The 72089-nt window shown below is 34.2% G+C and overlaps 4 protein-coding genes across 6 annotated transcripts; 1 reads left to right on the forward strand and 3 right to left on the reverse strand.

The window, feature by feature from the left end:
- Window positions 1-3049: 3049 nt before the first annotated feature.
- LOC130614599 (uncharacterized) lies at window positions 3050-37241 on the reverse strand. 3 transcript variants are annotated; one of them, XM_057436034.1, is made up of 5 exons: window positions 37157-37241; window positions 35607-35715; window positions 14771-15589; window positions 13533-14638; window positions 3050-5377 (listed from the first exon to the last, which is right to left on the reverse strand). In XM_057436034.1, the coding sequence occupies exons 3-5, from the start codon at window positions 15566-15568 to the stop codon at window positions 4792-4794; spliced, it is 2490 nt and encodes an 829-aa protein (XP_057292017.1). In that variant the 5' UTR covers window positions 15569-15589; window positions 35607-35715; window positions 37157-37241; the 3' UTR covers window positions 3050-4791. The 3 variants fall into 3 exon arrangements, with proteins under 3 accessions (XP_057292017.1, XP_057292018.1, XP_057292019.1); XM_057436035.1 differs by lacking the exon at window positions 37157-37241 and having other exon boundaries at window positions 35607-35752; XM_057436036.1 differs by lacking the exons at window positions 35607-35715; window positions 37157-37241 and adding an exon at window positions 30213-31292.
- A 4165-nt stretch (window positions 37242-41406) lies between these two features.
- Window positions 41407-46731, forward strand: LOC130614601 (ATP-dependent DNA helicase RecQ-like). The gene is made up of 2 exons (XM_057436037.1): window positions 41407-41959; window positions 42311-46731. Exons 1-2 carry the CDS (start codon window positions 41418-41420, stop codon window positions 43377-43379), a joined length of 1611 nt encoding a protein of 536 aa, XP_057292020.1. The 5' UTR covers window positions 41407-41417; the 3' UTR covers window positions 43380-46731.
- A 17942-nt stretch (window positions 46732-64673) lies between these two features.
- Window positions 64674-65791, reverse strand: LOC130614603 (uncharacterized). Its single transcript, XM_057436039.1, has 2 exons — window positions 65527-65791; window positions 64674-65285 (listed from the first exon to the last, which is right to left on the reverse strand). Exons 1-2 carry the CDS (start codon window positions 65687-65689, stop codon window positions 64687-64689), a joined length of 762 nt encoding a protein of 253 aa, XP_057292022.1. The 5' UTR covers window positions 65690-65791; the 3' UTR covers window positions 64674-64686.
- A 1089-nt stretch (window positions 65792-66880) lies between these two features.
- On the reverse strand, window positions 66881-69565 carry LOC130613599 (uncharacterized). The gene is made up of 5 exons (XM_057434920.1): window positions 69331-69565; window positions 68969-69286; window positions 68301-68535; window positions 67600-67858; window positions 66881-67341 (listed from the first exon to the last, which is right to left on the reverse strand). The coding sequence occupies exons 1-5, from the start codon at window positions 69563-69565 to the stop codon at window positions 66946-66948; spliced, it is 1443 nt and encodes a 480-aa protein (XP_057290903.1). The 3' UTR covers window positions 66881-66945.
- Between the last annotated feature and the right edge of the window lie 2524 nt (window positions 69566-72089).

Here is a 72089-nt window from a genome sequence, read left to right on the forward strand (position 1 = left end):
TTCTGGCAACGAGGTCAACGAGCATTTTTTGACGTAAGAGTATTTAATCCATTCGCTTTTACACACCTCAATCAGAAACTGCCTAATGCATTTAAATTGAATGAAAGCATCAAGAAACGTGCATATGGACAAAGAGTGCTGGAAGTAGAACATGGATCATTCACACCGCTGTTTTTCACACCATAGGGAGGATCCAGTCGAGAGACAGAACATTTTATCTCCACCCTGTCACATAAAGTAACGGAAAAAAGAAATCTTGAACAAAGTACCGTTACAAACTGGCTTCAAACGAAATTATTATTTTGTTTACTGCGTTCAGCAATACTCTGTATTCGAGGATCAGGAAATACAAAACGAAGGTTGATAAAAGTAGATGTTGATTGTCTCGAGATATCAAATGAAGTGAGCCGACTTGTCAACTGAGAGATTCTCTATGTTCTTTATATTTCAATATATTGAAACTCGATTATACTACGCGCAATCAACTGTACTATATCAGTCTGCGAAATGGAGAACTTTGTTTTGCTGTTTAGCTAGTTATTTTGTTGTCAATTGTAAAGTTTAAAATTAAATATATTTTCTTATTTTTTAAACAAAAATTAATATATAGATATTGACGTTAAAGTAGTGTTATTACCGTCGCGCCATAACGTCAGAATATTTAACATATCATAAATAACTTTTTTGCAATATCAAAGGAAAATATAAATAACAACAGCTTGGAAGGTGTAACATCTAGCTAATAGAACAACACCGACTACAACAACACCAACACCAACACCAACAATTACAACACCGGCAACAATGATAAAATCAGAAATAACACATCTGAAATATTTACATCCTATTGACTGATTACATTGAAAACCTTCGACATTATAATCTGAAGTGCAAGCACAAACCACTTAAAATAAGTTCTTTACGCATTTTAAACATTGTTTTTCCCTAAAGGCTTTTACAAAGGCTTATACAAAAAAAACTATATATAGTTTGGAAAACATCAAATTTAAATCTAGAAAAATCATTTATTCGGTTGCATAGCATCCTGCCCCCACAAATATACACAAATGTAAAAATTAACTGGTTAAGAGCACACTAAGAGCAAATTGTTTTTTTTAGTATATCCGTACTGCCCTTTACCAACAATTTTAAGCCTAAATGTCAAAAAAGCAATGAGCAAGGAAAAAATCTAAATCAACAAAAATCATTATTTTGGAAACACTGTATACGGTCCGTCCTCACAAAAGTTTACACAAAATGTAAAACAGATCGGTTTTTGAGCAGCAAATCCAAACCAACAAAAACCATTTCATTCTCTCAACAAAGTCAGTTGTATGTTCCCATTACCCATAAATTCTCCACAAAAAGGTTATGAAACACATCATGTTATAGAAAAGTCAGTCATTTCAGTCCTCGCCCATTAGATTACAGAATATAAAAAACAAAAACAGTTTCAGAGTTTCAGAGTTAACACACACACATTAAATTCTACATAATTTGTTCCACTTTTATATTGTAAAGTTTACAGGAAGTGTGAAAAAATTTTACTATTGGGCATAAAAATGCGTCACACTATCCTAAAAGTTTAAGAAGTCTAAAATATTTTTAGCTAGCTTGGTAAATCATAATTTGTGCTCAAAAAGGAAAAGAAGTTTGACTACTGAGGTAGCTATAGATAGCTGAAAAAGAGGAGTAACAACATAACTTATAGGTTAGAGCGAGCTATTTATGCTTGCTTAAACACATATAAAGAGAAACAATAGTAACGCAAACAGTCAGTTCAACAAACTAAAGTTTTCCGTTTAATCAGCAATTTTGTTTGTTTACCAGCTAACATCTTTATGTAGCATTTTGAATTTTAGGGTAACTACATTAGTTATGCACGAGGGGACACATTAATAATGCAAACAAATGTAAACAAATATATAAAAAACGAGGTAAAATATAAAACTTTAAGAACTTGAGACCTTTAAATGGCTTTTTCCTGAAAATGCTAGACTGCTTAACAACTTAAAGTGTGCTACATAAATATTAACACGTAGCGACATAAAAAGCGAACGTTTAAAAATACTAAAGCTTTTACATTTGTGAATTCAAATCCACTTTAAACTTTAGCCTTCACTTTCTACTTTTAACTTCACTCTACTGCTTTTAGCTCCACTCCTCGCTTTCGAAGTAACTTCTCGTGGCTTCCAACTTTACTTTTTTACTTATGATTGTTCACTTGGACTTTTTTTTTACTTTTTGAACTTTTTTCAAGATGAAGGGATCGTTCTTTTGTTTGTTTTTTTTGTGTCGAGGGTAACCATTTGTTGAAAGTTAGCCGTTAAATTATTCCAGCATATCAAGTTGAGTCGTTTTCATTACGTGACGTAAACAAAGTAAACCCGCTAGCAAAATGGACATACTATTTTCGGCTACTTCAAAGAAAATTTGGAAACTTCAAATGAAAATAAAGACATCAACTTTGCCTGTCACAAACAGACAAACACACTCTGTATTACTATAAGAGACATTTCCAATTTGATTGCTAAGTTTATATTTAGCTAGCATGACTACACAGTATTGTTATTTTATATAGTTGGTAATAAAATACATTACCTTGATGCCCTTAATTTTTAATTTTCAATATATCGTCACCTAATTTAATACTGCAAAAAATAAAAAAAATAAAAAGTCGTATTTCGGCAATTTAGGCAAAAAAGAAATAACAAAGACCTGTCATTTCATGTTAATATAGTATTATGTTAATATAGTAAGAAATATATTTTTTTAAATTTATATTCGCTGTGACTTGTATTGTGTGGAGCTTAAAACGCTGAGCAAATATATGCATAGGATTGCGCGGTTAAAGTCATCGGTTACGGAGATATAGGAGTGTGCACAAAATGTTTTTACAAATTTGTTTACGTGTGTAGAGCTTGAAATGCTGATCAAGAAAATGTATATTTGCTTCTGACAAACGGTTAAAGGGATATGAGGATATAAAGGTTCACACCCTTTTTGCCCACAAATTAAGGGGTGGATTAGGTAAATGAAAGCACACAAATAGTAAAACATATTTTATAATAAAAATAGTAACCCATACAGCACATTTAAATAAAAAGCTTTTGTTTATATAAACTTAAGCAAGTCAGAGAAAACAGGACTTTCGGGGACCTGTTCTTAACAGAAAAATAATAAGGTAAACACAGACTACACTTCTTCAAATAATATATGGAAACAAAGCGACAAATTTCAAAGTTCGTCTGCAAAAAGAATTATGTAAGCCATTTTAATGAAGCTTGTGCACTTGCCAATGTTTGCAGGTACATAGGAATTAAGCTAGTTCGTTTACCATAAAGGTAGTGATTTTCGCTCGTACTTAAATTTCGCCGGTCCAAAAATAATACATTTTGTGAGTCAATGTTCTAGAATAGTTCTGAATATTTTTTTTTTCTCAATGCACATTCACAGAAGTACAAAATAATCATTTTCTTATGGTTTTACAATTCAGTTCGACAGTTTTTCTACCTCAGTAAAATGACCTCTTTTACTCATTGTGACACAAAATCATGAATTTTCACTTTTCGTCATTTATTTCTCGTGTACTATTTTCTGGCAAATGTTATTTATAAGAATATTTTGGGGTGTTAATTTCGCAAATTTAGCTTGAATCCTTGAAAGGGGCTGAAACATTTGCCCGCGAAAATTAGCCCCATTAGGATAGATACAGTCTATGAAATTGTGCTAACTCTTATTAACGTCAGCATGATCCTTTTCACAAAGCTTAGGACTTTTACGAGTCCGGGTGTGAAATGTCAGTAATTCAGCCATGCGCTGATTATGGGTAACATTTTCAAAGAAAAACCCTTATGTGACGAGCTAAAGCTTTTGGCAAACTATAAAAAATGCCCGAAACCCTGTCGCTGTTCCTATATATTTAGTAGATGCTTGCAGAATTAGAATTTAAGTTGGTGTGTGAGTAAACAAAATTTAACTAATTTATCTTAAGGCACATAAAATATAAAATACATAACAGTAAATATCTTCCTTATGGGAAGTTGCAAATCCTCCCTTTACTGAAATGACTTATTTAGTAAAGTTTTAATACAAAAAATCACATACATAACTACACACATAACTACAAACAACGTTACAACAACGTAAAATTAATTCCTGCTTATATTGCATACAAAAATGACTTGGGTTGTATCACTTCAGGAGACTAAAATTTTCACAGGAATTAAGTGCGGTAACTTTGCGAATTGCTTAAAAATTCGAGATTGCTATTTGCGAATGCGCGTTTTGGAAATTTTTATTATTTTTGCAATTCACAAAATTAGTTTCGCAAAATTAAACTTTGAATTTATGTTTTTCAAGAATTTTTGTACTTTATTATAGAAATGCATAAGTTCTGAAACTGTAGCTCAAATAGAGAAACATGCTAATTCTACACTTGAAATGTTTGTAAGAACCTTTCTATTGCTCGATCAAAATATCAACAACAAAAAAATTTTCAATAACTATTAAAATAAAATTAACATATACTTTACTGGTAAAAAAGGTCCATGAAAAGTAAACAAATATTGGCCCAGTGAGAAGGTCTTTTATCAACTTTTTTTAGGGGCTAACAATTTCTAGCAACAATTTTGCCACTTAACCTTTTTCCTATTTTTAGTGCATAAAAAATGCCTTGCGTTGAATATTTCAGTTTACTGTTATATAAAAAGTAGTATTTCAGTCTTTACGATAAATAGTCGGTGACCAAATTTCTTTCAGACGACTATGTTTACTAATTGAAAATTGTTATCAAGTACGATGTAAGGAACTGAGGGACTTTGCAACATATCCTAAAATTCCTCCTTTACTTTGCAAAGTGGATTTTTCAACCAAGTTAACACATTTCCGTTTCCTCTCACTTCTTCTTGATGAAGTTTGATTGGATTTAAAGTAAGAGCCGCCATTCTTTATTTCATCATCGATGTTCTTGATTGCGTTGACAACAGTGGCTTCGTAATTGCTAACATTCTCAGTTAAAGAGGTGGGATCTGCTCGTGCGTGTTGTAAGGTTTCAGCCATATTTTTAAAGTGATGTAACTGCTCAAGTCGTATTTTCTTGTTTGGTCGACTGCTTGCTTCTTCTGATTTGATTAACCTTTCAATGTATGTCACATTCGTCAAAAAGCTTTGACGAAGCGCTATTTCTTCGAGAGATTTAGCTGCACATGAAGCAGAGTGAATGTCGTCAGACACGTTCTGTCTGTACACACGGTATTCATCCAGCATTCCCAACAAAAGCTTTTTCTTGCCATCTTTATCAGTCATTGCAATTTGATATCTGTTCATCATATCCTCAACGGTGTTTTCAACTTCGATCTCCCGGTAAATGTAAATTCTATGAAAAAAGAACTACATAAAAATATGCTACGTAATTTTTGCTTTATTGCGGGTAATCCCAAAAACAATAATTAGGGCCAAAAACATTTGTTAACTGGTGCACCCAGTGCCCATTTTTGGTTGGGTTTCAGAAAGCAGCACTGCTCGTGAACTATTTCCAAACTATTCATTACGTACTTACATGTAGTTGCTACATAGTTCAATAGTTTTCATTCTTCTTATTTTTCAACGGATAAAATAATTGCTTGGATGGCTTAGATATCAACTTAGCCTAAGGGTCAGCTGTTTGGATCGGAATAATTTTTGAGTGCGGCTGTTTTAGCAAATTTGAATAAAAAGAAAGATGTGATAATTTTTTTTTATTCTTGTTTTTTTTATTATTCGCCATGCACTCATACAGCCATTTCAATTTCAATTTGTCCTTTAAAATGCCGGTTAATGCCAGTATGATCTTAAATGTCACCTATATGTAACTAACTACACCGTAATGGGAAAAAAATCTGAATATTAATAAGCCTCCACCCAATCCCCCCTTGTATTAAGCACCCGAGAGTAGTACTTTATCGCAATATCGGCTTAAATAAAAACACAGGAAACAACGTTGCAACTGGCTCAGCAATTTTATTTGTATTATAAGTTTTCATGAAAGTAATAAAATGTCTAGCTACCTAACTGCATTTCAAATATGAAGAAGGAAAATTACAAAGTGCTGGATCAGTTAAGTCTTAAGGTTTTGGTCTTCTACTATTTTACTATTTTTTATTTATTTAAAAACACTTTAATTATATCAACACCCACATTTCTATCCAACATAGTATATCAGCAGTTTCGAACTCTTTCACTGAACTAGCTGATATACTTAGAAACTGAGCGGGTTCACCTTAACTAAGGTCCCTGTAAGGGGCATCAGCAGTGACTCAGCCTCTCTTTCTTTTACTTAAACCTGGGTGTAATATTTATATCTTCAGTGGACTTGCACTACCTGATTTAAGTGCAAATCTTTGAAATATGTCATGACAACCATACATTTTGTTAAGCACTTTATGAACCTTATCCAACTTGGCACCTTGCTGAAACATCCCTTGTAATAGGTTCAGGGTGGAATTAACGAAGTCAGTTATTTTGGAAGTAGCTCGGTCGATTCTGAGGATTTCCGCTCCAATTGACGAACAAAACATACTTGATGGTATGTTATTGCTTGTGTACGACATTCGCACAATTAAGAATGGAAATCCACCTCTTTTATCAAACAGACTCAACGAAAATTGTCTGTTGAATAGAATGATGTCTAAATCTAAGAATGATGCTTGGTCGTCATCATGCTCCCTTTTAATTCTAGCTCTTTAGGATAAATTTCCTTGAAATGTTTTCCGAACAGACCATCATCATTAATCACAATCAAATCATCAATAAATCTGGAAACATTACCAAATTTTCTAGCTAAATGAAGATCTTTTTTCTTAAGATTTTTAACCCGATGACTTTCGTAATAGAACAATAATAGGTTTTCCATTAAAGGCGCTGGATCTGATTCCATAGGAATGCCAATCACCTGTTGAAACATGGTATTGTCACACGTGGAGAAACGATCATCCATGACATACTTTAAGCCTTCTTTTACTTTATCCTTATCAAATACAACATCGTTTTTGGCAGGATTAGATACTTAGTTAGATATTTAGGTCCACACTTATTAACTGTAAAATATTTTTTCGTATCTCCTTAAAAACAGAAATCGACTAGTTCATTGAGAACGGAAAGTAACTTTTTATGATGAATCATAGTATACAGCATTGAAAAATCAAATGTAGACATGCATTTGCCACGCGATCTAGAATTTAACTTTTCAATATTTTTAATAACCGGTTCATTGTTCTGTATAACCCAAAAGGATTTAACACCCTAATAAAAATGAGATTTATGATGGTTATTTGAGAGTAGAAGAGCTTAGAACAGAAGGTATGGATTGAGATAAAGGCTTGGTAGAACATTTAGGTGCGCCGATAATGAACCTAAATTAAGTTGGTGTTTTATGCATTTTTGGCAACTAGTAAGTCTGAGAAAGACATTCATTTTCTTCATTAACCTTTAACTTAAAGTTATCCCGCAGTTATCTGGGAATTAATACAGACTTCAGATACGTCACAGTTCCCCCGTTATGTGTCAAACCAAGTTCGTTTAAGAAAACATTGGCGTAAAACCTTTTACAAATTATTGCTACATCGCCAGTTGCTTTATCAATAGGTGTTACTATATACTTATCATGTTAACCCTTTAAGGCTTTGGTGCTACTTTTATCCGTAAGAATCTCAGAAGCAGTGTGTACATTTAAATTGTTGGATTTTACTTTCGACTAATGTCATAACATTATTTACCCATTCATTAAAAATGACTTTGTTTCTGCCATTCTTTTTGAACACCAGCTTGATAAACAATCCTTTATTCCCTCCTGTATACATCTTTAGCTTCATCCCAGTCCTTAAAGCTGGGTTCCCTGTACTTAGGCCCTTTTTTAATTAGTTGTCGCAAATTACTGTTTTTATTAGCGTTAGGTCTCCAGTCATGACATGACCATGGTGTTTATCAAGTATGGAGATTGGTTATAATGACAAGGTAAATTTGATGGGTCGTTTTAAGGTGACAGTAACCCTTTTTAGCTGTCCAAATAGCTGAATTATTTACTCAGTGATTTATTTATATCATTTTTTACTATTAATAAAATGATTTTAACTTAAAACACAAAAATTGCTGAGTCAGCACAAATCTCTTTTTAAAAATGTATCAAAAACAAGAAAAAAATCGGCTTCTACGAGCTCCAACTTTTTACAATCTCGTTATTTTTTATCAGTTTCTGTTTTTAAATGTACCTAGAACGGCGTGCGGATTTTTTTTGTCCATTCTTATTTTTTTAACAATAGCCCTTTGTTTTTTTCAAAAGATTCTTTGTTAGCATCCCCTGATGCATCGAACGTTGTTAAAAGAAAGATATTCCAAATAAAAAGATTTCCGCACACCGTATCATGGCTGCATGATTCATCAAGCATGTCTGAAAATTTTAAAGTAAAACGAAAATGCTATCGAAAGTTAAAGCTCGTGCAGTGTAGCATAGTGAAGATCGTCTTAAATTTCTACATAATGCGCCATCTTTGTTGTTATTAACGTTTCTCTTTAATAATTACGTCATTTCTTTCTGTACAATTTCGCAAGCATGTACACTTAAACTATATTCGGTAGAACTAATTAATTAATTATTCATGAATTTTATTTTAAAGAGAAATTGTTGAGGCTGATTATTTTTGGTGAAAGGTAATAGTATTTTAGCCATAAAATCGTGACAAGTGTGTTATAACAGAAAAAGTATGGATATATAGTCTGAAAATAACCATTCGTAACTAATTATGTAAAAAAAAATTCCGATTTTTAAAAAGGTTACTGCCACCTTAAAGGCATGAAGATCTAAGTTATGGACAAATTTATTAAAATTGAACATTTTGGAACTTATTGTTATGGCGAGTTTGTAAACAATGGCTGGAGTATCGAATTTAGCTGCTTGGGAAGGAATACAATTTTGAATGGTTGGATCGTTTAAAATAGGTGGAAGATTAATTCTTCCAATAGTTTTACTATGAAAGAAAATATGGCGTAAATTAGTGCTAGACTTTCTAATAGGTTTAGTAGGTTTAGGTTTGTATAGTTTCGAATCAATAAGATCTAGTATAGCAGAATACCAGTGATTAAACTTAAAATCAATCGTCTGATCAGCCAGTTTATCCTTCACCAAATTGTCTAAGTTTTTTAAAAGCGACTTTCTTATGGTTGAGACTGAGACACGAAGGTAGTCAAGTGCTTCATAAAAAACGAGCAATTAAAATAGTCCAACCCCCTTGCTGACATAAACTGTAATTTATGGCGTTGATGGCTGCACTTTACCTAAGCTCTTGAAGAGAAAGGTGTAAGATTGTACATTTAGCAGATCTTTTTGCAACGGACCACTGCTATTTCGTTGCAATGAAACCACTTACTATGGACTCGTTATAAGCGACGGCAGTGTAATGACCGTTGTCCAAATTTCCAGAGCGATTAATTACAGCCCTTAAGTTGTAGTGTTTGCGACAAGAGACTAATTTTGTTGTAGTCAATCTGCATTTGGCTACTTTTACCTTTTAGCCAGAGGTAATAGTTACCTAAAGAGTTAGCTAGACACCCTAAATAATGTTGGCTAGGATAAAAAGCTCTTATACCAAATTGGATAAAAAACATAAGCAATAAATAAGTTCAGCTTTAACTAGCTGACTTTAGGATGCCCCCTTCAAATCTACGTTGGTAGTCAAAATCTTAAGATTGGTGGTTTAAGATTTGTATTTAGCTAAGAAACGTGACAATACATATACCTTATATGTGAAAACATACATAAAACTAATAATACATAAGACAAAAATAAGACAAAAAAGTCAAAAACTCGGCCGTCATGACAGTTTACTACACGAAAGCGATTAAAACAAAGTCAGTAAAATTATATCGCACTTGGTATTTTATGCAGACATAAAAAATTTGTGTGACACGACGATTTTATTGAGGAAAGACATAAAAAATACGGCTATCAATATAGAGATGTATTCGTTGTTATTCTATTGTGCACTTATTGCCACCTGAACCTCAAATCACTTTATATCTTCCAGAATTGATTTCCATTGTGTTAAGAAAACTCTGAAAAAAGCTTTTACTTAACGGATGTTTAACAATGTTAATCTATGTTGAGAAACAAACTAAAAGATATGCTAGGTGTCGTTATCTTGCAACAGCTGGCCTCAATGCAAAAAATCTATTTGCAGGTTTACTTTCTTCTTGTCACAGGTAATAAAGGTGAAAACCAAGTCGACGCCACATCAATAATGATCAGATAAAACCGGAAAAACGGGGTGGCCTAATGGTTAAGCTCAGCTTTATTTCGAAATCATCGCAGAACCCGATTTTTACCGGTTTTGTTTTAGCTCCACGTGTAATAGACCAATCACGAAGTCGATTTTTGCTAATAGCCAGTCCAACTCCTTCGCTGCCTCGACATGGCGACGAAGGAAACATGCAACGATCAGGCTACGCTGGCGTATTTCTTAAGCTTATACACGTATGAACATGTGCTAAGTTACATTTCAATAGAATCTATTCAATTTTTTGTAAAGGAGATTCGGTATTTCTTTGAAGGTGCCCTTTTATGCGAAAACTCGGAGCGATAAATATCTAAACTATTTGATAATTGTCGCTCTGACTATCCCACTGAAATTGGGCGATAGGATCAAAAAAAGTATCGCTCTAAAATTGCCACCAGTGTGGAAAAAGTTCAATGGTTCCAAAAATTCAGAGCGATAAGAAAATTCGCAGTAATGAGAATCCAGACTAGAGGACATTTATAAAAGAATTATCAATTGGATACACTGAGTTGTCTGGCCTACTTTCATGTCTCTCCGAAAAATGTTTCCCAGGAAGCTCTGTCGGATCCGAGAAGGAGTGAAATGAAGTTCAGGTTTTTGTTCTATATTAGAAGTACGGTGTAACGTTTTGTGTCCAACAAAGCGAGACTTTTAGTAGGGGTCACTATTTTTTTAATGTGCAGGGACTTGTTAAAAGCAATTTTTTGATTGGAATCTATTCTTAGGTTGATTCGAATACAAAAGATAGTAGGTGCTATTTTTTATATTTAGGTGCGGCCCTGGTTGGCCTTATCACTTTTTTCCTCCGTAAAATATCAAAGTTGGAACTTGTTTTTTTCTTAATTGATAGATAATATAAAAACTAGTAAAAAATGTATAAAAACTAAAACTAAAACTTAATACTAAAAATTTTCAAAAGTAAGGCACTTAAACAAACATTTCTCGTTTGAAAGCACGGTATGAAAGACTACATGATTTAGAATCCATACAAGGAAAACCATCACTGGAACAAAAACAACTACCAGACCAAAGTGTTTATAAGCCTCAATTCTTCTCCAAATGCAGGTGAAACTATAGTAGATAATTTTCAGTATCATCTTAATTATTGGATTATGATATAGCGACAAGTTTTTAGTTCATCTACGAATGCAATCACACATTGACACCAAACAAGATTTCAACAAAATACTTGCTGAGACACGTTATCGATTATTTAAGGAGAGAACACAGTAAATGCATGGTCACATACGATTTAACAAGTGGATGTAACATATATACCCAGATGATATGATGCAGTATGACCACGAAGAAGCTGATACGTTACTCGTGCGTTAAGCTCGTGACATTGCTCAAGCTTGTTCGTTCACAGAGTGTGTAGTCTACTCATCAGATATTGATGTATTTCTACTACTTATACACTATTCACAGAATTTGCGACAGGTATGTTTAGTTTTTATATATGTTGTAGTATGTGCAAACTTGTTTTTTAAAGTAAAGTAAAAAAATCCATAAAGGATGCAATGAAAACAGATTTTCGAATTTAGGCGCTAAAGTTTCGGACTGGAAAAGGACTAAACTGCAGAGACTTCGATATTAACGCATGTTTTGACAGTCGGTGTGCAAGGCATTGTAACTCACTTTTGGCATTTCTTACGTTTACTGGATGCGACCAAACTGGAAGATTTTGTAAAAAATCAAAAACAACTTGGTAGAACCATTTCGAAAAAGCTGACAATGACACATTGAATGCATTCTCAAGGCGAGCATTGGCGATGCGTTGCCATGTCTTGGGATACTGGGAGTACTGGAAGAACTTGTTGTTTCCTTTTAGGGTGGTCCAAAATGGCAGAAAGATCCTTGTCTGAATACGGTAGTACTACTTCTCTAAATTTCAACAAGAAGCAGATGAATTGCCACCGATGTTTGCTGCTTTTAAGTACAAGTTATTCCGTACCCATTATAATACTATGGTACTGCGAAGATCACATCTTTCAATTTAAAGCTTTCACCACTACTGAATTATTTTTGGGAAAATAAAGATTTGTCATTAGTACCAATTCTAACTGATAATTTAACAGCGCCATTGGCATAAACTGAACCTAGTAGTTTTTCTTGCAAGTTAAGCTGTTCCAATAATAGGTGTCAGAAAACAGTTTCGCTTGTACTGATATGTGTAATTGCACTGAATGTCAAAACAACGATGATAAAGAAGATAAAATTGATAAAAATCTTGGGACATCTGATGATTAATTATAAATTTTAAGGACTTAGATTTTTGGACTTAGATAATCCAAAAGCTTTGACATAAAGATTTTTATACATAACAGGGAGTGTATTTCACTTTATTAATTGTTAATTTTCACTTAAATAATTGTTAATTTTATTGGGTACTGTTACTCTCTTTTTGAAGTACAGCTACTAACAAATAACAAATAGCTTATCTCCAACACGATTTTTTTAGTAGGCCTATCGACTAGTTTTCCCCCATAAATAAAAAAGTGTAACATCTCATAGATAGTTGATTCTTTTAATATGGCTGTATATCTATATTATAATACCCGTATACGTCTGTCCGTCTGTCATGCAAAATGGCTACCTATATCCCTTTGACCTTTCCGCGATTTTTAAAAACCAGGCGGTTGTTTATCGAAAATCTTATTATTGATTAAAATTTAGTCAGGAAATTAATTTATTTCCTTAAATAATTGAATTATTTTAATTTACTAACCTTAATTAAAAAAATAAATTAAGTGATTAAAATTAATGCATTATTATAATACGCCATGAAGATATTTAAGGATCATTCTACAGCCACCTAGCTAGCTATCACAACACCCAAATATGAAAAAAATGACACCTAGTATTTTTTGTATGCAAATCAACCAAAGAATGGATTCGACTACAAAAATTGCTTCTAACAAGTTCCTACCAACAAGTTCCTGCTAAGCTACGTGGCTGTAGACTTTTTAGTAATGGTGGCGGGTTTATTTTGCAACGGCCCGAAAATAATCAAAGAATAGTAGGGACCATTATTGGTTCTATTTTACATATTGCTCAACATGTAGAACTGTTACAAAGAAGTGTAATACCACATGTATCAGCGATTAATGATGCTTTTTCACCTAGGCGTAGGGTTGCGCAACTTGTTGCATGTTTGCAATTCTCTAAAATGATGCATCAAGTTAACAATTGATGTTATAGGAAAAAAAACATGATAAATCTAACCTGTGTCCATTTGAGTGGCTATCCCAAGGACATTTTCCAGGACAAACAACGCACTTCCCGTCTCTCATTGATGAACATTTCTTTTTCTTATCCTTGGGAATGTGACATGGATTGTGGCAGGTAAACATACAAGCTTTACAGTTTGTAATATGGTGGTTTACCACTTCTGTTGTTTGCGGGTAGCGTTTTGATTTGATTTTGTAATCCTTGTTTGCTTTCATGGTTCCTTTAAGTGTAAGAATATCATTAGTCATATTCTCAATACTCTGAAGCATGTCCATACCTCTGTCGATTTGGTTTTGTAAGGATTCCAACAACGATTTCAAACCATCTCGTTCTTTAAGAACTTCTTTGGTAAGGTTTAAGCTTGTCGAAGTGACCATATTAAGGTAGTTAAAAAACTTCTTTAGACTGTCATAACCAAAAACCCAAGAGTGATCGCTAGCTACATCATTATTGGAAGCATGCAACGCCGAATTATTGAACTTGAAAGTCGCATTCTCGTTAAATGGAATTTTGTTGTCCTTTACAACTTCCAGTGCAGGAGGTGGTTGAGCATCAGCAAATGTAAACAACAAAAATATATTTTCTGTCATATCTTTACCAAAGATGTTTAAAACTTGATCAAATATGTATTTTTGCTCTTCTGTGATCCTTGCTTGACTAGCTTGTATGACCAGCCCAATGCAAGAAAGTTCTTTCACCGGACATACCTTTTCACTATCAAAAAATTGACGCAGTTGGTCGATTATCATTTCATCATAGTTTATGCCACGTGTGTCACCAAAGCCAGGTGTGTCAATGATTGTAAAGCTATAATTAATGCGAAATCCATCTTGGTAATGTAGAACAAAACTACTAACCCAACTTGTCATGCTTTCTGCTTTGCTTCTTGAGGCGTTTCCGCGTTCCTGTAATTCTTCTTCCTCAACTATCAACTGGAAGCGAAAGTTATCCCTGTATGTCACCCCATACACATAATTGATTATGTTGTTGATTAGAAGACTTTTTCCAGCACCTGTCATACCCGCCATCATTACATATTTCATTGGCTTGACAGACCTCTCCAGACCTAGCTCAAAAAGTCTGAGCTTGTTTTTCGAATCCTAGAAAGAGAGCTTTGTCGGACAATCAAGAAAGCAAAGATACATTTCAAATTAAAAAGTTACATTAAGATCTAACACTTGAGGTATGAGTAGCATGTTTTTGTATAAAGCGAACGAACTAAAATTATTTACCTTTTCGATCAATATCACTGGCAATTTGTATATTTCAACATTATTCTTTTTTTCAAGCAGAACGGCATCTTTCTTTATTGACCTTGCCAGTCGACCAAATGGTGTTGTGCCATAATTTGTCTTTATCTCTTCTAATCTTTCCTTAAATACCTTCAACTCCTCTTTCTTGCATTCAGCTTCTTTATGAAAGCTAGTGATGATGTTCAACTGCTTAAGTACATCTAACGATTCTGAGAGGACTTTCCTGTTTTCTCTGTACGCAAAAGAAAAGTTTGATAATGCCCTATCTATATCCTTCTTGATTAAATCCAACTTTAAACGCATTTGGCCAACATCTAAAAATTCTGAAGAATTTGATTTTGCTTTTTCAATGTCTTTACAGCATATAGACAGATTATCGTGAACTTCGTCAAAACAATCTTTCAGATCCTTTTCAAGTTTTTGTTTTCTGTCTATAGCGGCATTCTCATCTTTCTGTATTCTCTCTTTTTCCGCCAATTCCCTGTCTTCCTTTTCTTGCTGCAACCTTTTCTGCATAATTCTTTCTCTTTCTTTTTGTCGCTTTTCCGTTTTCTTTATGTATTGGTAGAAAAACCCTACTATTCCAAACATTGTAACTATGATGGACAGGATAGTAGTGGATATATACGGCATCAGGAGTGGGGTAAAACCAATAGCGATACCAATGCCAACAAAGCCAGCTAGTAATAATTCGTAATTGGGAATTTCTATATTTTGTTGTCTTGTTTCACTTTTATTGTCATAATCAGTTTTCTCGAATTCAAATTGGGATTCCATTGTCCCTTCAGCAAATCAAGTCTAAAATTGCAAAAATAGTAAAAAAGTATATATATATATATATATATATATATATATATATATATATACTACTAATAGCATCATTTGGTCGCAAAGTCCAAAAATGAAGCATTTGGTAGACAATACATATTTCTAAAAATTTACGTCACTTATAAGTAAATAATTTCGCGCATCACCTCAAAAACTTTCATTTTGCATGGGGTACGTAAAGGTCTTACCGAGATTAAAAAATACATTGTCATGTCCACCAAATAACGTTGCCTTTCCTAAGAGGCTCATTTGGTAGACACGACCATATATATTATCACTTATAGCATCATTTGGTAGACATGTCTACCAAATGCCTCTATAGTAGTAAATGTATATATTTTGCATAAGTTGTGTCAAATTTAAAAAACAGACTTTTTATGTCAACCAGGCTTTTTATTGCACATGTCAGCACTTTTTGCATTTTGTCGACTACCTCATTTAACTTAACAAGATTCAGGTGTTTTACTGTCAAAATTTTAAAACCGTTGCAAGGTTACTATTTAATTAATTAATTAATTAACTAACTTTTTTTTATTTATGTTTTTGTAAATTCATCTATTTTTTTAGAAAGCTCCCTAAATTGAAACACAGGGAACTTATAACAAATATGCGTAATTCAAGTTTGATACGTTTTTGTACATTTATTTTAGTCCAAACATGTTCTTTTATGATGTTTCTTGCTAATAATAACATTCTTCTATAGTAAGAAATTTTTGTTATTTTTAAAATTGTGTTTGTGTTTTACTTTAGAGAGCAAGTTTATTCTTGTAGCTAATGAAAAGAGGCGTGGAAAGGGGTCAGTCTAAAGATGAATATTAAGGAATTCCATGATAATTCACCGGCTCTTTTACTTATCCATCCAGAAAAATACATTTTTTTTGAGTTCTCAAAATTCTCGAGCAAACATAACTAACTGCTTCACCTTTCAGCCTTATCGTGTGAATATGAATCAAATTATCATAATAAAATCACATTTGAACACCTTTAAGCCATTTTTAGCATTTTTTGTTACTAAGAAAGAATTGTAATCTGAAGAAGCATGTTAATACCATTTTAAAAAAATTGAAACATGAGGAATTACAGCGTGTTTTTTTGTGTTTGCTTGTGGAGTTACTTTTTTTAACTTTTGGAGCAAAAAGAAATTTCAATTTTGCTGGTATAAGTAATAGAATACAAATGTCTCATTATTTTGTATTGTAGCAATAACAAGAGGAATATGCAATTATTCTTTATTAGTGACTAAATTCAAAAACTTACTCGGCAAAAACTGACTAAATTAAAAAATTTAGTCGGCAAAAAGTGAATTTTTATTTTTGCCGACTAATGTTTTTCCAACTTTTTTGTTCCTGATAAAGTACCCTTGGTTGAACCTTTATCGTAATAATGTTCTTAGTGGAAAATATTTCACTATTTCAAAATAAAATGAAAATGTTAAAATGTTTTTCTTTGTGTTTGTAAGCCATCAGCCGAATTAAGCTTGTGGAATCAGCGCCAAAAGATTGTAAAACTTCATAGTAATCCCTAAGATTAGCAAAGATCACTGGTGCAAAAGTTCCACTAATTAGAGGTATCCTCGTTTTAGAAAGTATATTATTTTCAGGACATTTTTTTATTAAATCATTAAGTTCCCAACTCTACCTCAAACCTCATTTTAAAGTGAATAAAAGGGTAGGCCACGATGAGGGACATAAGCTACAAACTAAGGTATTTGGTATAGTAGCTGTGAAATAACTTCATGCTTGTGTTGAAATGAATTGAAATTTCATCTTTAGTTCCATTGATTAGATAGATTAAAAATTAGTTGGGTATATTAAAAATAGATTTAAAAAATGTGTCCGCTAAATAAAAACAAACTTGAAGAAGTCCATTTGGTGAATGAAATGGACGGATAATAGTGTGCTCTTTTACAAAATTTTCTTTGAGACGTTGACCAGAGTTTCGCTGGCGTAACCAAGTCTATCCGTTAAAAAAGCGCCCGGCTTTTGTATTGTCCGGTAATTAGAAAGAAGCTACAATCAGTAAAGAAAATGCGGTACTTTATTGTCAAAAATCTAAACGGTAAGTTTTTGCGGGGCCAATTTTTAAGGGACTTTATTTTCACGGATAAAATTCACCGGAATGAAAAAATTATCTTTTTGATAATTTCAATATTTGAGTTCGTCATTGTGAGCAATGACCTTAAAAAGGTTGTTCAACTTAATACAAACCGAAAATTTAGAAGTAAACCCATCGACGAGTTTACAAATCGAAATGATCACAGCTTTGTCAGGATAAAAATAGATATGTAACCATGAGCAAGAAAAATAAAAATATAGCTACATATACCTAAAATCGTGTCAAGAATAAGATTATACCATAACTCTGTTGAGAAGAATAACATATTTTTACAATGAAATGTGACTGTTGTGTAACAGGGATATTCTCATAAAATGTTTAGGGAATAATTTTTACTGGGATCCAGAATAGCATTTGAAAAGGGGATTTGCCGGAAACTACATGCGGAAATTAATGCTTATAAGAACAAACTACGAATACTTGATAGTAGGAAGGCAAAGATGAAGTAAAACTATCTATATAAATAAACTACAATTTATCCTTTAAATTAAGTCACGGTGGTTTTAGAACCACCCTTCCCTATTTGTCACGCTCCATCACGTTTTCATGTAAGACCCCTTTTACGTGACGTCACGCTCGGTTGAGTCCTCACTTCTTTCAAGCTCCTGAAACGCTATGCATATAGCAATTCTCTTTGCCGGCGGGCTGCAACTCTTTGGGGTCGCACTTTTCAAAGCTTTGGCAACTGCACGCGATTCTTTTGTTCGGCGGTATAATAAATAGTTTCGATTTGATACTTTTAAAATATAAATGGCAGTGTCCGCAAACACGGCTTGTGATTTTGTCCTTGTTACTTCATCTAATGCATCAATTTTGCGTTTCCGTTCATTTTAGTACTTTTTTGGCGTTGTCGGTTTAACTTTAGTTCTCCCAGCTTCTTCTTCAAGCTGTCAAGGTTTCCTTTACGTGTTTTTGTTCCACTTTAAGCATTTTTGGTCAACTGATTGAGTTCTCTCTTCTGATACAATACAACCAACATCTCATTTTCTATGTTAATTTGATTGTTCAGCTTTTTTTGTTTTGTTCGGACGAAGTTTTTTCTGCCAACCTATAACTCTCTCCCTCATCAATTGTGAAAGTTTCCTTAACTTTAGAGGCGGGAGAAGAGGTGGGAGCCGTAACCGGAGTTTTTGATAAATCCGCTGCACCTAAAAAAGCAAAGAAAAGAGGTCCAAATAATATTATTATTCTTATGAAAGATTGTTAATTTAATTCATTGTGAATACAAATGAAATTCGCTTACTTTTCTTTGAAGAGTGTTTCCAAGGCGATAGAATAGTGCCTTTTATAGGCTAAGCAGCATTTCTTTCATGCCTCCATGTTTTAATTAGAGCAATGACTTGAGATATCAGCTCAGGGAACGATTCCTTTCTCATGTTTTGCCACACACACTTTACAATAACAACGTGTTTGTTTTGACAAGCAAATCTGCCTTTATACGCTGTGGAAAATGAAGGCAAATGAAGTCGCCATTTTTACTCCCGAATAAACAGTATGTTCAAAGCCAAAACTATACTGAAATGCATGTTTACAAACGTTCGAATTCTAAACTAAAACACTAATTATTACTATTCCCTATCGACCCCTTATTTACCGTCACGCTACGTCATGAAAAAACGGGAAGATCTATCTACCCGCTAGCATGAAGTAATTATTAAATGGCCCAAAACAGTATCTTAATGTCCACGATATTGCAATTTTTCTTAAGTTCGTTTTTCTTTTCCTTTTTGGCGCTTCCATTTGGCAGCTGCACATGATACAACAAATAATAAATTTTTTATAAATAGTTGATTTGCGAATTTTACAAGTTTCTCCACATGAGAACCTTGTAAAATTTGTTTGTTTTCCTGTTCATTTGTTTCATTTTACGGTTAAAAATAATCTAAGATCAGCTAATTGCACTACTGTAGGCTGTCAAATTTTAACCTCGACCCCAGAGCCTGTTGTCTTCTTTTATATCTGGAAAGCTAGATAAACCATCCCAATAATAATCTTCAGTGAGAAGTTACGCACGATGATAACGATAATTTTGTAAGCTCAGATTAACCAATAAAACATTACATTGTCTTTGTCAGGAAACTTAGACCACGTTTATACGCATACAGGACAAAATCTCTTCCCGGGATGGAACTCGTCCCGGCGTGAAACGAAAAGTGTTTACACGTGAGCCTCAACGAGGGATGAAATCAGCATATTTTCATCTCGGGATGAGTAATCACATCCCGGGATGAAACATTAATTTTGCTAATTTTGCGTATGATAATTTGAAGTGATATTTTTTAATTTGTGAGTAGAAAGGTCAAACGAGAAACCTAGAACGATGGCGTCTGAGAGAAGTAGTGTAATATTGTTGATCACAAATATATCAACAATTTTAACTATAACATCCCTTCTGTTACAGTTGCATATAGTATTATTAATACAACTAGCAGAGTAATATAGAAACAATGTAATTCTTCTGAGGGAAGCTGTTTGGTAGAAACAAAGCATTGACTAGATGTCGACGAGCAAGATTGAGGTTGGTGGCTCGCCGTTGGCCGTGTAATCCTCACTATTTTCAATCGGCAAAGTTTCCTCCACTTCATTTTCCTTTGCGTCGCTATCAATCAGTACACTCTTTATTTTTTTTTAACATTTCCTATAAAAAATCAATAATTACCAATTTAAACAGACACCATCATTTTAGCATACAGCAGGCATAACATTAAAATGGCGTGCATTTTTAAAACACTTTCTCGTACAAACACATGAGAACCATAATTAATGCTGGAATAATATTTGAACTCGTATAAATTTAGGATGGAATTTCGTTATTTCATATATAAATTAACGAAGAAAGTTACAACCAACCTCTTCATAATTTTTTTCAAATGCTTTCTTTACTTCTTTGCGTCGATTGCCACAAAAAGAATGATCGGATTCATTTTATAGTTCTTATATTTAAAATGATGTTCAAAAAGTGTGAAAAGTGTACATTCAGCATTCTCATCCCGGAATGAAAAGAATTATTGTGTGTACACTTATTTTTTTTCTTAATCTCATCCCGAGACACGATTTTACCCTGTCTTTAGGATAGGGATGAAATTTAACGTGATGATCTCATCCCGGAATAAAATTTTATTCTGCTTTAAACATGTGAACATTGTGAAAAGAATTATTGTGTTTTCACTTGTTTTTTTTCTTAATCTCATCCCGAGACACGATTTTACCCTGTCCTTAGGATAGGGATGAAATTTAACGTGATGATCTCATCTTGGGATAAAATTTTATTCCGATTTAAACATGTAAACATTGTGAGGACTTTCAGTAGACACAGAGATGAACTCATCCGCGTACGAAACTCATCCTGGGATGAAATTTAACGTGTGAGCGGCCTCTCAGGAAAGTCATAATTGAACACTTAAATGTGATGTAGGTCCAGGGATGAAGCAACATTGCGGCTTAAAGTAGTGATTGCCTTCTCGTGTCCAGTGCTATTCTTTCAAAGACCACGAGGCCTAGAGGAGAGAATAACGCAAAATAATTGATACGATGACAAGAATTTACGATGATGAGAAACTACACGGAATACACACTTTTTTATAAAGACACGAGCCTCAGATGTCAAATTAACCAAAATAAAAAAAGCCTCAATCTTTAAATATTGCTTCTACTGAAACAACCCGAGTCTAAATTTTGCCATGAAATGAGGACATTCCAGGATACGAATTCCTTTACAATGATTTTTAAAACGAAATTCCTCTTGAAATGTAATCCAGGAATAAGAATATATAGAATTATTGCACAAAAATAGTACTCATTTTGTATCTCTTACGTACCGCGTTGTTGTTATTATTAAACATCTACTGTTGATATTGGTGGATCTAAAAAAATAGTTATAATTTCTTCTCCGATTTTTTAATTCGAGAAAGTGAAAAAGATGAAGGTGTTTTTCTTTCGCACCTATTAGGCATATCTTCCGTCTGCGTAGTCGTAACTTGCATTACATTAGCAATTCCGCCATTTTAAAGGCAACGTTTTCAAAAAAGCGTGGACATGTGATGAGAAAATTTATATTTTAATAAAATGTTTTGACTTCTTTCGGAGATACGAGGTCAAACACAAACTAACACATGATGAATTTATTATTCACACTAGATGGAAGGTCCTCTATACGCTCAGGGGACACATTTGCAGTTGCCTTATTTTGATTTCCATTTCCGCGAAAGTTTCTTACATAACACATTCAATATTCTAATGACTTGAAATGCGTGTATTTAATGCAAAAAGGTATTTTATTAATACACAACGTTTGTCTGTTTTCTTTCTTCCAAGTTATGACTGAAAATACCGAACTAGACCAAAATTCGGACTTACAAAAGAGAAGGTTTTCTCAAAATTGCTGAAATTCGAAAGAAAGTACAAAGGTAAAAAAAATGTTTATCTGTCTGTGACAACCAAAGTGAAAATGTTCTTTTTCCTTTGAAGTTTCCAAAAAATACATGTCTCAAATTTTAATTGACAAAGAAAACGTTGCCACGTGAATAACAGTAAGTCAAAGATAAATTTTAGGACTCCACTAGTTTTCCAGAAAATGTTCACAAATTTGTTTCACTAAACAATGCGCGTTACTTGCAACAACAGCAATCCCCGTCAAGAAGAAGCAAATTGGCCGTTACAGGCGAGCAAAAAACGAAGCAGACTAGCTCTATTTATAAGGAAAATGCAAATTTAAACTCATTGTAAACTTTTATTTATTCATAAGTAAAGCTATATAATAATAGTTGCATTCTGTTTGTGTCACATAAAAGGGTCATAAAACAGCAATCTCATGATAGGTGAAAATCTGAGCACAGGCTCAGACCGGCGCACCCGTGGGTTCTTCCACAGGCTAACGAATAGTTCTATTTATATTAAACATAACCTTCCGATTCAACAGATAATTTTCCAAAGTAAAACTTGGCACTAACTGGATAGCTACTTAATCAAATAATTCGAAACTTTGAAGTTGGACGATTAACTCTTTGCTTATTGTAAGTATATTTCATATGCATAGATATGTTACATTGATAATGCGTTGCATTAATATTTTAAGTGTCATTGATAATTAAATATAGCTTGGTTTCCAATAAAAGTTATAACTTGTGGTGAACTGCACGCGTTTTCAATTTAGTCGTAACAATGACAGTTGTAAGTATTAGATTATACAGCAGCATGCAATTTTTGTCTGATTGTCCACCAAATGCTGCATTTTTTAGCCTATAATATTTGATATTGTGCAATAAAAGCGCATTATTTCACTTATTGACCACCAAATGCTCAATTTTTGTATATATAGATGTTTTAAATATCAAAAAATCCCGTCAAAATACACTATTTCACTTAGTGTCCACCAAATGCTGCATTTTTGTTGATATAAATTTTAAGTTATTAGATAGTACAGCAAAATGTAATTTTCCTCTGATTGTCTACCAAATGCTCCATTTTTCAGCCTATAATATTTGATATTGTGCAATAAAAGCGCATTATTTCACTTATTGACCACCAAATGCTCAATTTTTGTATATATAGATGTTTTAAATATCAAATAAATATCCCGTCAAAATACACTATTCACTTAGTGTCCACTAAATGCTGCATTTTTGTTTACATAAATTTTGGAGTATTAGATTATACCGCAACATGCAATTTTTGTCTGATTGTCCACCAAATGCTGCATTTTTGTGCCTATAATTTTTAAAATTGTCTTATAACGCCACAATCTATTATCCATTGTCCACCAAATGCTGCATTTTTGTTTATATATAATTTTGAAGTATTAGATTATACTGCAACATGCAATTTTTTTCTGATTGTCCATCAAATGCTGCATTTTTGTGCCTAAAATTTTTGATTCTATGTAATGAAACCACATTTTTTCACTTAGTGTCCACTAAATGCTGCATTTTTGTTCACATAAATTTTGGAGTATTAGATTATACCGCAACATGCAATTTTTGTCTGATTGTCATCCAAATGCTGCATTTCTGTGCCTATAATTTTTAAAATTGTCTTATAACGCCACAATCTATTATCCATTGTCCACCAAATGCTGCATTTTTGTTTATATATAATTTTGAAGTATTAGATTATACCGCAACATGCAATTTTTTTCTGATTGTCCACCAAATGTTGCATTTTTGTGCTTATAAATTTTAAAATTGCCTTATAACGCCACAATCTATCATCCATTGTCCACCAAATGCTGCATTTTTGTTCATATTAATTTTATGTTATTAGATAGTACGGCAAAATGTAGTTTTCCTCAGATTGTCTAACAAATGCTTTAATTTTGTGCCTATAATTTTTGATTCTATGTAATGAAACCAGATTTTTTCACTTAGTGTCCACCAAATGCTGCATTTTTGTTTATATAAATTTTGAAATGTGAGATTATACCGCAACATGCAACTTTTTTATGATTGTCCACCAAATGCTGCATTTTTATGCCTATAATTTTTAAAATTGTCTTATAACGCCGCAATGTATCATCCATTGTCCACCAAATGCTTCATTTTTGTTGATATAAATTTTAAGTCATTAAATAGTACGGAAAATGTAATTTTCCTCTGATTGTCTACCAAATGCTCCATTTTTGAGCCTATAATATTTGATATTGTGCAATAAAAGCACATTATTTCACTTATTGACCACCAAATGCTCAATTTTTGTATATATAGATGTTTTAAATATCAAAAAATCCCGTCCAAATACACTATTTCACTTAGTGTCCACCAAATGCTGCATTTTTGTTTACATAAATTTTGGAGTATTAGATTATACCAAAACAATCAATTTTTGTCTGATTGTCCACCAAATGCTGCATTTTTGGGCCTTTATTTTTTAAAATTGTGTTATAACGTTGCAATTGTCCACCAAATACTGCATTTTTGTTCATAAAAATTTTAAAATATTAGATAGTACCGCAAAGGGTAATTTTCCTCTAATTGCTCCATATTTGAGCCTATAATAATTGATATTGTGCAATAAAAGCGCATTATTTCACTTATTGACCACCAAATGCTCAATTTTTGTATATATAGATGTTCTAAATATCAAAAAATCCCGTCAAAATACACTATTTCACTTAGTGTCCACCAAATGCTGCATTTTGGTTTACATAAATTTTGGAGTATTAGATTATACCGCAACATGCAATTTTTGTCTGATTGTCAACCAAATGCTGCATTTCTGTGCCTATAATTTTTAAAATTGTCTTATAACGCCACAATCTATTATCCATTGTCCACCAAATGCTGCATTTTTGTTCATATTAATTTTATGTTATTAGATAGTGCGGCAAAATGTAGTTTTCCTCAGATTGTCTAACAAATGCTTTAATTTTGTGCCTATAATTTTTGATTCTATGTAATGAAACCACATTTTTTTCACTTAGTGTCGACCAAATGCTGCATTTTTGTTTATATAAATTTTCAAATGTTAGATTATACCGCAACATGCAACTTTTTTCTGATTGTCCACCAAATGCTGCATTTTTATGCCTATAATTTTTAAAATTGTCTTATAACGCCGCAATGTTTCATCCATTGTCCACCAAATGCTGCATTTTTGTTGATATAAATTTTAAGTCATTAAATAGTACGGAAAATGTAATTTTCCTCTGATTGTCTACCAAATGCTTCATTTTTGAGCCTATAATAATTGATATTGTGCAATAAAAGCGCATTATTTCACTTATTGACCACCAAATGCTCAATTTTTGTATATATAGATGTTTTAAATATCAAAAAATCCCGTCCAAATACACTATTTCACTTAGTGTCCACCAAATGCTGCATTTTGGTTTACATAAATTTTGGAGTATTAGATTCTACCAAAACAATCAATTTTTGTCTGATTAACCACCAAATGCTGCATTTTTATACCTTTTGATTCTATGTAATGAAACCACATTTTTTCACTTAGTGTCCACTAAATGCTGCATTTTTGTTCCCATAAATTTTGGAGTATTAGATTATACTGCAACATGCAATTTTTGTCTGATTGTCCACCAAATGCTGCATTTTTGTGCCTATAATTTTTAAAATTGTCTTATAACGCCACAATCTATTATCCATTGTCCACCAAATGCTGCATTTTTGTTTATAAATAATTTTGAAGTAATAGATTATACCGCAACATGCAATTTTTTTCTGATTGTCCTCCAAATGCTGCATTTTTGTGCCTATAATTTTTGATTCTATGTAATGAAACCACATTTTTTCACTTAGTGTCCACTAAATGCTGCATTTTTGTTTATATAAATTTTGAAATGTTAGATTATACCGCAACATGCAATTTTTGTCTGATTGTCATCCAAATGCTGCATTTCTGTGCCTATAATTTTTAAAATTGTCTTATAACGCCACAATCTATTATCCATTGTCCACCAAATGCTGCATTTTTGTTTATATATAATTTTGAAGTATTAGATTATACCGCAACATGCAATTTTTTTCTGATTGTCCACCAAATGTTGCATTTTTGTGCTTATAAATTTTAAAATTGCCTTATAACGCCACAATCTATCATCCATTGTCCACCAAATGCTGCATTTTTGTTCATATTAATTTTATGTTATTAGATAGTACGGCAAAATGTAGTTTTCCTCAGATTGTCTAACAAATGCTTTAATTTTGTGCCTATAATTTTTGATTCTATGTAATGAAACCAGATTTTTTCACTTAGTGTCCACCAAATGCTGCATTTTTGTTTATATAAATTTTGAAATGTGAGATTATACCGCAACATGCAACTTTTTTATGATTGTCCACCAAATGCTGCATTTTTATGCCTATAATTTTTAAAATTGTCTTATAACGCCGCAATGTATCATCCATTGTCCACCAAATGCTTCATTTTTGTTGATATAAATTTTAAGTCATTAAATAGTACGGAAAATGTAATTTTCCTCTGATTGTCTACCAAATGCTCCATTTTTGAGCCTATAATATTTGATATTGTGCAATAAAAGCACATTATTTCACTTATTGACCACCAAATGCTCAATTTTTGTATATATAGATGTTTTAAATATCAAAAAATCCCGTCCAAATACACTATTTCACTTAGTGTCCACCAAATGCTGCATTTTTGTTTACATAAATTTTGGAGTATTAGATTATACCAAAACAATCAATTTTTGTCTGATTGTCCACCAAATGCTGCATTTTTGGGCCTTTATTTTTTAAAATTGTGTTATAACGTTGCAATTGTCCACCAAATACTGCATTTTTGTTCATAAAAATTTTAAAATATTAGATAGTACCGCAAAGGGTAATTTTCCTCTAATTGCTCCATATTTGAGCCTATAATAATTGATATTGTGCAATAAAAGCGCATTATTTCACTTATTGACCACCAAATGCTCAATTTTTGTATATATAGATGTTCTAAATATCAAAAAATCCCGTCAAAATACACTATTTCACTTAGTGTCCACCAAATGCTGCATTTTGGTTTACATAAATTTTGGAGTATTAGATTATACCGCAACATGCAATTTTTGTCTGATTGTCAACCAAATGCTGCATTTCTGTGCCTATAATTTTTAAAATTGTCTTATAACGCCACAATCTATTATCCATTGTCCACCAAATGCTGCATTTTTGTTCATATTAATTTTATGTTATTAGATAGTGCGGCAAAATGTAGTTTTCCTCAGATTGTCTAACAAATGCTTTAATTTTGTGCCTATAATTTTTGATTCTATGTAATGAAACCACATTTTTTTCACTTAGTGTCGACCAAATGCTGCATTTTTGTTTATATAAATTTTCAAATGTTAGATTATACCGCAACATGCAACTTTTTTCTGATTGTCCACCAAATGCTGCATTTTTATGCCTATAATTTTTAAAATTGTCTTATAACGCCGCAATGTTTCATCCATTGTCCACCAAATGCTGCATTTTTGTTGATATAAATTTTAAGTCATTAAATAGTACGGAAAATGTAATTTTCCTCTGATTGTCTACCAAATGCTTCATTTTTGAGCCTATAATAATTGATATTGTGCAATAAAAGCGCATTATTTCACTTATTGACCACCAAATGCTCAATTTTTGTATATATAGATGTTTTAAATATCAAAAAATCCCGTCCAAATACACTATTTCACTTAGTGTCCACCAAATGCTGCATTTTGGTTTACATAAATTTTGGAGTATTAGATTCTACCAAAACAATCAATTTTTGTCTGATTGTCCACCAAATGCTGCATTTTTGTACCTTTTGATTCTATGTAATGAAACCACATTTTTTCACTTAGTGTCCACTAAATGCTGCATTTTTGTTCCCATAAATTTTGGAGTATTAGATTGTACTGCAACATGCAATTTTTGTCTGATTGTCCACCAAATGCTGCATTTTTGTGCCTATAATTTTTAAAATTGTCTTATAACGCCACAATCTATTATTCATTGTCCACCAAATGCTGCATTTTTGTTTATAAATAATTTTGAAGTAATAGATTGTACCGCAACATGCAATTTTTTTCTGATTGTCCTCCAAATGCTGCATTTTTGTGCCTATAATTTTTGATTCTATGTAATGAAGCCACATTTTTTCACTTAGTGTCCACTAAATGCTGCATTTTTGTTTATATAAATTTTGAAATGTTAGATTATACCGCAACATGCAACTTTTTTCTGATTGTCCACCAAATGCTGCATTTTTATGCCTATAATTTTTAAAATTGTCTTATAACGCCGCAATGTATCATCCATTGTCCACCAAATGCTGCATTTTTGTTGATATAAATTTTAAGTCATTAAATAGTACGGAAAATGTAATTTTCCTCTGATTGTCTACCAAATGCTCCATTTTTGAGCCTATAATAATTGATATTGTGCAATAAAAGCACATTATTTCACTTATTGACCACCAAATGCTCAATTTTTGTATATATAGATGTTTTAAATATCAAAAAATCCCGTTCAAATACACTATTTCACTTAGTGTCCACCAAATGCTGCATTTTTGTTTACATAAATTTTGGAGTATTAGATTATACCAAAACAATCAATTTTTGTCTGATTGCCCACCAAATGCTGCATTTTTATGCCTATAATTTTTAAAATTGTCTTATAACGCCGCAATGTATCATCCATTGTCCACCAAATGCTGCATTTTTGTTGATATAAATTTTAAGTCATTAAATAGTACGGAAAATGTAATTTTCCTCTGATTGTCTACCAAATGCTTCATTTTTGAGCCTATAATAATTGATATTGTGGAATAAAAGCGCATTATTTCACTTATTGACCACCAAATGCTCAATTTTTGTATATATAGATGTTTTAAATATCAAAAAATCCCGTCCAAATACACTATTTCACTTAGTGTCCACCAAATGCTGCATTTTGGTTTACATAAATTTTGGAGTATTAGATTCTACCAAAACAATCAATTTTTGTCTGATTAACCACCAAATGCTGCATTTTTATACCTTTTGATTCTATGTAATGAAACCACATTTTTTCACTTAGTGTCCACTAAATGCTGCATTTTTGTTCCCATAAATTTTGGAGTATTAGATTATACTGCAACATGCAATTTTTGTCTGATTGTCCACCAAATGCTGCATTTTTGTGCCTATAATTTTTAAAATTGTCTTATAACGCCACAATCTATTATCCATTGTCCACCAAATGCTGCATTTTTGTTTATAAATAATTTTGAAGTAATAGATTATACCGCAACATGCAATTTTTTTCTGATTGTCCTCCAAATGCTGCATTTTTGTGCCTATAATTTTTGATTCTATGTAATGAAACCACATTTTTTCACTTAGTGTCCACTAAATGCTGCATTTTTGTTTATATAAATTTTGAAATGTTAGATTATACCGCAACATGCAACTTTTTTCTGATTGTCCACCAAATGCTGCATTTTTATGCCTATAATTTTTAAAATTGTCTTATAACGCCGCAATGTATCATCCATTGTCCACCAAATGCTGCATTTTTGTTGATATAAATTTTAAGTTATTAGATAGTACGGCAAAATGTAATTTTCCTCAGATTGTCTACCAAATGCTTCATTTTTGTCCCTATAGTTTTTGATTCTATGTAATAAAACCACATTTTTACTTAGTGTCCACCAAATGCTGCAGTTTTGTTCATATAAATTTTAAAATGTTAGATAATACGGCATAATATAATTTTCCTCTGATTGTCTACCAAAGGCTCCATTTTTGAGCCTATACTTTCTGACACATCTGACAAATTAACCATACTTATAATTTTTGACTTTGTGTAAAAATTATGGTTTTATTACACAATGTCAGAAGATTTAACAAGGAAATGTGCAAAATAAAAACACGTAGAGCTAAAGGACTACAAACCACTCACCACAACTACCATAAGCAGCACAAACTGAAAATACTTCCTATTTTACGACACTAGGCATTAGTCCAATTAGTGAAAAGAGTGGTGTTCTCAGCAAGAAAACAACTTACTATAATAAATCACAACTGGGAAGAGATCCCAATGCTCACTCCAATGTGTTGCCTACGAACAGCAATAACATTATGGCTTCCTTCGAAATGTCTTCTGTGCATTTAAGGTACATGAACTCCTGCACAGAGTTAATGCATAAAAAGTTAAAGAAGACTATTTTTCTTGGTTCGCTGGGGCATTATCCTTCACTAACATCAACAAGTAAAACCAATTTGAAATAGAGTGTTCGTTGCCCATTACAATTTCTCATCATTATAGTTTGTTCAATTATCGTAAGAAAAGATAACATGTACATCTTCCAATCTCCGATACCAACACAACATCATCAACCTTGAAGGAGCGTTTATAGTTCCGAATATTTTTTCCTTGTTCTAAAATTTATAATTAGCCGTTTCGCCGTGGAAAACAATAAATGCTGTATGCATGGCTTTTTGAAAATGTGGAAATTCGACAATAACACGCACTTATTAATCGTCTTTGTGCGCGTTTAAATTTATTTGTTGAGGCAATGGTGAGAAGTTCCAGATTGGCAGATATTTTTTACCTAGGCAACCGATACTTTATTGGGAACACAAATTTGGAGTTCAGCCTAGGTGAAAATATCTGGCAATCTGGAACTTCTCACCATTGCTCGCTTAGTGTCTTGTTTTTTTTTCCATTATGATGTTCTATTTTTCTGTCCATAATATTTAGTTTGAAAAGAGAGAAAACTGTCATTTAGTTAACATTTGTCAAGATCCAGTTTAAGACCGTGCTAAAATATTAATTGTATATTACAAAAATTAGAAAGCAATTCAACGCGACAGCAAGATCTCTGTCATTTGTTACTTGTAGCTTGAAGATTTAGTACGTGGTTTAGTCTAATCCAGTTTTGACCGACAGACGGACAATGACAATTATTATAGAAACTAAACCAGTGAATCGGCGGTATATGCCAGATTGAGCGCTTTAATTAAAATAACTCCAATGATATAAGCAATAGACTGTGGCTACGCCTTTAAACTAAAGCAGTGACAAAACAGTTTTATTAAGTTTAATTTTTAAAAATTAATAGACACTGACCGTATTTTTATATTTATTCTCTTTGTTATATCCCAGTTTTTTTAAAAGTATTTAACAGTAAAATGGATAAAATATTTGGGATCCTCACCAAAATTATAATAAAGTGTGAAATTTTCAAGACAATAATGCATATAAATAATCTGTTATAGCAGTTTGTTTGATAATTTTGAAGTTACGCTCGTAAGCGTTTAAAAGTTATGCTCGTAAGCGGTTTGACTGTGACAATAACGTCGCCAAAGCAGGAAATTTTGAATATCAAGTTACTGCATTTTAATTTACCTATACTGAGTTGTAGATAAGAAAAATATTGGTAAATTAAAGTTTTAAAAACATGAAATTAGGAATTATTTATCGTATATATACAATCTTGTTTTTAATAAAAGCACAGGTTACGCAGCTAGTGTTGTTACTCCGTTTAGATTTATTTCGTGGAAAAGTTTGAATGTTTAAAGCCATGGCCTATTTAAATAACAATATAGACTAGCTACGTTACAAAATTAACTGTAGAACCTGCATTCAACAAGTTTGGTTAATAAAAAGTGAATGTATTTTAGTAGAGTTTACCATAGATAGCGCATCATTTAAAAATAATCAAAAAAGAAACAATGAAATTGGTTAGAACAACATAGTACAGTTGGCTTAGTTAGTTGAGTATTTTCTGCTTCCGCATGATCAACGTTTTAAACCAAAATCTTATATTTGATTTGATTTGCTTAAGATTTATACATGATTTAAAAAACCGTGATGAAACGCTTAACATGTCAAATTTATCAAAAACAAATATTACAAAAGTAAAGGTCTTGAAACGTAAAAAGGTCAAAACAAGTATATATGTCCTCTTCAAATGGTTCCATAGAAGAGTTGCTTTTTCTGGACGTTTATTTAAGTAACTGAAATGTATTAAGTTCAGTTCAAGTTGCTTAATTTATTTCTGTGACTAAAACAAAAGTGAGATCTTCGAAGCTAGTTAAAAAAATTTAGGTCAGGTTAGGTTTTTATAAAGGCATCTTTCTGAGCTAGAAATATTTGTACTTAAAACATTAACGGCAAATTAAGTATTAAGTAGAGAGCTAAAAATTAAAAGTAGTGACGATGTCCTGACCCATCTTCCACTTTGAATTCATTTATTCAAAAACTCGCATAACGACAATGGTTAACAATTAAAATTTGTGACCCTTTTTCAAACAACGGGCGCACGCGCTTATAGTTAGGCTGTCCAATCTTTTAATGCTCTTGTCCACCTTTCAAGGCAGCGATCTGTTTACAAACGGGAGGACCAATCGTTAAGCTAGCCTATACAGAGTCTCGGAAGGATCCATAGGTGATATTGTATTTAAGCAATTTTATCGATAAATGTCCGAATAAAAAAAATAAAAAAATTACAAACTAACAATAATTCCCTAAAGAATAAAGTAATTTAAATGCAAGTTCGATTTTTGCAGTTAAGGGGGCAATTTAACACTATTCAGTCTGGGAATATTTCAATCATGTTATGACTACAATTAAATCCCATTAGGCACATAGTGTACGTCAGGAAAGGAACAAAATAGGAGCAAAACTTGTTTACTTATGTGAGCACATTTTTTGTGAAGCATGAAATACCAAATACAAAATTGCACGAAAATCCGATTTTCCAGGATTTTGGGTTAAATCCAAAAATATTAAAAATTGGATTAGGCACGTCTTCAATATTTTCGGAATATTTTCCCTTGATGAACTAAAGTTGTGATGTAAGTTTCATGTTCTAAGGATTATCCTATCTAAGATTATCAAATTTTCCCGATTATGATCTTAAGGGGTAGTTTTAAGTAATAGACAATATCCAAGGGTTTGAAAGGTCTTAGACCTAACAAAATAGCATGTGATTGCCTAACAGATAAATATAAAAAGACTCAATAAGTATCAGAGCAAAAACGAGTTATAAAAAAAACCCAACAGGGTGGGGTGGAATACGCCCAGCATAAATGTATAAAGTATATATTTTCAAGTGGAAGCCATAAACAAATAACGGGAATGTTAATATTCTTTTTACCATGCTATAGTATTAAGACACTGTTTAGGGCGAAGTTGATTCCCATTTATAGGTACCAGGCTTCCATGAAAGTCGAAATATATGCCGTGTCTACCAAATGATGACGCATTTGACTTTCGCATATATACAACAACCATTTTTAAAAGTGATATTTCTCAGCAGCCAAAGACCTAATAGAGTTCAAATTTTTGGTGTTAACAGAGTACTTGGTGCAGAAGAAGGAGGCATAAAAGAAAATTGCTTTTTATCAGAGCAAAAACGAGTTATTAAAAAAAAACCAACAGGATGGGGTGGAATACGCCCAGCATAAATGTATAAAGTATATATTTTTAAGTGGAAGCCATAAACAAATAACGGGAATGTTAATATTTTTTTTACCATGTTATAGTATTAAAACACTGTTTAAGGCGAAGTTGATTCCCATTTATAGGTACCAGGCTTCCATGAAAGTCGAAATATATACCGTGTCTACCAAATGATGACGCATTTGACTTTCGCATATATACAACAACCATTTTTAAAAGTGATATTTCTCAGCAGCCAAAGACCTAATAGAGTTCAAATTTTTGGTGTTAACAGAGTACTTGGTGCAGAAGAAGGTGGCATAAAAGAAAATTGCTTTTTTGTCTACCAAATGCTAAATATATATATATAAATATTTTGGTGGACACGAAATTGTCTACCAAATGACCGTGTCTACCAAAGGTTGCATTTTTTGGCACAAATTGTCTACCAAATGCGGCCATTACATATATATATATATATATATATATATATATATATATATATATATATATATATATATATATATATATATATATATATATATATATATATATATATATATATATATATATATATATATATATATATATATATATATATATATATATATATATATATATATATATATATATATATATATATATATATATATATATATATATATATATATATATATATATATATATATATATATATATATATATATATATATATATATATATATATATATATATATATATATATATATATATATATATATATATATATATATATATATATATATATATATATATATATATATATATATATATATATATATATATATATATATATATATATATATATATATATATATATATATACAGAACGAAGAAAACTAATTTGTCACATTAGCACTATTTCGTATACATATTCGTTTTTAAGTATTAGTTGGCTTCTAAACTGCATCTTCTGGCGCAATTTTCACCCCTATCTTTTTTGTGGTAAAATAAACAGAAACATGCAATTATATCTTTGTGAAAAGTGAATTGAGATAAAATCTGATAAAGTAAAGATATGAAAAGGTTTACTAACCATATCTTACTTATATCTTTACATCACGTTATTTTACTTTCATATGTCATAAGAGAAACCTTTGCACAATGTTAATTTATATAACTAGTCGTTAGCCCGTGGAAAATCCACGGGTTTGCTCGTCCTTTTTATACCGCATTGCGTGCGTCTTGCTACTTGCGCAGCTTAGCTACCATTTTGCGTGACAGATAAACAGACGTATACGGGTATTTTAATATAGATTCATTCAATCTTAAATTTCCTGAGATTAGGCAGTAATCAAATTTCACCGGTTTTAGAGACTCTTGTAATAGAATACATACTGCATTAAGATAATAGAATACATATTGCATGAAGATAATAGAATACATACTGCATTAAGATAATAGAATACATACTGCAAAAATCAAACATAATAATAACTATGATATAGTGACAGAAGTCGGCCGGCAGATAACGAAAAAAAAAATTTCTGAGTAATTCTGAATTTCTTAAATAGGTTGTCTATGTTTCTTGATAGGTCGTCCATATTATAGGTATATATATAAATATATATTACCAAAGATAAAGGATCGTCAGCAAAATTTTACTACGGCAAATAAACGAATTGCACAGGTGAGGATGTCAATAGCATAAATGCTGACAACAGCATATTTTGGAACAAATTATTACTTAACGCCAAGACAATATTTGTTTTACGGTACATGCTTAATAAACAGCATCTCAGTATAAGTATAAGCGCCTTTTCCTTCCATTTTTCGTACATGTTGAAATCTTTTAAAACGATTCTAAACTTTTTCTTTAAAAAATCTGCGTATTTACACTAGTTTATAATTTAAAATTAAGCACCCTACAGTGGTTACAGAACTTAGCTTAGTTTACAAAAGCTTATTTTGTTAACAAAAGAAGTTTATGCAAGCACATGTAATAAAAGAAAAAATGCAAAGAAAAACCTACTAACCTAATGTTTCGTTGTTTTCATAAAACTTCAAATGCCTTTTATGCGGTGTCTCTTGTTTTATACACTACGCTGGACAGGATGTCTCATGTAAACATGTTTTGTAGTCTTCCTAGAAATTTATTCAGACAGTACAATAGCCACAATAGCTCAACAGCGATTGTTTTATAATGGGTTATATTTTTGTTTTGTTTTCCGCTGGCCAATGCTCTCATGTAAGCTTGTTTTGTGGTTTTCTATAAACCTATTTACAAATACAATAACAAGAAAAGCTTAACTGTGATTGTTTTATGATGGATTCTTTTTACGTTTTTATGTTTTGTTTTAACTATATATTCCGCTAGCCAAAAAGACAAGAGGCTTTTGTTGACATGTGTTTTTTTCTAATTTGTTAAGAACTTTATGTAAAAAAAACCAGCCACAATGCTTTACAATTGATTGTTTCATGGTTGACTATTTAAATTTTAAAGTTGTTTAATTTTAATGCATTGTGCTGTTCATAGAAACGAAGGAGGTATTATAATTACACGGTTTGTAAATTTACTGTACAGGATCGTATCGGAGTTCAACTAAAATTGTTTATAAGTAACTTATCACAAAACAATCAACCAAGCTAGAATCGCGGCCTAGGACAGATCTACCCGGGTTTTTTTGTTATTTTAGGACGCTGAAAACTTAACAAATAAGTTGAATGTTTTGGCGAGCTCCTAACCCCCCATCCCTTCTAAGCGGGATATGGGTGGCACACCCCAAAGGTTATTGTCAAAACAGCTTTGCAGATTCCAGTATTGTCGTGATCAAACATTTTCGTAAATACTAATTAGTAACCATATATTACCAATTTTTTTGAAAATGTAACGTGCATTGGTTGCATTTAGTAAGAACGCTTAAACATGTCATTGGCATATGTGTTTACACTGCTATCTTTAAGAATATCAGCCAAAACCATTTACACTTATTTTTCACAAAGCCTTTAATGTTCTTGACATGTTTTAAAAGAATATGGGTTCAAATATGCTTCTTATAGTCGGCTTATTAAAGGAAGAAATAAACCAAAAAAAATAAATGTAAATATTCATTGTAAAGAAATATATAATACAATACACATTTCTATTGTTTCTCCTGTTTAGCAGTATTTGGACAGTAACTCGTATTCCATTATTCAAAATTTGTTCACAACAACCTCCTCAATTTTATCTGTTATCATTATTAGTTTTCAAAACAAACATTAAGCTGTAGAATTTCACAGAAAATTTTTATTAAATTGAAAAATTGTAATTAAATAGGCAACACAATTAGCTATAGCTACTCTAAAATTCTGCACAACATTTTTGCCTTCTAAACTTTATTTACAAAATTCATCTTTCTCAGTAAAAAAACTAAAACATATAGCTGGCTGACAAAGTAATTAAACAAATAAGTAATATATGATCCTTGCAATTTTTTTCAAAAAAAACTTGGTTAATCTTTCTAAGACAATACGTACTGTTGACAACATTCCAGTTGGCTAAGTGAAGCTCTAGCTACATAGCAACAAATCATATGCAACTCACCTTTAAATAATTGAAAACCTAATCTAGCACCAGAATTAGATTTACTATTTTCAAAACATCCGGCGCGTAGCTTATTAAAATTTCCGCATTCGAGAAAACAAACTTCACCATGTTCTCCCAAGCCTCTTCTCTTCATAGCCATGTAAAACTGAAAGAATCTTCCGTGCATGAGTGACTGATATTTTTTTGACTTTGAAACTTATCAGTACCTACAAATAATCTAAAAAGTCTAATATCATGGTCAAATTCTCACAAAGAGATTTTTAAACTTACGTGTTGCTCCAAACGTCAACGATTGAAAACATAAGTAAGCTCTTTTTCAAACTACATCGTCAGAGAAGCTTGTAAATGCGGGGTAAGATGTGACAACAAGGCAAGGTGAGACGTTAGTCTGGAAACGTCAGTTTTCATAGTGGTTTCGTGAAAGTGATTTATAAACATTGCAGACATCGACAGAACAGGCAGGAAAAAGATTTTTGTGAATATTTTTAAAATATTTTCTGAACGCTTATATATATAAAGCTTAACGTATATTAGCTATGTGAATAAGAGCATTATAGTGCTTTGTTTATCTTACTAACACGTGTGTACTTGTGTATTTGCATTATCTGGATATTTTTGTGTTGATTAGGGAATTTTTAAAAACTATTTTGGCCCATTTAGTTCAAATAAGCTTGAGGCAAGATGAGTATGGAGTTATATATGGGACAATATTCGTGTATGGCTTTCGTCGCGTCGTAAATGCTTTTCGTCGTGTCGTATCTTTCTTCGTAGTGTGGTTTTTGTCGCGTCGTATCTTTCTTTGTGGGGTGGTTTAACGTTTCGTCGAGTCGTATTGTGTTCGTCGCGGCGTATTTCACTCTGCGGCGTATTTTACTTTGTAGCAAAAATTTTCATGCTTTTTTAACACGAAATTACTAAATTCGTGTAGCGCTTACAAGAAATCCAAGTCACATGAATAAAGTGCAGTAAAATAAACAAAACCTTTAGTTTAGTGCTAAAAATTATATTCTATTTTTAAGTTAGTTTTACATTTTGTAATTATGAAGAAATATTATGTGTTGTGTAAGAGATTTATGTAATAATTTATGTTTATGTAGTTAGTTTACTTGATTTTTGATATTTTTATCAGAATCCATTTAAACTACAAAATAGATAATAGTGTAGCATGCTTAAAATGTATAGCTAGCTAAATCTATAGCTAAGAATGTATCGTTTATTAAAAGAAAATGACAAAAATAATAGCTAGCTTTACCCAAAGCCACTAGAAAGAAAGTGAAATATATTGTGTAAAAGCTTCACGAAATTAGTAATTCCGTGTAAAAAAACATAACTATTTTGCCTCAAAGTGAAATGCCCCACGAAGTGACATATGACACGACAAAACATGAGATCACACCAACATGAGTAATACGCCACGACGAATACCATACACAATATTGTCCCACATATAACTCCATAGATGAGACACCTAAAACCTATGTTAGTTTGATTTCCAGTTATGACTACAAATGTACTATTCTTTTTTATTTGAGTTTTCTATGCACGATTTGAAATATATTAAACGTTATTGGCAGAGAGGAGATACATAAATACGCTAAATTTAAAGGACTCTAAGTAGTGAGGGAGAAAAAAAAATGTCTAACAGAAAATATTTAATTTTCGAAAATGAATTCGAATGTTTTGAAAAGAAAACTTTTTAAAACAAAGCTTACGTATATGTAAACAAAGATGTTTATTCGTTAATCCCGTCTGTTTGTCTGCGACAATTAAATGCGATTTTACTGTTCACAATTTTCTACGACGGCAGCTGCTAAACATACAAAAATGTTCCATCCCTATAGTAATACAAAGCTTCTGTCTGTCTGTGTGTGACTTTTACAAAGACGATATTTTTTACCACCTGAATGCGCGAGTTTTTTTCTTTTGTTTACATTTGTCTCGCAACCGTCACAAATCACGTGATAGAAAATAACCAACATGATTCGCTTAAATTCGTACTTTTAAACGGGGCGGCAAAAACAAAAAAATAGCTTTCAAAGTTTTCAACAAATGGCGAACTAGCGAAGCGACTAAAAAAATATTAAATCGTAAAAAAAAACAGCACAACACATTACACAGTTAAGTGTGAAAGAGGAATATATATAAGGTTTCAATTACTTACCCCCTCTTTCACTGTTGTGTTAATAAATAGGGTAGCTAAGCCATCTTTGTTTTCAAATATCAAATTTTTGAAGGTATTTTTAAAAACAAAGTGGATATTTGTCCGCACTTTTAATAATTTCCGGAAGAATAATTTTTAGCTATTCGTCGGCACTTTACCCAAAAATGCAGACGTACGCATCTATCTCTCCCGCGCAGAGCCAAAGAACTAAGTATCCGCAGAGGAGGACACTGTTTCGTAAGATAGAAGAGCGTGTACCAGAGTGTGTTTGATTTCTTACCGCGGAGGAGGACACTGTTTCGTAAGATAGAAGAGCGTGTACCAGAGTGTGTTTGATTTCTTAATATGGTTTTTCCTCAATCAGGTACAAAATTATTTTCTTTGAAATTGTTAAACCATTCAATTGAGCAAATGGAAAAAATAAAAAAATGTGGCTTTGTATTAAACGTGGTAAAAAAAATTTAAATCTCTTTCCACGGGAGCTCGCCCAAATCAAAGGTAAAAGCAATTTTTTTTAAAATTCAACTTTTTTTAATTTAATACTGGATTTTTTACGATGGTTTTTACTAAGGGCACGATGCTCAAAGTGATGAGTCGAAAAAAGCAAAAAAAAGACGGAAGGTCACAAAAAAACTAAAAAAATTGAATAAAATGGAAAAAATGAACATCGTATTTCTCACATTTCGTCAAGGATGCGTCATGTTTATCAAGATCTGCATTTTTAAGGATGGTAAGCATTTATACGTGAATGAAATGAGTGGAGCACATTGTCATGAAATTAATGAAGTAAGTACGACAGTATAGCAAGCTAGTTCCCGACAAATATTTATAGAATAAACTTAATCTAATCTTTAGGAAAGGTACAAATTCGTGCCAAATGCACGTAAGCTAAGTAAGGAAAAGAAAAGTTGGAAATTTGTTGAAGTTAACATGTAACAAAAACCTATTTCAACAAATCAAAACGGAACGACCTAGAAAGCCTTGTAAATAAATTGGAGCAGCAATCAGGTATAGCTACTATATATTCCATATCATATAAAGCGCCTGCTAATTTTTTATCGTAACACGACCTAATGTTTACTTGATTACTTCTAACATTTCAGCTGGTGTTTTGGTTGAGATACTCACCGACCAACAAAACAACTTGCTACGAATATTTAATTAACACAGTGATTGAAACGTGAGTTATGAAACTTTTATGGTTCATACAAAAATAAATTTCTCAGTTCTTAAACTTTTTACATGCGTTTTCATCTTATCCCAATCTGCTAATGGTAAATGCAACACACAGACTAAACAACGGGAACCGAAACCAGGACATAACACATTTATTCTTTGTGAACGATTTAAAGTTATTTGCTACAAATGTGAACAGTGCAAAAGCTCAACTCGATTTAGTAACAACGTTTTTACGGGATATCGGAATGAAATTCGGAGAGTCTAAATGTGCTTATTTGTGCTTATAGAACGTGGGAAACAAAAATGCACAGACGAAATACTTGAAATAAACAGTACCAAGATACAACCGATAGCAGAAGATATGACGTACAAGTACTTAGGTGTTGATGAGAATGTTTCGTACAAAGGCTCACTCAACAAGAACAGAATCCAAAGTGAGTACTTTAAGAGAGTTCGAAAGATATGGCGTAGTGAACTTAGCAGATATAACAAATACATCGCTCACAACTCATTTGCTTTACCTGTCCTGACACCAACATTCGGCATTTTAAACTGGACTAAAGACGAAATCAAGGCGATTGATATAAAAACTAGAAAAGTATTGAATATGACTGGTAATTTCATCGTAACTCTGACGTTGATCGATTATATGCACCACACAACCTCGATCCCAGGACAAGTTGTCTCTTTTTGAATATAGGACGGCGAGACGAACATGGCCCTGGTGGAGGCTGGTCAAAAATCTTTGATTTTCGCAGATTTTTAATTAATGCACACGTGTCTCGTTTATCAGGAATTTTATACTTCCTAGTCTTTGGTAAGCGAGTTTCAATTTAATTATTAGGGTCTGGATTTTATCGTGATCGATGGAAATAGAACTTTTTAGTGAAGACTGGACCTTGAAGGCTTTAGGTCGTGATGGCTCTAACGTATATTGATATTTTAAAGCGAATATCTTTCGCATTAAATAATTATATTTTTCAGTTTTGCCTGAAACCAAAGCAAGCCATATGTTTGGAAGCTTTGTTAAAGGGGAATGATGTGGTGGCAGTTCTGCCTACTGGATTTGGAAAATCAATTATTTTTCATTTACTTGCTGATCTCTTCCCAGTTAAAAATGAAAAGAATATTGTTTTGGTCATCAGCCCTTTAACTTCCATTATAAATGATCAGGTGAAATACTTGAATGGGATTGGTTTTTCTGCTGCTGTATTGAACTTGGAACAGAGGAAGTTTGAGGCAGATGAGAGCTTGTTTGGAAGTAATGATGCAGTGGAGGACGACCATGATGGTACAAATATTACAATTGATTGTGGTATTAAAAACGGAGATATTAAGATTTTATTTGCCCATCCAGAATCCTTTTTATCTGATCAAGGGCGTTCAATTTTAAAGAGCAAAATTTATCAACAAAATGTGGTAGCTTGCGTGGCTGATGAAGCGCATTGTGTTGAAATGTGGTAAGTAAACTAGCTCTAGCTGGCTATTCAAGAATATAGATTATAAAATTATAAAAAAACTTTGGTGGTTTTTAAAATTCATTTTATAAAATAATAATGAAGTACTGTAGGTATGTATATAGCACATATCATATGAAATATTTAACAAAACTGAATATATACAGTATAAAAATCTGTTATATATATATAGCTATATGTAATATATATATGAAAATATATAATGAAACTAATATAAACGAACATATCTTTTGACAAGTTGATAATATATATCTGTTGGTACATAATATAATAAATTGCTAATATATTAGCTATACAAAATTTTAAAAAAAACACTCCATTTATATGTTTTAGGGGTGCTGAATTTCGTGAAGATTTTGGAAAATTATGCACACTGAAAGCTCTTTTTCCAAGCACACCCATGATTGCTTTGACAGCAACTGCACCCCCAAGCAAAATAAAAAATTTAAAAGAGAAACTATGTTTCAGTCCTTATTGTAAGGTTGTTGTTGCAAATCCAAATAGAAAAAATATATTTTTAAAGAAATTGCCAAGACGCGGAAACAACTTTGGCTTAAGAAGCTATGACGATATTTTAGTTCCCATTGCTAAAGAGTTAAATAAATTACGGGATGATTATCCCATGACAATCATTTACATGAAGCTAAAATATTGTGGCTATGCTTATTCGTTATTTCAGCAAACAGTAACTCCAAATAACATAAAACTATTTTGTCAATTTCATGCTCCTCAAACATCTAGAATGAAGAAAGAAATCTTAGATGAAATTACAAAACAAGATTCGTCTATTAGAGTTGTGTTTGCAACCACAGCACTCGGGATGGGTGTTAATGCACCAAAGGTTACTGAAGTTATCCACATAACGCCTCCAGCCAATATTGAATCTTACATGCAAGAAATTGGTAGAGCTGGAAGGCGTGGGCAAAACTCAACTGCAACATTGTATTACAATAATGCAGATATTGCTGTTAATAAAAATAATGTTGACGATAGCATGAAGTGCTTCTGCAAAACAGATCTGTGCTTAAGGAAATTTATTCTAAATTTCTTTGGTTTTAAAAAATATGAACAAGATAATTGTTGCTCAAATTGTACAAAGTCTAATTTGCTGATAAAAGAAACAACATTACCTTGCCGTGATTTAGTATCAGAAGATGCTTTTAAATGCTTACAAACTGAGCTGAAAGAAATTATTGAAACTTGGAGACTTTCGCTATTGACTACCCTTGATCAAACTTATGAACTTCCATCTATCAATAAAAATTTGGTTCAAACACTATTGAGTAAACTTCCATTTATAAGATCTAAAAATAATCTGTTATTTGAATATGATGTTTGGGATGATCAATATGCTACCACCATATACGATAAAATAAATAAGTATGCCCCAAAGCATAAATAATTTAGGTATATATATAAATATATATAAACAAACTTTAAAATATATAGTATATAATATTCACTTCTGATAAAACAAACTTGTAAGATTAAAAGCACTCAGTAGACAGAATTTAAAAAAGTTCTACTTTTTCTGGAGGTTTGAATTATCAGCAGTCAATGTTAGCATAAATAATATATATACGTTTATGGAACTCACCTTGATATAACAGATTCTTACTTTATAAAATCCTAGGGAACATATAGCTGTAATTTATGTTTTTCTAACCATTTTTGATGTTCTACAATATTCAAGTAACGTAGTGGGGAACGTTTAATATCAGGAAAACTTTGATGAGCTCTTCCAACAATGTGGCTAAATGGGCGAAGATTAAGCAGGTCGTTTGTCATCTCTTTTTCATCAGATATGGACTCTCGTTTAGAGTGTTGGACCGATGTATCATGAATGTTTAGGTTTTGATCATAATTTTCTTTGATTTCTTTTACACCGCTCACAGCCTTGCACACTTTGCTAATGGATTTTATTGTTTTATTTGCTCCCATTCTTTGCACGATGTGTTTTCCTAAACGATTACTGATTTCTTGTGATAGATCATCTTCAATGTTTTGCCCTGCTCCACCTCTCCAATTTGAAAAGTATCCCCATTTGAACTCCTCAGACAATCTAGGTGTCAACAAGCATTCTACTTGTGCAATGCTTACAAACATCTCTATCGCATATTTACTGTATGCACCAAGTGATCGAAATATTGACAACAAAAGCTTTTGATTGATGAGGTTTCTGTCACCATCTCCTTCTTTAGCTGTATCTTTCATCTGAAGGATGAGGACTGTTAAGAAAATGATACACAGACCGTAATTTTTCACTTGATCACCATCTTCAATTGATTTTTGGAGAACAAATTAATCGACAAAATTATCCAGTAAAGTGTTAAAATATTCTTTTTTTACCTCTTTGCTAGCATGCACCAAATTTTTAGGAAAGCGATGTCTTTTTGGTTCATCTTCCAATGTATCCATCTCCAAAAAAGACATTGCTGCTACAACAACATATGCTCTACCAACACTTAAAAACAGATCTTCACTACCTTCGTATGAGTCTAACACTTTACCTGGGGTTGAATTCCTTCTATTCATTTTCTCCCTGAAATACTTCAGTGTTCCTATCTGGTTGACAGAGTTTGCTGAGTAAAGCAGAGCAAATGAATATTGAAGTAAAGATGCCTTACAGTGCCACATTGCAGCTTTGAAAGGGGAACAATGCTCCAACCGGTCTGTTGGTGTGTGATTCCCAGCTAATAGGGATTTCGCACCAGCGAAACGGACTCGTGTCAGCTGATCACCACTAAACATTATTTTCATGTCCTTCATTGGATCTTCGTTGGTAAACACAGTATGAGAATATGATTGACCTGGCTCAGCTGTGTTTTCAGGTAATGGTGTATTGTCGATAATTGGCATGTCAGTCAGTTTACCAGCCTTTTGGTATATCTCTGCAATCCATTTCTCATATGTTCGCAGGATCTCGACACAATCTGCATACCTTGCTTCATTTGCATCAATGATCGGCATTGAAATTATTGTTGACTTTTGGGACATTTTGTCTCTAAATCTGTTGTCAATATGATCTGGGATTACTTTTTTTAAAAATTTAAATTTTGGGAAAAACTCAACCAGAATTCTTCCAATCAGAACCTTTGTTGTCTGTCTGTAACATTCCCATTCTGCCATATTGACAGCAAATTTCTTCCTGTCCATATATCGAATATCTCCAATTGGCTGGTTGTTTGGAAGATGGTCAAAAGGAATTCTGTTTGCGATTAGATTTGTTGCAAAAAGATGGTAATCTTTGTTGTCAACACCCTTTCTTGTCTCCACTAGTACTTTCAGATCCCAGTTATCGCCGCTTCCTCTGAGTGTTGTGTTGTTTTTCACTAAATCAATCGCCTTTTCCATATAGTGGCTTCCAATCAAGTTTAACAGATTTCCTTTCATCTTGTGTGACAGGCATACTCCTAGTTTGTTGAATCTTTCTTGTAACTAGAATATAAGTACCCAACATAGCTTAATTTAGTTGTTCGTTATGTTTACTTATATCCAAAAACATGTTTTAATGAAAAGTTTTAATATATATACATTTAGAATTTTTTGGATAAATTTTCACCTTTCTATAAAAAGCAAAATAAGAACAGAAACTTTTTCTATTAGTCGGAGTTAAAATCTCAAGAGCATTTCCCATTATTTACATCTTACATCTACTGACTTTTATATTACCTTTTTGCTGCATCCACCCTCAATGATCAAAACAGTGTTGACTCTCTGATATAAACTAAGTTCATGCCACCGCATTTGCATCAGTATGGAATATATGAAACAAAATTTGTTTTTAGTTTCAAGTACAATATCCTTTTGCCCACACACAGCACTAAGAACATCAACAAGTAATGGATGATTTTCTTTGATCTCAGCCCACAGTTTTTCAATATTAAAATTTTGCATCTCTTCATACCCTTTTTTGTGTAAAATTGATGGTTTTTTTCTTGTGGCAAGTTTTTTACAGGAACTTTTCAAATTATTAATATAATTATTTTTCAAATATGTAGATATAGTTGGACAGTGGTTAATGATTGTATTTGCTACTACCATATTATTATTGGATTTAAGCGCTGTTTCCAGTTTTAATTTTTGCATTGCTGGTATATTGTCTTCGGGAGAAACAATATTGCGTGGTTGCAGTTGTGTGCTAGGAACTTCAGTTAACTCCTTGTTTTCAGCAAAGTTAAGTTGCTTTCTAGATTTTCCTTTTTCGTTCTTTTTCTCACTTTCAATAGTTTGATTTTTCTCGTTATGCGGAGACAATATGCCACGTTTGACAGACACGTTTTGTCGTAACTGAATTTGATTCAGTTGAACATTTTTCCGAAAGTCTGACATTTTCTCGACAAAGGTGACACAAGACTGACATATAACAGTTGGAAGAGCATCCAGTTCCGTTGTTCTTAACCCACATGTTAGACTTATTTTGTTCTCAATGTTTTTGTTTTTTCCAATATTGCTGAATATTTTTATAAACAAAGATTTTTGTTTTAATTTGGCACATAACCTGCAGAAATTTCCATCATTGGAAGTGTTACGAAAGTAAATCTTCTTAGGAGTAGCTGGCTTAGCCATTCTTCTATACCTTGAATAAAAAAAGAAAATTTTTATATTTAGCAATATAGATGTATATATATAAATGTATAGATAGCTTTGTGTTTTTATCTTATATATAATCCCTTACCATTTTAAGAGTTAACAGAATTCTTGCAATATGTAAAATCTGTGTAATTAGCATGGAAAATACATCCAATCCTTTATCTGTTATTGCGTTGATGTAGCTAACTGCGCTTACTTTGTATTCTGATGTTCAGTAGTAATAATAATAATAAATAACTAGTAGCTATCTATCTGTAACTATATATATGTCTACACTTCTTGTTTTATAACTAGCTAGCTCTAGACAATCTCTTGGTCAGTTGCTAATATTAATTTGAGCATAAGTAGCATGTAGTTACATACAAGCACATCTGGACTGAGAGTTAACTAGTTAAAACTAATTGAAGCCATAAAAGTTTCTTGCCAAAATGTATTTTTCAAATATTTTTTTCTGATACAAAACATGTATGCACAGTGTCGGCCATCTTTATTGTTTACAGTTAGTTTCAGCGTGAATATTTCACGGACCGAGTGACGTTTTATCTTTCGCATAATTAGGTGAAATTCTCGACCAATCACGGCTCGGAATAAAACCAGCCTCCTCCAGGGCCTTTTTCGTCAGACCTATCAATAAGCGCAGCGCCGATGAGAGACAAAAAGCCCTGGGAACGACGTTGTGCACCACAAAAAGAAGGAGGCCGGGGTCTCAAGATGGTCAAGGAGGCATATGAAAGCCGCATAATATCAATTAACCAACACCTTCACCCAAGCACACAACGTAATCCCTACCTCAAAAAGGTTGTGGAAGGAGAAAGCGAATGCATCGTACAACAAGCTAGAGTGTTTTTATCAACTGCGAACATCGATGTGAAGAAAACTGTACGCCACAGAAACTATCACAGAAGTACTTACAGCACTGTAAAAAACAGAGATTACAACGATTTGAAGAAAAAGCTATGCGCAGCTATATCTGGAGAAAGATATCATCCCAAGAAAGTGTAAATCTCGCCAAAACAACATCTTGGTCGGCGAACAAGTATATGACTTCGCATTTTGAAGGTTATGCACATGCACTGTACGAACAAGAAATCAATACGAAAGACCTTCAATACCACCGCCATAAAAAAGCCGGTTTGCAGCCTAAACACAACAACCGATGCCGACTCTGCAAAGTGCACGTCGAAGACATCACACACGTCGTCTCGTCATGTCCGAATATGTCAGCTAGATACTATCTCCCATTGCAACATGACCCGATTGCAGCAACGGTCTATACGGCATTACGGTAGAAAGAAGACCCTCATGCGAACGTCAAATGCAGCGAAAACGAGTTTGTGTACAAGGAAGGGTGTAAGGAGTATTGGTGGAACGTAACGGTGAAGACAGCGACAAAGGTTAAACACAACAAACCCGATATCATCCAGTGGGATTTACAAAGTAAAACATGCAAGATTATCGAAATTAGCTGCCCTGCTGATGTAAACGTTACATCAAAGATATGCGAAAAAGACAACATTTACGGACCTTTAATACGCAATATGCAGTTAATGTACAAAGACTATACCTTCTCATTTGTGCCTGTTATTGTCGGTGCACTTGGAACTGTTCCTAAACGCTTGGAAAGCAGTTTGAACGATCTCGGTTTCACGCAAAAGGAAAACTCTAGCTTAATACGAACAATACAGATGCGCGCAATTAGCGGCACAATAAAAGTTTGCAAAACGTTACATACATACATACATACATACATACATACGTACGTACGTACGTACATACATACATACACGAATTTGCCTTGGTGCTTTCTCTACCCCCTTAATATTATAATTGTAGATAGGTATAAATCTTGTAATACCTATAATCTATAATAAACTATATAGCCTTTAATTTATCCGCACCAGAATCTGCACCAGATGTTTCAAGAAATTTACGAACTACCATGTTGCCTTTTGTGCCCGAGATGTTGTATTCCCGTGCCAATGATAAGTTGAGTTAAAATGGAAAATCAGAAAAATAAACAAGTTGGACGTTCAAGTAATTAAAAACATTGCTATGTGCACACCTATATAAAGTTATAACATTTCAATCGAATTTGAATTATTACTTAAATTGAATACTAAAATGACGAAACTAACTTTTTTTGCAGGTTGTCAAATATACTTATCTAAGAGAAGTTATTTTTGGGAATGACAATTAATTTTTAAGGATTTTATTTTGTGGATTGTTAAATTGTGTTGTAATTTCATTTTGTAAATCGCATAATTTGTGCTCAAATTTAGTTGAATTTTGCAGACTGCATAAATTCTGTGGGAACTTGATTTTTGCAGATTCTACAAACTTTTCTTTCAGTGAAAATTTACCGTGACGTAAACATATATACCTGTTTTTTTTCTTGAAAGAGTGTCCAGTTTTAGACTCAAAGTATAATGATAATCTCACTTGTTGCCTGTGTTTGCCTTGTTCTAAGATATGTCTCAACGTCCTTATTTTCCTCTGTCCATGCTTAGTTTTAATTTGATATTTCTGAAGAGTTTTCTCTTATCTTGTTTTTTATTAACTCCATCAGGTTTCCCCTGTAAATTTGTTACTGGTAACTTTTAGTCGATACTTCTGTAAAGGTGTGTTATAAATTTCGTCCCACTTGTTAGTTATGTCAGAGAAAAAAGCTTCATAACGTTCAGGAGAATTTTGATTATGTATGTTCTTGAAAATAATCAATATTGCTGCTCTGTGAAATATACAGCCAAAAAATGCAGCCAAAACAAAATTTTCAAATTTCGCAGGTAGCCTTTTTTAATTTCTGCGTATCGGCACTGACGGCAAATTCGTAAAGGTATTAACGTCATATTTTACCTTGTCGGAAAAAATCCCGTCAGTCGAAGAAAAAACCCAGTTAAATGCGCAGGTTACCGGCAAATGTCTACCCGCATCACTAAACGCCGGATACATGACGTAAAATTTAGTACGAAACTTTTCTTTTCGTTTGAGGATCGGCCCGCATCCTGCGCCATTTACAATTTTTAAGTAGAGCGGGCCCTATTTGATCCGACGTGATTGGAATGCGAAATAATTCATGCCAAAATCACGTCATCCAATCAAATTTTAGACATGGTACAGAGTGTTTCTGAAATGGTTTTTTCTCACTATTAAGTTTGTCAAAAATGGTTATGATACGACGAGTGTTGGTGCTGCGGGTGATAAAACACCTAAAAAGACTCGCCTTAAGTATCCCGAGTCTTGTCATCTTTTAGATCTACTCCAAAAAGTGCGCACAAATTAAAACTGTTGTTTTTTTCTGACGCACCGAGTTAAAGATTGAAAAAGTGCGGACGAATAACTAAAAAAAGTATTAGCCCGTAGATTTATAAAAGTGCGGACGAATATCCCCTTTTTTCAAAAATGCAGAGAACTGATGCAGCTATTAGCTTACTGAACATATTCTTAAAAAAATGTTTACAAAATCATATTCTAATAGCTACAGCTATAGCACATCAGCTAGCTTTCAAGTGATGTACCTATGAGTTTTACTTTTACTACATTAAGAAATATCCGCATAAATCAAAGTAATCCGTGAAATTATCTTCGCGCGAAGAAAAGGGATATATTCCTTATGTTTTGGTTTTCTGATTTGTTTATATATATACAACAACGACAATAAAGCTAGCGGAGGTCCTTCTTAACAACGATACAAACATTTTCGGTTGTGCTATACGCCAATGTCTTAAAAAAGGACGAATGAAATTCAATAACATCATGTTGACCGGGCCCACCAATTGTGGGAAATCATTCTGATTGAATCCGTTGGAATCCATCTTCAAATGTTTTGGTCGCATATCTGTAAGTATCCGCAATTATTTGATAAAACGCTAACGCAGATTCCGTTGGTTGATCTAATTGATTTAAAGATCGGTTTCCATCTTCAGGGGTTGTTCAGTTTGAGGATCATGTGGTAATGCACTCCGCTGACCGCATGGTTTTCCTGGCATGCTACCCACTGCACAAACTCAGAACTGCTCCCTACGCTGAATGCCTCTAGGACCAACACAGCAAATTTGCTAGAGTGTCCAACATTTTCAGTGTTCGCTTGAGAATAAGTAAGGAGATAGCTCCTACAAGCGTCTCTGTCCTGACACGGTGTCTGGAGAACGTTTGTATCACTCATTTGTACTTATTTTTGTTTGTTTAACCTTTTTTATTATTTTTTGGTTGAATGGTTGAAATAGGAGTCAGCACCTCACAAACTATTGAGGGGGAGTTGTATAACCCAATTTTTACTGCCAAAATACTTCGGCAGGGATTGTAGCTATACCAGACATAGATAGTTAGTTAAGAGAAAGAAAGATGCGGAAATGGTGTAGTGGTAGCGCATTTGACTTGTAATCATAAGATTTCAGGTTCGAGTCCCTACTCCGGCGCACTTTAAATGCAGTGTTGTCAGCGCATTTGGTGCCATCTACTGACTGCTAACCGGCTTGGGTGGCAGGCAGGCAAGCAGTTTAGAGCAATGCTATACGTATCTCTGGCAGTAATGCAACATAGTTACAGTCGGAGGTGAGGCAGAGCCAACTGTTAGGATGGAATCCCCAAGGACGTTAAAACTTCCCGTTACTTACTTACTTTCTTATGAAAGAAAGAAGTAGCCATAGTTACAGAAAAATATTAGTTTATCTACATTTTGTTGCTAATATTTCTGCACAAGACGCAGTCATTTCATCGGTACACGCGTTTCCTTCACCAGAGACATTTTTGAAAGATTCATTGTGCCGCTTTTTCCAACGGTCAAGCCAACCATCTGAAGCTTGGAAATTATCAATGCTCATTTTTTCGGCAAATTCTTTAGCTTTTTTAAGTTAGTTTTTAATATTAAAGCTGAAACAGCCATATCTCTGCTTCAAACAGTTAATAGCCATTTGAAAATACCTTGCTTAAAATTTGATCTAATGTTTTTTAGCTGCCTGCTCTCAGTCTCTGACGCTTCATTTTTATTCCTTTTTTAGCCGCTTCGAATGTTTTATCATTGTTTTTTATCCAGGTATGCCGTACTTTGCAGCAACTTGTAATTTCGATTTGCCCTTTTCTACTTGCTTTAATGCTTGATATTTATCTTTAATGAATTTTGTGTTAAAGTTTACGTTTAACCGCAATTGTTGCCATGATGAAAATTACTTGAATGAAAATTCTGCAGCTTATTTATAACATAAAGACACAAGTTCTAAACAAACTAAAAACATTCGATAATGATATTTCGAACCTTTTTAGAAACGGTTTCATTTCTTTAGAACTTACACCGTCCTCATCCAAATACTTTTAATCGTATCAATGTGTTTTTACTAAATAAATTCATTCTGCAGTATAACTGAGGCTGTGACAACTGAAACAATTTTCATACAAGATGAGTTACCAATTACTTTGATCACAAGTACGGATCTCGAAACATTTATCAAGGGACATCATATTTACAAAAATATTTGGACGCCACAACTACACGAACTGTTGGAAGTATCCATGGAACCAGATAATCCTGTAGACAAGTTTGCTGTAGCTATTATAAAGGACCAAAATGTTGTGGAAGATCTAAAAAAAGGCAAAGCCGGAAGATTTGCAAAGATCGTGTTTTTTTTCTTTTGTAGTGACCCATATTCAAAGTGTCACGCAAAGATCACTGGAAAAAGATGTAATCTTGGCGATGGGGAAGGTTTGCAAGTTCCCTGCACACTACATATATCCGGACAAGTGAAGTTTATATCTATTTTTAAAAATGAATTAATTAGAATTAATAAAGAAATTTAATTTTCATCAAACAAATTGTTTTTCCTCTTTCCTTTAAAGTTCGAATTATCCGAAGGAATTGTCAGAAGGGAGACTCGAAAATGATTCGAGATAGCGAATGTGATTTTTATAAGAAAGTAATAGGAAATGTTCCAGGGACCGGGCAAAATAGTTCGAGATAATAAAAGTTTGAGTTATCCGGTGTAACTATATACTGTTCTTACCTTATGTGGACACATATATATGAATTGCTAGGGCATCTCCAACAGGCTTAACTACAACCCCTGATTCTTGATGAACCCATCGAGCTCCCGTAGATGGGAAGTTTGATAACATCCACCGTTGTATTTGGGTGATTTCCCGTTGCGTAAAGCACAAGCATTTCCATTCGCGCGCCATTGTGTTTTTCTGGATCATTATAGCTTTTGCAATGGGGGTTTCCAGCATTGGAGCCACAACGTCATCGGCCACCTTTTTCGCGTACGTTTGGACCACTTGTCTTAAGTGGTCGTAAAAATGTGTCTTAACCCGCGTGTCACGTAAAACCAGGCCATTGTCTAATTGTATAGTGCCTTGCTGTTTAAATTCTTGTTGAACCGCGCCACCAGCATGGAGTAAGGGAATTAAAACGAATTCTCCCTGTCGTTCAACCTCGTGGATTCCGAGAGAGCGCATTTCCGTGGTGTCATGATAAGGGTTGGGCCACACTATAACCTGTTTTGGCTGAAACGCTGGGATACATACGCCGATGTCTAATTCAGGGTCGATTTCCGAGGAACATTTTGTGGTAGTGAGATGCTGCTCAATATACTTTGCACGTCCTATAATTTGCGCGAGATAACGTTGTACTTCTATAGAGGTATAAGTAACTGTAGTCCGGTCACCGAAATTACAACGAAACGAAGAAGCTTTTGTTTTCCAATAACCTTCCTGAGGTTCTTCGAAGTCATCCGTTTTGGTTCCATTAATCACGAAAGAAATACACTTCTTCGGGCTAACCACATCTTTTCGTACGGATCGACTCTTCTTTGGAGAAGACAGGAAATTGTTATAGTTACAATCTAGTGTAACTGTTTCCTTAGAGCAATGATATATAAAGAAGGACGTTACGTTAGGCGCGTATCTGAAAACCTTCGCGGAGTACGTGGTGACGGGATCCGGGATTTTGTGCATATTGTGTCCACAATCCTTAAGTGCTGGAAATTGGAAAATTCCTAGCGGCGTAGTTTTGGCACAGTCATATAAGGTTCCTAAATCCAGTCCTATTTGATTACTTACGACCTGGCTAATGCCTACAAGCAGCATTACCAGTAACCACATTAGAAAAGACGGCATTTGGAAGACCGACCACATCCACAGAGGTGCTTTAACATTGGCACGGGAGACAGAGTTGGTAGAGATTCCTTGGGCAAGAAAATGTTCTATCAGTAGGGGGTCTACGTTCTTTTCCGGCTCCCACGTGTTCTCGTCTTCGTCGAAATCCTTCCATTTTATCAAAAAGAACTGTTTCCTGTACTTGGTTTTCATCTGTCATATGCACTCCACTAGATACATATCTGGCCCTAATCCTCCTTGAGTCTCGAAGGTAGTGTTGTTGGTTGCGCCGTTGTCATCCAACTCACTGTTCTTTCGAATTTCGCCGTTATCCAGCATACTATCTGGGTCCCTTGCAGGAACGTCAGTTTGGTCGGCTGGCATCACATCCTGGTCCACCAATTCACACAGTTTTACTTCGGCATTAGCCTCATCCTCACTATCCGGTAAGAACTGTTCTTCCGTGCCTTCCTCAGTTTCCAGGGGTACTTCCGTAGTGTCCATCGGATCAATCTCAAAGTCAAGGGTTGCAGTGGGTCGCATGTCAGGAGTATAGTACTTCTTCATGCGAGAGACATGGACTGCCCCTTTTAACGTTTTCCCAACTGCGTTGGTGACTCGGAAAGAAACTGGGGTTACACGTTCTATAAGTCGAAACGGACTGTGCCATAAACAACTAAGCTTCTTCACCAAACCCGTTTTTACAGCAGGGTTATAGATCCAAACCTTTTGTCCCACCATAAAAGAATGATCATTAGCTGTTGTGTCATACTTTAATTTAATTTTTACCTGTTTTCGTTGTATATGTTGTTTCGCTAAATCTCGAGCCGTGCGGAGTAGCGAAATAAACCTCTGGCGATGAACATCAACCGAAATTGACAAATCTTTCTGCGGCAATAATGCCACGTTCGGAATTAATTGTGGCTCACGACCATATGTGAGAAAAAAGGGGCTTTCACCAGTCGTTTCGGACACACTGCTATTATAAGCATAGATAGCCGCAGGGAGGTGTACATCCCAATCTTTTCGCATTGAGCTAACATACATTGACAATGTTTGGCTAATGATGCCGTTCACGCACTCGACAAACCCATTACAGTGAGGATGATAGCTCGATGTGCAGACCTTCGTAACATTAATGAGTCGGCAGACTTCTTGCATCAGTTTGGATGTAAAATTTGTGCCTCGATCACACAAGAATCTTCGCGAGGGTCCGGGCCTGAAAATCACGTTATCGATAAACATTTGCGCTGTAACTGCCGTATCGATCGTTGCTACTGCTACAGCCTCAACATATTTTGTGAACAAATCATACCATCACGATAATGTACCTATTTCCAAGAAGAGAAGGTGGGAAAGGTCCTAGGCAGTCCGCTTCCACAACTTCCCACGGTCCAGAAACTGGTATAGGTAAAAGCGGTGCGTGCGTGGGATGAGTAGGGAACATACCACGCCAGTAGTAGAAACCACGTAACCGTTCATACGTTTTCTGTGTGCCCAAATGATCCGAACTTGGATGATCGTGACACCATGCAAGCAAGTCATGACGGAATGAAGTAGGCACTACGAGCTGGCCAACCTCTTCACCTCGACGTAAACATATGATATAAAATGCCTTCTGAATCCAGCTAATATTGAGATTTTTTCTTACACCACTCGCGTTCTGCATCAGTCGGTAGTTCTCCTGTGTCCAGATAGGTAATGAGATCAAACAAGTCCGTTTCTTTTTTCTGTGCTTCCTTGACGTTCGGTAAAGAAAGTGCAGGTTTTACTGCGGCCACTGTGCCATAGACCCTGCGGGACAGTTCATCTGCATTACCATGATTCTTACCCGGTCTATACTCAATGGAAAAGTCGTACGACTGCAAAAGGAATGCCCATCGTGCTAGCCTGCCTGTATGCTCCTTAATTTCCATCAGCCATCGCAAGGATTGGTGATCCGTCACAATTCGGAATTTTGTTCCCAAAAGTATGGTCGGCACTTAGTAATTGCTACCACAACTGCTAATGCTTCCCTTTCGGTGGTACTATACCTACGTTCGGTGTCTGAAAAATCCCGTCCACCATATAGGATGACGCGTTCCGACCCTTCTTGTTCTTGCGACAACGTGAAACCGCATCCTTCGTTACTGGCATCAGTATATAACACAAAAGATTTTGTGAAATCGGGGAATGCCAAAATAGGTGCACAGGTCAATTTTGTCTTCAGTTCATCAAAGCATTTTTGTTGTTGTTCTCCCCACATGAAATTTATATCCTGTTTTAGCAAATAATGTAATGGTTTTGCCAGCTTTGAAAAATTGTCGACACACTTCCTATAGTATAGGCATAAGCCCAAAAACGCGCGAACGTCCTTCGTTCTCTTAGGTACAGGATATGTGGCAACTGCTTCGATGTTTCTTGGATCCGGCCAACGCCTTCGGCAGAAAGAGTATATCCTAGATATTCTACTTGTGTAGAGGCAAACTTGCACTTATTTAATTTCAACCGCAATTTCGCTCGTCGTAATGCATCAAACATCATCTGTAAATGACGTAGATGCTCATCAAAATTCCGCGAGAAAATTACTATGTCGTCGATATAAACAAAACAAATCTTCCCGATAAGGTCGCGTAATACGTGTTGAACTAAACGTTGAAAAGAATCTGGCGCGTTCGTAAGACCAAATAGTAGCACGCGAAACTGGTATAAGCCACGGTGAGTAGCAAAAGCCGTTTTTTCCTTTGAGCCTTCTTCTAGTTCAATTTGCCAGCCTTTTAATAAATCTAAAGTCGAGAATACTTTTGCACCGTGCAGAGAATCAATAACTTCATCGATCCTTGGCAGGGGGGGGGGGGGTAACTATCTTTTACCGTCTTTTCATTCAACTTTCGGAAGTCAACACATAGCCTTACAGAGCCGTCCTTCTTTGGTACCATAATACACAGCTACTCCATGGGGACACACTCTCCTCAATAATCCCATTGTCCAACATGTCATCTAACTCGTGGTCAAGAGTCTCTTTTTGTGACATAGTCAACCTATAAGGCCGTTGCCTAATAGGAGCCGAGTCTCCAACGTCAATATAATGCTGAACGCTTGTTGTGGTACTCAAATCTGCAGTGGTCTGTCCGAACAGATCCCTATTCGCCCCTAAGAGCCGATTTAACTGGAGAAGCTGATGCCGAGACCACTTGTCGCCTAGGACATATTCATTAAATTGTATGTTGGTTTCTGTGCTAGGAAGGTTAGGGCTACACACCCTGGGAAGAGACTCCGCTTGACCTATTACTGCTCGAGCTGGTATAATCACCCTGTCTTCCGTGGGGTTTACCACGTGTAGATAGACGCCTATCTGGCCTTTTTGCGACAATGTAGGTGTTGTCAAGAGCTGATCGTCCTTTGCCATTGCTACCTCCTATCGTCCCAGGTCAATCCTCGCCTCCATTTTCAAGACAACAAGTACGTCGCCGTGAACCAATAATGGAGATCCGTTAGCACTTATCAACGCGGATCCCACGTAACAAGTGACCTTCCATTGTGGAAAGCCATTGTTTCGATAAAAATCCAAGTCCATTAGTGTGACAGATGCTCCCGAATCTATCAGCATAGGCGACTCCATGTCGTTTACTTTACCCTGAATAAAAGGATCCTCAGAGAATGGATCAGGATTCACGGGTCTAGTTTGACGGTTCTGTGGAATGTTGGACCTCTTAGCATAGTAGTGCGAGCTATGCGGTTCATGTGGGGTAGCAGGTGGGTGAAGCCTTCCTTCTTCCCCAAGTTCTCTCTCAATCGATCTATGGTGTGGTGGTACAGGGTAAGGTTCGTAATCTTGTGTTTGGTTCCCACGACTGTCGTATGGAACCATTGCATTGTTATGAATAGACTGAAATTGACTATGCTCAAAGGGTGGCCCTTCATAACGGTATTGGTATTGGGACGAATTCCCATGGTTTCCAAAATAAGAATTCCCGAAACGTTGTGGTGGGCTACCTCTTGGAGGATATCCTCGCATGTCGAGACAAACCCGCTGCATGTGACCTACTCGTCCACATTGGTAGCAAACCGGTTGTCTGTCCGTAGTACGGGTGTTGGTGTTACGAGTTGGGAAGGGAGGTTCCATCCTCACTTTCTTTAGCCTCTTTACCTCCTCACGCAGATGCGCTACTTCTAGGGAGGTGCCTACCGGGTCGATAGCATCAACCGCATTTATGGTTTGTTGGGGTGCTGGTCTCGCAGCTTTGAGAAGTGGGTCCAAACGCGCTAACAGCCTTTCTTCTAACCGTTGTAAATTACCTTCCAAGTGGGATGTATCCTCGGACGTGGCCTCCTTTAATTTTGCAAAGCTGACCGCTGCATCGTACTGTCACGGTTGCTTAAGCCTAAGGCTATTTCGGAGTCTCGGTTTTAGACCGTTAATAAAAAGATGGAGCTTTGTGTCCTCCGAGACTCCCATCTGATGACTTAATCTCTCCAACTCATCAATATAGTCCGCTAGGGGTCCTTCCTGCCGCAAGCTATATAGTCTGGACACGGTGGTCCATTGCTTGTCCTTTGAGTTTATTGTTTTTTAAGCGCTATAACCAGCTCCTCCCAATCTGCCTTGGTATTCGCTGGCAAGCCGTTATAAAATATCCGTGTGGAGCTTTCTAAAAAGAGGGGTAACGCTTGCACTCTCTTTTCGGGATCCCACCCATTATACTGAGCCACCATCTCAAAATTTTCCAGATAGTCTACCACGTTATCACTATCACTCCTCGAAAACGAATTTGGTGTCATTTCTGCGACTGGTTTTTGTACCAGGGCAGTCACCAAATCGCGAAATTGGTCGCCTTTTTCCACGAATGGGCTATTTTCCTTTATATCAAATCGTTTGTTAAGATACGTTGAGGGTGGGGGACCATTCCCTCTTATATGGATATTATCCATTTCCTCCTTAGCCTCCCGTTGGTCTGGCGAAGAATGAGTCGGAGAGGTCACTCTTTTATCAGTGACCCTAAAATCGGGTGACCGCGTGCGACACTGTTCCGCGCCATGCTCGCTCGCCTCTCTCTCGTCGTCAAACATGCGGTCTTGTGGCCGTAATGCATACATTTCTTATAAAAATTTAAAAAATATCCTACTAATAAAATTTCAAAATCTAATTTCCCTAGCCCTATAAAAATTCCGAAATTTCCCCAAAAAATTTTCCCAATGATAAAACCCCACGTTCTCAATGACAATCCTATTTTCTTTTTATCTTTTAGATACTCCACGTGATCCAAACGAACCTGAAGTATGCATACTTTTACTAAAATCTCGGCCGCCTAATTCTGCAGCAAATTCGTCCTAAATTTTGTTCTATATTCCTGCATATTTCTCTTTTTTATATACCTAATTTCGAGCAGCGTTCTCTGCTCAAATCTAAACAAATTTTTTAACAATGTACTTTCTCGCGCAAGCAGCTTTCTCTGCACAAGCGTAACCGAAAACTCTAAACAATATCCTTTCTCGCGCAAGCAGCGTTCTCTGCTCAAGCAAAACGAAATCTCTAAACAATATACCTTTTCGCGTAAGCAGCTTTCTCTGCTCAAGCAAAACAAAATCTCCAAACAATATACTTTTTCGCGCAAGCAGCGTTCTCTGCTCAAGCAAAACAAAATCTTACAAACAGACCTATAATTTTCTCTTATTGTACGTCCTTTTTTTGTTTTTCCTAAGAAATATATCCAGCTGTAATATATGGTAAAACCTGTGTTTTTCTCTTCGTTTAGGGACAGCCACAATAACTCGAAGAACAACAAACAACAAACCCACTTACCTGGTGGTTTTTGTTTTTGCCTCCCTGACTTTTCTGTACCAACAACAACACTACACCACAAATTACCAGCAATAATGTATTTATTATGTTTCCCTAAAAAAAATGTACTTCGTGAAATCCTAAGAATTGTTATTTTGATGAATCCAGAGATTTCCGTTCTAAGGAATCGAAAGACCTAAGGATCCCGGTTGAGCCCCCAGAATGCTCCGGCAGGAGTTGTGTTTATTGTCAGCCGATACGACGACAACAAACTGCGCAAACTCCCTGCACCGCCCAGGTCCACTACTTAAATGTCAGCTCAATTTCCAATGGTACGACCTTACTCCGGTATATCGAAAGGCCTAGAAGTGCTAAACACTTCAAGCAGTGGGGGCATAAAAGCATTCACAAAACACTCGAATTAAAGATTAAATACAGGTTCTTAATTGTCAATAAATGAATACAAATGTCCTGATGTTAAATATAAAATATAGCTACGATCACCGACCCTACCGACCGACATGCTTCGGGTGATCCGTACGTCCTGTCTCTGTGGTGTTGTACAAACATCTCCTGTTTCGTGCAGTATACTGCACAAACTTGTGCAAACTTTGTGCACTGGCGCTTGTAATTTCAAACAAGCGGGATGCCATTTCTACCATACATGTTTTCGTTTGGTGCGGCGTTTAAGAGATCGTTAAACGGGTTTGAATAGGGGTTTGCTTTATTTAGGTTTGGGGAGCTGACGCCATTGGTGAAATATCCAGGGATCTGGACATATTTGTATGGATTAGGAGGTATGGGTACGAGGTGTATGAATTCAGTTTGGGTGTTACCTTGTAACAATACTGAACAAAACGCCAATACGACTTTCTCTCTCTTGTTGATTTGGATGCTAATACTACTACTAAGAAAGATATGATTACTGGTTACAGATTTGTGGACATAAAGATAATGTTATCTTCGTTTAAAGTTCTCACTTGTCCAAGTTGTTCTGGTGTTGGCGCACTCCACCTATTTGAAGATGTACGTAAGAAGGTTTCTGTTCTTTCCTAACACTTACATGTGAAGATGAAGGTTGTGACTTTGAGTATGGATTTTATACTTTTTTAAAAAAGCAGCTACTTATTTGACATAAATGTTAGATCAGCATACAGTATGAGAGCTTGTGACAGGGATATAACGGCTTAGAACAGTTTTCTACGTTGATGAATTTGCCCAAACCAGTTACAAACAATAATTATGATAAATTTATAAAGCGTTTAAATGTAGCAACAAAAGTTGTAGCTGAGCAAACTATCACTGACGCTTGTAAAGAAACACGAGGTGAGGATGCTGCTGCAAGTGTTATTCTTGACATGGCAAAAGCGTTGACATTCATCCCTCAATGGAGTAATGACGGTCATATCAATGAACACAGGAAAAATTCTTATGTTGACGTTATGACCTGTACATGTAAAGGTTGTAAGTTGCACGAAAAGCAACAAGCTGGTGATCTTAAGTCATATGATGATTGGAAAGCAAACCATAATTGTAAACTGAACCATTTTGGGTTAGCCAACAGTATGGAATGCGAAGGTGCTAAACGAATATGGGAGAGATCAATTGCAAAAAATAAACTGTTACACAGAACTTTATAGTGATGGAGACAGCAAAGTTTTTTAGTTATTAAAGACACGTACAGTGCAGATGATAAAACTGATAAAAAATTGGAGTGTGTTGAGCATGTGCAAGAGAGTTGGATGCCGTTTTTGTAACTTAAAGAAAAAAGAGAAAGGTCTTGGTGGTGCAGGAAAGTTGACTGTCGCGATGATAGACTGCCTCCAAAACTACTATGGGATGGCAATAAGGCAGAATAAGAACAACCTCCCAGAAATGCAAAAGGCAGTAAGAGCTACTTTGTTTCATGTGGCTTCCAATGAAAAAGATAAATCGCATTACCCAAACTGTCTTGAGGGTAAGGAAAGCTGGTGTGCCTATAACAGGGACAAAGCAAACGGCACAAATTTTTTCAAACATGGTCCTGGATAGCCAATCCATATTGTAATGAAAATAAGACCTATTTTTGAAGAACTTAGTTTCAATCAGTTATTGGAAATATTGGAAACATGGTCTGACACAAAACCAAAATGAGAGTTTTAATGGTATGATTTGGGAACGCTTGCCAAAAACACGGTACGTTGGACTAACCCAGTTAAAACTTGGTGTATTTGATGCAGTTGCAAATTTTAATATTGGTCAGAAAGCAAGTGTTATGGTATATGAACAAATGCAATTAGTTCCTGGTAGATACACTGTTCTCGTTTGCCATAAACTTAATATAAAGCGAATCAATGTATCAAAGAACGACTCTTCAGAACCAACAAAAAAACGCAGACAATTACGCAGAGGTAAAGCAAAGCAGAGATCTGGCAGAAATAAAAAATCTGAGAGAAATACTTATAAATCTGGTGCTTTTAAACAGTTTTTTAATTTTCCCTTATGTACAGATATATGCATTAATTATATAAGCTAAAATTTACATGTTTGCTTTATTTTTTGCTGATGGTAACTTTTAAATCAGTTTTTCTTCATTTTGTTTTTTTTCCTCGCCGGCCTAAATAGGGGGCAATTTTGAACATTGCAGCAATTTTGAACATTGCAGCAAGGCACAATCAAATACTCAACCTGTTAAGTTTTAGGGTTACATCATAGAGGTTTTGTTCCTCCAAACTTACTGCCAATACGATAGTTAAACTTCATTTTCGCAGGAAACACAATATCAGTGAAAAAAAATACATAAAAAAAAACACACACACACACATTTAACACAGATTGCACAATCCCAACCTTGACACCAAACGGTTTCGCCCCAAAGCCTCAACCAAGGGGTGTGAGGATTCCAGGCGGGTCACCTCTAATCCGAGGGCCACTAAGTTGGTCATCAGGAGGCCCTGGCATCCTCTTCTGTCATCAAATGTTCTTTAATTCGTGCAATATATTGACATATAAAACAAGGGTTGACTGGGGTAATAAGTGGGGTCGTCACACCCAAAGACTTGTAGAAACCTGTAAAAAGGGAACTAAGCAAGTCAAATCCCCTTAAACCGCTTAACCAATTTGCTTGAAATTTTCAGCAATTGTTCTTCACTATAAAAGGCATGCAATGAATGAGCACTTTTAGAAATAATACATTTAATGACTCTCTTTGTCCATTTATAGCTCAAATTTTTGCATATTTTAAAACCGACAGTTTAAAGAGCCACCATTTTGAAATAAACCTATTACAAAAATTGTTTATTCATTTCATAGTCATATTTGAACTACTCATGTGCGCAATTTGAAGTGGTTATGATGAACGAGTCCTGATTTATTATGGTCAGGGGAAGAGACATAAATCACAATCAATAATTTTTGCTTAGTTACCAGTTGCTATGGCAACACCTACCCACCATTATTAATATTTGTGGAACGTTTTGATATACTTTCTGTTTATTCTGAAACTTTGTTTAAAAAACGTTTTGTAATTTTTTCTTTTTTTAGGGGGATAGCCCCTTAATGGATGATGGAGATGGAGGCTTGTTTTTAGGTTTATAATTCTGAAGCGACCCTCCACTGAAAGGGAATGTAGGAATTCTTTAAACAAGATTGGAAAAGGTTGAAGATAAAGGACGCAATTTGAGGACAATTCTTGTAAACAGTGTAAGGTATTTAGTTCATTCCGGGTGACGATGCATTCCGATGAGTATGAAGGATGGTTTGACAGTCCTTGAAATTAAACTTTCAGGAATCAAATGCAGACGTGACGTTGGGAGCATTAGGCAAACCAGGAAGAGTCGAAAGAGGTATCTCATATTATAAGGGATCAATTAACACTGAACATTCAAAAAGGTCTACATTCATTTATTTATGGTGATATTTAAATGATCGATCTGGCGTATAAACTTCTGCGGCCGTAACACGGGAAAACAAGAAACTGTTGTACGAATGAAGTATAATTCTTAAAAATTTCATGCTTGTAAACACAGATGATTGTAGACACAATATTTAGAAATTTCTTCATTCTACTAGAGGACCTTTTCTTTTTAGTCACGATTCCCCGCAATCCAGTTCCGTAGGGTGATAATGGCTTTGCTACACGAATTTTCTTATTGCTACGGAAAAGAAAAATATGCTTTCTGTTAAAGGTTACTTTTTTTATAAGATAAGAGTAGTATTTTTCTGACATACATTAAAAACAGGACATTCAACTATGATAAAGATTTAACAGTTCTTTTGTTGCTATTGTTACTTTTTTTGTTTAAACGGAACTATTGATTATTTTTGCTTCGGTGGTTACCAGGTTCAAATCAGCATCACTAACAGACTGTTTCGACCACGGTGATCTAGATCCTCGTAGGCATAACAAACACGATCTAATTAGATGTAATTTTAACCTCGTTTTTATCCAGTTGATGGATTTGCTGGCGCTAATCTTCCTCTTTTCAGCGAAGCTTTCAGCTAAACGATAGTAAAATACTTAACACTCTCTGTTAAGTTTTCGCAGAATGACAAAAAACAATGATGGAAATGTTTAGAACTTTTGGCATCAAACAAGGTTCCAACAAAAATAAATACACTGAAGATACGAAAAAAACACAACGCCTAAGTTTAAAATGAACATTAATTAAAATAAATAACAAGGGTATACCATCTATTCTATACAGGGCTTGAAAGGATGAACATTGTTAAGTGTATAACTTTCTTCGAACTTCTTTAACAGGAGCGACTTTAGAATACCCCCTGCAATAAATAAGAATTCTTATAAAACTGACCTACGCGACCTACGTGACCTACGCATTCTACTTGTACCGGGACGATCAATTTTTTATAATAGTAACCTACGCGACCTACGTGACCTACGCGTTCTACTTGTAACGGGACGATCGAATTTTTATAAAAGTAACCTACGCGACCTACGTGACCTACGCGTTTTATTTGTATCGGGACGATCGAATTTTTATAAAAGTAACCTACGCGACCTACGTGACCTACGCGTTTTATTTGTATCGGGACGATCGAATTTTTATAAAAGTAACCTACGCGACCTACGTGACCTACGCGTTCTATTTGTATCGGAACGATCGAATTTTTATAAAAGTACGCGACCTACGACAGTTTTAGTTATAGTTTTCAAATGTTAGTCTTCACATGCTACGGAGGCTTGAGTCAAGAATGTAGTAGTATTTTTTCACAAGCTGCAGAACTTTTATATTTTATAAAGGATTTATAATGGCAAAAACTGACATGATTATTAAAAATTATAAATAGAAGAAATGTCTGATATAATTTGCATAAACAAATTTTTGTCCTTATTTTCATATCGCCACATAAATTCTCCCAAATGTGACGAAAAAAATTTTTTCCTGACACCAAATTTTGGCATTACTGCTTTCGCTTGTCGCCAATGCCCCTCTATTTTGTTGGTATGATCACCAGACTCGTTTACAAATTCAATTGAATGATTCACTTTTAAATAGTGATAGTCTAGTTCATCGAGAATGTCATAGGCTTTCCAGCAGTCGCTGACAATTGTCGTTCCTGGTAAGATGTACCTTTCAATGATGGGAATCAAGGTATTGCGATCTCGCTTTTCGACAGGAATCATAAAATTTTTTCTTGATTCAGATTCTATCCCTCCGAAGACCCATTGTCCTTCTACTTTATGACCGCGGTGGTACTTCTGCTTTCCAAATTTAGATTCGTCAATTTGCACTTTGACGCCTTTTCCACCAATCGGTTTTGAACGTTTTATCACTATCTCATCGCAAATTTCTCTCAAAAAGTTTGCCCAGTCCACAATAGTTGCTGATGATAAACCCATTTCTTGGCATATGTTTACTTGTTCGGTTCCTGTTTATAAAAGAAGATCGGGTTTTTACTTTAGGAATAGAGTATCAACAACAAAGTAAGGTCTGCGAAACTATAAAACAGGTGTTTTTAGCTACAACCAGAAGAGATTGTTCAACCAAAAAAATATTAGAGAGTTTGGTCTTTTAAAAAAGTGGTAAAATGAAAAACACTGAATAAGTTAAAGTTTTTTTTAAGATGTTCAAAATAAAAAAAGTTTTGCATCTCATTAATATTTTCATACCTGTGCTCCACCAGTACGTCAGTTCAATTACTTCTTCTAATGTCATGTTTGAACCTTCAAACCAAGAATTTCTTTGTATAGATACATCTTTCGTGTGATCTAACTTTTGGCAACGCCACTTTACACCATCCGATGAATATGTTGTTGACAACGTGTATTTCATGTCACAATTACATACAGGACACTTTCTTTTATTTGCTAGAAGTTTGTTGTGGAAACACCAATTAATAGTGGTTTCCTTGTCTGAAATAACATTTTCAATAGGTATCTAAAATGAAATTAATATTTTTATTAAAAAGTGATATTAATAAGATGTTAATATAAGCCAATATGACACAAAGATGTTGATGCATATATGTATGGTACCTGAAATTAATGTACGATGACTTCGTAGCTCTATTGTAACTACTTGTGCTATATCCACATTGAGTGGAAACGTCTGATGTAGATGCAACTTTTTGTATTGTTTGGCTAGCATGCTCTCGCGTTCGTTTCATTGTTTAATTTATTTATGCACCTGAAAAACAAAATTCTTTTTAAATACACTAATAACGTTAAGGATTGTGGGTTTTATATATTTTATATCTCAGAGAAATATTATTGTAAACGATTTAACAAGTAACGAAATAGCATGAATAAGACTATAAAAATACATGATGCATGTGTTCAATTAAATCATAACATGCCATTCAAAATTAATATAATAAAGCAATAACAAAATCTATATTAACCTAAAAAAACAAATAATGACCTTGTTTCAAGTTAAAAAAAAATGAAAGTAGGAAATGTGATGTATAATTTTTGTATAAGTAGATAATTTAACCGTAAATTCAAGTATAATCTTTTATATTTGTATAAATATTTTCCTATTAATTTTATGCTTCGACATTTTTACATAATATATTCTTACAAAAAAGTCGACACAGCAAAATTTCTTGAAAATGTAGGTCATGTATTAAGTCATTATTTGTAACCTTTCTAAATAACATTCAACTCTGATAGGCAATCATTGAGAATAAATCTAATAAAAATTAACAAAGTAAAGATGCACAAACATAATAAAAATTTTAAAAGTAAACAAATTCTTTTATGGCATCACTTTAACAACCGTTTCTTAGGAAAAATAGAAGTGCGTTTTTATTTGTAGATTATTTGATTTTAGCTATGGCGTATTAGTTAATTCTTTCCTCCAAGGTTAAACCAATGAAATTTTTTAATTTTATTACATTATGTGAAAAAAAACTTATTGACAATACGTGTGTAAGACACTCTGTAACAACTCTATTGCTAAAGAAAATATAAATTTATTATTAAAGGCAAGGATTTGATTGGTTTTCATTACTTACAAACGCAACGATAATCCTTATTACTTAACTTTGAAAATGAAAATAAAATGAAAATGAAAATAAAAAAAATATTTTATTGTAAGATGTCTTGCACCGCGTCAATAATGTTTTGCGTGATGCTTTTCGGGGAATTCATTTCATATTTCGTTAGGTAAGTATTTTTTTGCATGTTTGATTTGACCTCCTCTGGTAATTCGTCGTACGGCAACTTAACGAAAATATATGACTCTTCACTCTGACCATTCAATCTCACTGAATTCAACTTCCCAGCATTAATCATTACTAAGTCTTCACATATTTTTTTGTAGTCACTTGATATCATTGATCTCAACCTTTTAGATGCACATTGTTTATACGACCGGTAGGTGACAATTCGACCTGGCATATTTAACAGTGCAATGGTGTAATCTTTTAAAGTTGGTGGCTTGATGGTTTTAATTTTTTTTTCGCAAACCATGTCTGAAACAAACTAAAACAAGACAAATGTGATACTTAATCAGATAACAAAAATTAATGCTGAAAATGAAATATATAACGGTCAAGCTTGCATGAAATATGAAATGGGACACCTTTCTCAAAATGAGGCAATGTGTGTGTGCTGTATAAAATTATATAAACACTGGCTCGTTTTTAGAATAAGATCTGTAGAAAAAAATGGATTGATAAATATTAGAAAAATTTAATAAAGGTTCTTGTAAATTATGTTAAGTAATAGAACTGCACTTACACCATTGAAAAATTCTTTTTGTTCGGTCAACATTTGAGAATAATAATTAGCTTTTTGCATGGTTTGTAAGGTGATTGATTCTGGAAATGTTGTATTATTTCTTCCAGAATTTATTTGCAAAAAAATATGCTCCAACAAATGAATAGCAACAGCTAATTTTGGAATGACGTCCGTTGTTTTATTTTTCTGAGTTGGTCTGCCATTTTTTAAATTGTCATTGAGTTCGATGAGAAAGTTTTTCTCCATTTCATCAAACATTCTAGAAATAATATTATTTGTAGACAACTAGGGATATGTTGGTAAAAATAGAACAGATTCATTAATCGGCAAATGAAAGGTCTTATTTGTTAAGTAATTAGTAAGATTATTTAAATTAATTCAGTGTAAAATAGATTTCTACGGTCAATAAATAAAAATAATCAATGTAATCAACCAGGTGGGTAACAAGATAGATCTCCTAGAACAAAATAGGGCCAATTTCCAAAGCCGAGTCAACGCACCCGTATAGGAACCAACCATGGAGCGATCCTGTGAATCAATACACAAGCTCTACACACAGCTCGAATTAAATCTTTTAACTCAATTATTACCTGAGTTTTACAGCTTATTTAAACAATGATATATGAACGGTTTTAGTTGGACTGATCAAAATTCCGACGTAACTTTATTTAAAAAAATCTTCGTTGTATCCGTTAACTTACTTTTGAGCATCGTCATCGAAATAAAATTGTGTGTTTTCAGAACTTGTTTTTGCTAACTTTTCGTAGATGTCATCTATTTTAAAATTTTTGGTTTTTAAAAAAGTGCTAGCTTGTGATTGTTCTTCTGGCAATGGTCGATAACATGTTGGTATAGAAATTATAAATCTATCGATTAGGCCATTGCCCATATCCATTTTTGATAATAATAATGCCAATGTCTTGATCTGAGTTGCACCTGGATAAAAAAAGTACAATTTTGCTTTTAAAATTTACATTAAAGGTGGTTGCATACACCAAGTTTGATACAATTCATTTTAACGTAATGTAAATGGTGATGTTTTTTTTTGAAAATACAGTTTAAAATGGTGTAAATGCATGCCTTTGTTTCAATACTGTGTCCAAAAGTTTTGCTAAACTAGTGTAGAACTCGTACAGCAAAATCTTGATCATCATATAAAAGCAGCAGCGCATCGCAGATATGCACTTATAAAGAACGAGAATGTTACAGTATCATAAAGCTGCAACTCAGTTATGCACATATATAAAAAAAGAATGTTTATATATAGAATAATGAGAGAGAAAGAGAGTTTCCGTGTTAGTTGCTCGAGTAAGGAGGAGTGTGCTCGCGGATGTTAATCAGTAGTTAAATATTAATAGCCGATGCTTACCTAATATACATAGTGTGGTGTCAGATGAAATCTCTCTTCTGTTTTCAGTCCCATAATTGAAGGTGCAAGATTCTCCGCTAAAAACTTTGCATAATATTTCGACTTCGCTCGCCGCATTTTCGTCATTTTGTTTAATTATTTTTAGCAGATATTCCTGAATCTCTGGATTAACAATAAATGCTCTTTGTATTTTTGATAATAACTTTGTTAAACCGGATGATGTAGAACAGGAAATTAATTCCTTATGTAAATCCAAACCTGTTAAAGGATTACTGACGCTGACTTTGATTGCTGGACTTTTCCCTGTCGATGGTTGTCCTGTCCCGCGAATAAGAAGAACGTATTCAAATTAACAGCATAACCATCTCTTATTTCGCAATTGAAATTTTGGCTTGATGCTAAGTAATTAATTGTAGTTAAAATTGAAGGTAATACGAATCCGATATTTGTTCCGACGGACTTAGCGATGGCGTCAATGAACTGATACAAAGGTTCTGTCAAAACTTTATTGTAGTTTATTTCATGCTCCATGAGTTTCTTATTTAGTTCTGCCCAAGTTTCATCCGATTGTGATTTTATGATTGTTTTTATAGACATTTTAATTCTTTGTTAATACAGTAAAGAAGCTATATTGTTACGTCGGCCGTTCGTCGCTAAAGCTGTCGTTAATATAACGGACGTGATTGCAATGCATTGCTTTTATAAGCGAAGAAACCTTTGCATTGCAATTTTAGGAGAAAGCTATCGTTAATAACGGACGTGATTGCAATGCATTGCTTTTATTCGCGAAGAAACCTTTACATTGCAATTTCAGGTGTACGCGTAGGTCGCGTTGGTTTGTACATGTATTTCCTTTTTGTGGTTTGGATTGTTACTGTAGTTTTTTGTTATTTAATTTTAATTATTATATTTTTGTGTTTGTTATTTTTATTATTACTTGGATTTTATTCTCCTTTTTATTTTTGTTGGCCTACGCGTTGGTCATGTAGGTTAATTTAATTGTAAAATTAAAATGACAGGTGGTATTCTAAAGTCTAGCCCTTTAACATACGTAAATTATTTGAATTTTGATAAAAAAAAGTTAAAAGTTATACACTCTACAACTTAAAGCTAACCTCCCACTTTCTGCAAATGATTCCAATATGGCGATAGGTAAGTTTAAAGCAAAAGTATTCTACGCAAACTATCCTCCTCCAATGTTCCAGTGAACACTTCTTCATTTCTAAATGCATTAAAAGGCCATGTTTCTAATGCAAGGGGTGCTGTTTTTAATCCGTTCTCTCAGCAAGAAGCTCTAGAGATTCTTGAGTATTTCATACCAGAGTTGTTCTTAGCCTTTCCTTTCTTTGGTAGGTTATTCAACACTTGTGTGAAAAGCTGCACTACTTGCGGCGCTTGCAATAATATTAGCACCTCTGAGCAAGTAAGTCCATTTCTTCAACTGCCCTTGACATCGACTGTACAATCTTCAATAGATAACTTTTTGGAGAGTGCAGAATTGTCAGGTGTCAACTCCTACTTCTGTCGCTACTGCAATAGTTACCAAACTGCAACAGTTGAAAAAGAGGTCGCAGAGTGCAGTTCAATTTTGGTTCTGCAACTACAGCGCTTTGCTTATAGTGAAAAAGGTTTACAATACAGCAAGCTGCACTGAAGTATCTTGTCTACAGGGACGGTGGTTGTCAAAACTGGGATTAGGCTCCCAGAAGAAGGTGCTGAATACACTTTCTTGCTTCTTACAAGCATGAGTACTGTCCAACTTGGACCTAAATCTATTCTTTAAGAAAATCATTAAGAGAAAAAACAAGCCTTCTATCACAAACAATACGACACAACACAGAGCGAACAACATAAACAGACTGGTTAGAGCTCAAACACAAATAGAAAAATGTATATGTCAAAAATATATTAATATAAAAAAGAATTAAATAAGACCCTCCTGTGACTCTGGCTGTAGCTGCCCACATGTGTTACAGGACACCAACACTCAGCCTTACACAGGAGGTTGTCACGACGGGACCAGCCTGTCGATATTTTGATTAAGGACAGCAGGGTTGTGAAGCCTGAAAACCAAGTTAGTAAACTTGGGCACTGTACTGAGCTGGGGTAAAAAGTGGGGTCGTTACACGCAAAAACAAGCTAAAAACAAACCCCCTTGCTAAGCTTCTTATAAGTTACCAGAGAAAAGTGAGCTGAACTCTTTACCCTCTGGGTATTAACGATAAACTGGCCTGTATGAACCCGCTGGGGTAATACAAAACCGCTCAATCTTTCATTTTCCTCCCCCATGACCCTGGTACTACAGGTTTAAAGCAACGGCGAAGGTATTTTATAAAGAGGAAAAAAACAAACAAAAAAAACTAGCAGCGGGTATAAAAGAAAACATATTATGTAGTGCTGTTGAGCGTTCTTGGATCAACTTTGCTTATTGCCTTATCATTGCAGAGGTACCAAGAGTTTCTGGTCCGATCTTTGATATGGGCCCAATAGTGGCCTGCATTTAATGTTCCAGAGTGATTTATCACAGCTACCAAAGCATACGTTTGGATAAACGATGTGTCCGAGTCACTAGATATCGGAATATTGACATAAGGATTAGAAGAGGAAAATTTTCAACAAGTTTGTATATTTTTTTAATTAATTCCTTGTAAAAAGGGAGAATTGTGCTTTTAGAGGCATGTTCTCTAGAGGAGTACAACGTCTAGCTTGTTTCCAAAGACCTAACAGGTTGAGTTCATCATTGAGGTGGCTTGCCACCTCTTTGTAAATTATTTTCTTATTGCTACTGTCCGAAAGGATAACGGATGACAATCTGGAAAGACAGATTGACACTGGGAAAGACTAGACCCTTACTTTTTATTTATTTGCTTATTTTGTTTTGTGTGTGTCTATGTATGTGTTTTATTCTTCTGTTATTTTTCTGCTGCATGTAACATCACACTCCCTATTGTCAAAAACAAAGAATAGCACAGTTGAACAGAAAGTGGTCAAAGTTAATTTTAGAAAGATAGGGATGTCTAGTTTCTGCTGATGACCGTCCGCGGACCTCTTCGAGGTGACCCAGCTAGACATCCAGGGTACTTAGGTTCAGAAATATGGGTCGAAACCTACCTGCCCTTGG

Source organism: Hydractinia symbiolongicarpus, chromosome 11, assembly GCF_029227915.1.
Source record: "Hydractinia symbiolongicarpus strain clone_291-10 chromosome 11, HSymV2.1, whole genome shotgun sequence".
NCBI classification, from domain to species: domain Eukaryota; kingdom Metazoa; phylum Cnidaria; class Hydrozoa; order Anthoathecata; family Hydractiniidae; genus Hydractinia; species Hydractinia symbiolongicarpus.

Bases quoted from the DNA above. Each gene is read 5' to 3' on its own strand.
- LOC130614599 (XM_057436034.1), bottom strand. From the start codon at position 15,568: ATGGAATCCCAATTTGAATTCGAGAAAACTGATTATGACAATAAAAGT. The intron at 14,639-14,770 runs GTAAATAATTTT...CTCTCTTTCTAG, and splicing joins CAGTGATATTGATCGAAAAG to GATTCGAAAAACAAGCTCAG. The intron at 5,378-13,532 runs GTTAGATTTATC...CTTTTTTCATAG, and splicing joins AGCCACTCAAATGGACACAG to AATTTACATTTACCGGGAGA.
- LOC130614601 (XM_057436037.1), top strand. From the start codon at position 41,418: ATGGCTCTAACGTATATTGATATTTTAAAGCGAATATCTTTCGCATTA. The intron at 41,960-42,310 runs GTAAGTAAACTA...TATATGTTTTAG, and splicing joins GCGCATTGTGTTGAAATGTG to GGGTGCTGAATTTCGTGAAG.
- LOC130614603 (XM_057436039.1), bottom strand. From the start codon at position 65,689: ATGAAATACACGTTGTCAACAACATATTCATCGGATGGTGTAAAGTGG. The intron at 65,286-65,526 runs GTATGAAAATAT...TTTTATAAACAG, and splicing joins GACGTACTGGTGGAGCACAG to GAACCGAACAAGTAAACATA.
- LOC130613599 (XM_057434920.1), bottom strand. From the start codon at position 69,565: ATGTCTATAAAAACAATCATAAAATCACAATCGGATGAAACTTGGGCA. The intron at 68,536-68,968 runs GTAAGCATCGGC...TTTTTTATCCAG, and splicing joins CACCACACTATGTATATTAG to GTGCAACTCAGATCAAGACA. The intron at 67,342-67,599 runs GTAAGTGCAGTT...GTCTTGTTTTAG, and splicing joins AAAAAGAATTTTTCAATGGT to TTTGTTTCAGACATGGTTTG.